General features: G+C 35.1%; 1 pseudogene; it reads right to left on the minus strand.

The window, feature by feature from the left end:
• Positions 1-45,420: 45,420 nt before the first annotated feature.
• On the minus strand, positions 45,421-48,669 carry LOC106009963 (coiled-coil domain-containing protein 152 pseudogene; annotated as a pseudogene).
• Between the last annotated feature and the right edge of the window lie 23,420 nt (positions 48,670-72,089).

Consider the following 72,089-nt stretch of genomic DNA (forward strand, 5'->3'; position numbering starts at 1 on the left):
TGGATCATCCTGAAGACTAAGCTTGACTTTTTTTAGATGACTTCTTACCCTGATTTCTAAGGCTTACTTTGAATTCCTGGGCTCAAGTGGTCTTCCTGCTTCAGTCTCCCAAGCAACTGGGCCTACATGCGTACACCATGGTGTCCAGAAATCATGTTTGATATTATCATTGCTTTATATAGTTCAAGTTCTATGTGATAGTTACTTGCTGTTACAATAACTATGCCAATATTATGTTTTGACACTTTTTGCTGGAACTATATTTCCTAATAAGTCACCTTATATGCAAAACCAGAATTTCTTTAGTTCAGTTTCTTAAAAGAAATTTATCTTTGTCTAGCACTCTGTGGTACTTGCATTGAGACCTGCTACTTTTTCTGACCTGGCACTGTTTGAATCAGTTCTTGTTTACCCTTCTGATCCTACAACCATCAGTCTCTCAGTGTAGACATCCAATTTACATAACTAATGGCAATTCTTCTTGGTGTCATTTCAGTTTGTGCTATGATTAGAGATCTCATTTACACACTGGTGACCTTCCAAATCCCACTTCTGTTAATTTGATCTGTAGGTCCTTCAAGTTCAAATTGCAAGATTCCTGCATGTTCAGAGAAATGTTCTCAAGACCCTTGTCCATTCTACTTACTGCTGATATTTTTTGCTATTATTCAATCCCTCAGCTGTTCATTTATTATCTTATTGATATAGCAATGTTTTCTCTGATATTTTAGCATCCTTGTGGCCTCTATCCTTTCTACTGTGAAAATTCACACTTTTTTTTAATTGACTCTGCTGTTTTCCCCAAGAGGGTGCTGGTGTGTCCAGTGTGCCACAAAATTGTCTTGATGGAAATCATTAATCATTCAAGGTAAAATTCTGATCCTTTTGGTAAAATAGCTTTTGATCATTTAAGAAAGGAATAAATGAATCATTATATGACGGATTGACTGAATATTGTTTATGGTTTTGGATTGAAAATGTCATTGGTTCACCATTTTGTCAATAATAATCAGAAAAAATCTAGGTTATGGTTATTATGAGAATTGAGTTGGGTTTTATTTAACATTTAAAGGTTCATCACTTTTTCTGATTATCATTTGTAGGGGGAAGGAAGAATTTTCCTCTGACAATCTAAGTTCTTTGTTGGAATGTCTGTAACAAAAGATGCTTACCAAGGGGAGAAAAACATATATTAACATGTATACTTCATTTATACATGGAGATACCCATGTAAAAATGAGTAAATTTCTGAGAAGCACTTAGAATTAAGGCTTAATTTGGGTAAAACAAAAAGGAGAAGAATGTAGGGGAGGCCCATGATGAGGAGTAACCAGGAAAGATACAGAGCATTAGTCAGCTTTCCATTACCTTAACAAATACCCTCGACAATCGGTTGATTTGGGTTCCCAATTTTGAAAGTTTCAGTCTGTGATTGCTTGACCTGTTGCTTTCAGGCCTGTGATGGGGTGGTACATTACAGAGGGAGTCCATGACAGAGGAACCACATTCACATCCTGGCCAGCTTCATGAAAAGAGAAAGAGGACATATCGAGTTCCCAATATTCCCTCTAAAGTCATGCCCTGTACCACCAGAAGACCTCCTAATAAGCACTATCTCTTAAAGCTTCTACCACTTCCTACCAATGCTGCAGTCTGAAAACTAAGCCTCTCACACAAGGGCATTCAGAGGATACTTATCCAAACTGTTGCATGCAATAAACAGGAGTAAAGTTTACTATACAGCTTTAAATTTCCTGTTTCCATTGGAAAGAGTATGTTATGATTTTGTCATCATTATCCCCATGATACCAAGAGAGCAAAGTATATTCTCTCACAGATAGAAAATTAATTTATGCAGTTAAATTTTCCTTACAAAAAAGGAAAATTCTACTATGCTTTCAAAGCATTCTAAGTCTGTTCTTCCTCAAAAGACTTAGTACAAAATAATCCACATACCATAGAGGCATATCTTGGGGTGGCATATTCTATATGTTCCTACACCCTGAAATGTACCTGCCACTTACTCATAGTGTTGAATAAGGAATCAAGAGTCAGTCTCCTGTTTGTATCCCTTCCTTAACTGGATGTAAATCTCAGTTGATTTATCTGTAGACCATGAGCAATGTCCATTCATAATGATATGAGGGACATAACATAAATAAAGGACAAAGTGCTATATCTGGTCAAGGGAAACTAATAAATGCTAGCTGACTTTCCAGTGTCACCATATAAATGATCTGAAGCATATAGAAACTCAAGAAAAGATATGCATTTGGATCCATCAAGGATTAAGTCTTTTTGGGCTCTTCCTTACTTCTTTCCTGCCTGGCTTTATTCCAGGCTTTTGAATGTTACTCTTCTACCAAGCTTTGGATTTTTCTTTTGGTAAAAGCATTAGTGGAGAAAGTCCTGTTTGGGAAATGTGAGCATCAGGGTGTATAGAAAAGACATTGAATGGTAAAAATAACTTCCAGTCTTAGTGTAAGTGCCAGCCCAGGCCCTTATTATGGGAACTGCCTGATGCACCTTTATGCTTTCTACTTCTACTTCAGAGAAGAGTATGTTTTCACTCTGGTTAATAAAACTGACAATAAACTCAAAGCTACTGTGCAGGCTGCTCCTAGCATGCAAGCATAAGGGGAAAAAAATTCCCTCCACCCTCTGAGTATTGAATAACTAAGTCTATGAAATAAGCTGCCAGGAGGCACATTAACAGGAGAAAAGATATGCAAATTTATTATGTGCACAGGGGCATCATGAGAAGTCAGCTTGATTATGCAAAACTTCAGAGAGGTCCTAGAGGCTGATATATCCTCTTCATAGGGGAGAAGAGGAAGGATTATAGTAATTTAAGAGAGAGTGAGTGATGTAGGGGAAAGAGGAAAGGATTAGTAGGCTGCAACAGAGCGTGTCCAAGCAGGGTATCAACTTGCAGCCTCCTCTCTTGTGACTTGAGTTAAGTTTCCCTGGTTCATGAGATTCCCTGAGAAGGCATTCATGACAGTTGTGTTCCTTTTGGAGAATCAGTCCACCTTTAGGCAGGTAAGGGTTGCTCCAAGAGCCTCCTAGTTGCTGGTCCCCAGGCACCCTCAGTTTGAAATAATGAACCAACACTTCATATTTTGAGTGGCATTTCCTGAACTCCTCATGACATCAAAATGATTTGTTGGGGAAGATATTAGAAAAAAATATAAGAATAGACAGGAGACAAAAATCTCCAATTTTGACGGAAACTATTATGGCTGGAATATGCTGGAAAATGTGCCATATTAGGAGGAGCATGAGGAGGAGGAGATAGCACCAAACCAAACATTTGTCAGAAAATAGACCATGGCACTCTCCACTTGGTGTACTTGAACAAGCTAGCTACACTATTTGAGACTTAGTTTTATTTTTTAATCTGTAAAATCAGGATGCTGATTTACAAATGCTACGTTGTCTTACTGCTCTGAATTTCCTTGATTTTATTCTCAAGCATGGGAATGTGTCACCACAGAAAGTATCTCTAGAGAGGCTTTAAAGCAATTGCGGTAGTTGTTCAGCATAACTATTGGCAGAAATCATGATGAATATGATTTAGCTGCTTCCTGGAGCCAGAGTAAAGATGTTGAGCCAAATTTCTGGGGCATCTGAACCACCGCCTGGCTGAAAGCTAGGCCTTCTTCCAGAACTGCTAAGTGGTACCTTTGTGACCTGCTTGTGTTAATTATGAGTTGGGGACTTTAGAAGCCATATTAGTTCACTGATTGCTCTGGACTGAGAGCAGATTTGCTTTGTTGGAATACATGGATACGGGAAAGAAATGTGTTCTTTTCTTCATGTAAAATTATGTGAATCATCATTTGTCACACAAGTGTGATAGATATCTGGATCAAGCTGTGTCTCTGAAATATAAACAATCATATATTGGAAGGATTTGGGTCTATATAATTAGACAACGTGCTCAATGGTGAATAATCTCTATTATAATCATGCTGAAGCAATTAGATAATAAGTACTACTCTGTAGTATATAAATCAAAATAACTTCATACATACTCTGTGTACCTCTTCTAAAAATAATTGAGCATGACCTAGAATTTCACTTTAAGTCCAAGAAACCAGAATGTTTTTATTGAGACAGATCTGATAAAGCTTATGTTAACTTAAGAAAACCCAGAAGAACCACTTAAGGAATGCCATAGGAAGAACTGCATTGTTTCAGACGGGAGTTTTACAGTGTACTTAAGGAATTGTTTCAGATGGGAAGTTTATAGTGCAGATATTCAGAGGAAAACTGCCTTCATCCAAGTTTCTCTATGGCTGTCACCTGCCCAAACTCCCAGACACATACATACTAGGTATACTACATGTGAATATACTTACATGTGCTCTCTCATAGGCTCATAGAGTCACATGCATACTTGTTTAATTTGCAGTATAATATAGCAGCCAATGCTCAGGCTTTGAAAATAGATTTAAATTGAAACATATATGACTGTGATTTGGTTATATAGTATAGATTCTTTTTAAATCCAGATGATCAATAGTATTCACCTTAAAGAATTATTGGAGTACCATCTAAAATAATATATTAATCAAGATTCTCTAGAGAGAGAACCAACAAGAGATGATACAGATATAATCTAAATAAAGTGACTTTGAATCTTGCCAAGCTAAAATGATGTTAAGATTTTTGAATTTAATTTACAACTCTGGCTATGTAGAAACTGATGTAAAGGTTTGAGAATGATCTGAGGGAGATGTTGATGCCACATGTTTAAAAAAAGTGGTTTTCACCATTTTGTACCAAATAGCTAATGATGTGACATCTAAAAATATAGGGAGTCACTGCATTATGATGAAAAAGATATGTGTAGGGAGATATATATTTTTTATATATATTGATATCATATATATCTATATAATGGAGAGAGTGAGGGAGTGAGAGAGATTTTAAGGAATTGATTCACATGATTAGGAAGGCTTGGTAAGTTCAGAATTTTTACAATAGGCCTGCAGACTGGAGACCCAGACTTGTCCTAGATTATCTAGGACCAGCAGAAGAATCAGGACCAAAAGATATAACTTACATTAGAACCATTAAGTTACTTGACCTCACAGATTTGAAATATGTTAGACTTATATATCATTATTTTACTGAATTGAAATGAGCTAACCAGGGTTCCCTTCCTGCCTTCATGCTGTTAACTATCTTAAAGGTTTCTGGGTGTAATTTGATGTTAATTATTGCTTCACTTCCTACATTCCTCGTATTCTTAGATATAGTTCTTTAATCAGGCTAAAAGGCTGTTTTTTTTCTCTAAGACAAGATCATATTCTTTATAAAATATAAAATTCAAGATAATCGAACAAACTGATGATAAATCTTAACGCTCTTGGAAATCATCTTGATAATATGTAGATAGCCATTATATTCTTGTACTTTTTTGCTTAAGTTGGGTCAGACCAACAACTCCAAAAATGACCACTTGGAAAATTGATCTGATAAGTGCAACTTTTTCAGTAATAACTTATGTAACTCGTCAAATCACTGAAGGAGGTATCTATTCTAAGGCAATTATTAAAAATAAGAAATTAATAAATGAAAAGCTTAATCCCGGGTCCTTTTATCACTATGTAAAGATCTACTATATTATTACCTACTTGGTAAATAATGATCCATGCCACTTTCATATATATTATCTTAACACCGCCTTTGCTTGAACCATTCCAGGGATTTCCCCTTGGTGGCTGCACAACAATAATAGAAAAGTTCCACATTTTCTTCTGTATTTTGGCATGGCGAGAACCAAAATCACTTGACTTAAAAGAGCAGTAACAGAATATATGTTTGTACAAATGATGTCTTTGTTGATGTGTAGGCTTGTTATGAAAGACATTGCAAGTGAGGGTTCACATATGCTGATAATGGTCTTTGTATGAGTGACCATGTCCCGTCTTAAATTTAATCCTTGAATGGACTGAAAAGGAGAATTAGGATGTAGGTAATGAATAGTTAGTTATAACACATGGTATGATAATCACAAAATGATTCTCTTATGTGCAGGTCAAATTCTTAGTTGCTGCTCTCTTAGATCTTTTGGAAAGCCATGGATTATGAGATTTAAGGATAGCATTCCATCTGCCTATCTGGATGATCTGGTTAAACTTGATGGAAGCTTGAACTCAAGGGAGAACCAGCCCAGATAACTATGTTTTGATGAAGGTCCCAGGGTTGGGGCCATGAATGTTGTTATATAGTTTCCAGAAATAGAGTGATCCAGAGGAGAACTCTTTGTGATGAGGAAGACAATTGGGGTGGCCAACTCTTAGAAACCTTGCCCAGGTCGGAAGGATCCCTCCAAATAATAGAAAATAATTTCCAGGGGATCTAAGATTGAGGGAAATGTTAGTCAGGGTGGCTGGATGGCATTAGAATAATTTGAAACAGTTTAAGAGTTCTAGAGTTCTAATGTTTTAGGGACCAGTGTTTTGGGTTTCAAATGTTTTGGGTAGGTTGGCAAGCAAAATGTGCAATGTCATATCAGGCACATGTGAGCCCAATATTTTAATTATACATAAAAACATAAGGCAGTCGGCACTAAGTTACACGGTTTTCATCAGCATATGTGCCAGAGTATTGTAACAGTGAATTTTTCATACATTCTCTAGTTCAAAGGCAGATAAATTAATCAGTCCATTTGACATTTTAAACAAAACAAAAGTAATACTTGTGTTTATATTTTAAAAGTTATAAAAACAATTATACTTGAGAGTAGTAACTCTTCTGAAAACAATAAATAAGTGAATTCAAAGAAAAGATTTTTAAGAAACTACAAACAATAATAGCTTTTCAGCTGTATTATTGTTGAAAAGTTTTGGTGGATTTATTAAATTAAAAATCAGAATTTTACACTTTAAATGCAAGTTGTGAATCTATAATTGATATCAAACCATCACATTCAGTATGCAGTTTCATATATAAAGATATACTGTATTTACATAAAATATCCAGTTATACTTTTATAAATACTCATTGTATACAGATATATTTTAAAATGTAGCATCATAGATATGTAATTTTAATATATTGCTTTTGATACATATTTCAAGAAAGTTTTCTAGAAATAAAGGCTTTAATTATTTGTTCTAGAGTATTGTTTAATTTTTATTATTAGGGAATGTCAACTATATACATTACAACTCATTTTTCTACCTATTTTATTTGATATTTGCCCTAATTATTTAATGTTCTAATTTGTTATATTTTTACTTTCTTTTTACTTTTCAGCTTGTTTCTCTTCGTGCATTCTGCATGTAGATGGGCTCATTTGTCCTTGTATTCATCAGGGTAACCCTTCATTGGTGAACTGAGTTGCTGTTATTTTATTTCCTAAGCTATAGAACCTACTTCTCAAATTTTCTAGTTATCATTTCTGTTGTTTTATCATATCTTTATAGTTTTGCTTTATATATTCTGGCTCATTTTGAAATATTGGCTTGTAATTTCCATCAATTTCTAAGCAGGTTGGGTTTCTCTCATTACTGATTGTAGGGATATAATTCTTAGTTTTATTCTCTTTTTTCCAATTATGTTTTGTGAGATTTTATTCTAAATGTTTTCTGTTGATAATTTAGAAATAAAATTTATTTTCCTGTTTTTTGGAGGGGGAGATTGTTCACAATATCCATTTTTAACATTCTGCATCTTCTGATATTGGGTGGGTTCTTAAAATATGTTCTATTCTCAAATTTTCAAGGATTTCCTTACATTTCCTTACCACCATTTTAATCTACCTTTCTCTTCTTCTGCTTTTACTGCCTTCTCCAATTTACATTACTTTCTGGAAGTTTCTTCTTGGTGTACTTTCCCTGGGGGTTGGAAGATTGGGTTAGTAAGTATACAAGGTCAAGTTATTTCAGCCTTTTAGATACCGCTGACTCTGATCACCTATGAATATATAAAAGTACTACCTAGCTCTGAAGTTTAGCCACTATTAAGCTGTTGAAAATTTGGCAAATTTTCTCTTCTCTAATCAAGCAGAGATTCAGCTTCCATCTCTTTCCTTTTACATATACTGATACCATGCAGATGTAATTGCTGTTTCACCTTATCATGAGGGTCTTTGTCCCATGGTTTTGATATACATTTCTCTCTGGGTTTTTGGTTTTATTTCCCAGTTACTTTGATTGTATGATGGAATTCAAGATTAAACTACTATTATCTTCCCTCATCAATATCTTGTTGAAATAGTGTCCCATAGAACACACTGGGAAGAGCTAAAGCTAGCTAGTTACTTCAAATTTATTTTACAAAGTGGTGTCTTTTAGAGCTTTGTATCTTTTGAGGCAAAACTTCTTTAATTGTCTTAGTTACCTTCTGGGAGTTAAGAAGTCATTACAGTATAAAATTGAGAAAATAGAACTGTATTTGTATCATGGTTCTACTTGTAGGTGATATATGAACTTTGGTAATTTTCTGAGCTTCACCTCATATAATAATGAAATGATTTCTCTAAAGTTTGTAGTACAAGACAGGGAAGATACTATATATTTAACATATTTTAGACTGTCTTTCCCATGTTTTACACTCCCCTATTAATACCACAATTTTTGTCATATTTGAGTTAGACTGAATGCTGTATAGTACAGATAACAGGCTGCCTTTTCCTTTGCTGTATTCTCAGGACCCTGGATTGATGGAACATAATGAATACTTAAGATATGTTGAACAAATTAACAGAACTTGTATTTAGTTTAGTGACCCACTATCCCCCTTTCCTTTATCCCCCCTTCCCTCCCTTCTTTCCTCTCTTCCTTCCTTCTTCCTTCCATCTTTAGCAATATAAGCTAATGTTTAACAAGCGTGTGTTAATTTACCGAAGTAGTTCCATGCACTTCATGCATATTTTCTCATTTCAGTGCCTCAACAAATCTGCAAGAAAACTACTGTTGTCTTCACTAAATAGATTTTTAAAAACTAAAGAAGCTGAGAAACTTCATAAATTAATAAATTCCCTAAGTGAGTAGACAAGTTCAATAGTGAGCTCTTTGGAAGCAAAATGTTTGTCTTATTACACTTTGTGTGCACAATGCCTAAACACAGACTATAGTGGTATGCTTATATGCATAAATGAATGAATAAATACATGAAATACATTATGACATGTTGACTGGGGTTCTTAATGTTTCTTAATAACTGCAACAGATGATGATGATATCATGGTATTGTTAGATTTTTTACTTGTATATTATAAAGTGATATATATGAAATAACTTTGGATAAATTGAGCAGACACTAAACCACTTTTAAAATTGCAAGGCTGAAAATTGCATAATCTTCATTATGAATCACCAAGCCCTACCTCATTAAAACTACTAAAGTACAGTAATGATAATGAGAGTCGTACCTGAGTTTATATGCCGTTTTGTACTCTGCACTGTTCAAGAGAGCAGAAAGCTTATAATAAGATGAATGGCATAACACAGTGATAATCTTATATAGGAAACAATGTACAATTAGCTAAAAATTATATAACTTGGTGCTAAATGGGGCATAGCTGAACACACTGTGCAAGTATTTAATGTATGAGGAAAATTTAGTATGTAGAAATCTTGGGTATTAAAAACTAATACTTCTACTCAAAATTCTCTCTTCTTTCTGTAAACCTCAGTCAACTAGTAATCTTCCAAGTACACATAGTGGGGAGGAACAGAAGGAGGTGGGGCAGAGTTTTTGCACAGGATTTAATCACAGACAAAAAGTATGTTTAAGAATTTTTTTTGAAAATTTCTTTGTGCATTATTTCCTTGGTTCTTACAAAACAAAACAAGTGACAGACAGACATTGTGGGAGTTGTGGAGACAGTTGGAATTTAATGCAAGGAAGGAAATAAAAACATGCAGTGCATAATCAACCTGTCAAATGCAAGTCTTGGTACTCGAGTTGTACACTAAGTTGTGTCTGTGGTTTTCCTACAGTGCTATTTGTCTATTTGATGAGGTAGGCATTAGATCTTTAAAGTAGTAGGATTTAAGCATAATTAATTGAAATAAATTGTAGATTTAATGATAATTAATTGAAATAAAGTCGTAGTCATTGGCATACATGGAGTCTTGAATGGCTGTTCATTTCCCTTTGGTGTAATAAATATTTATTTTATGCCTCTTCAGCATCCCCTTCTTTTCTCACCAAGAGAACTAAGGTTTTCCTTTTGGATATTCACCTTTCCTCATCAGCCCATTACTACAGGTGGAATGAATCCCAGGAGACTAGGCACTGTTTAGCTTTTACAATTTGTTGTATTCCTTTTAATTTAACCTCAGGATTATACACTGTGGAATTTGTCAGAATGAAATGGAGTCACTTGTGCCAGACACTAACCAAACAGAGCCAGGAGTCCACGAACAAAGGTCCTTACATGTATTTGCTTAAGAGCCACAACTTTGCAAAGAGAATTCTAATCTCGAACCAAAATACTTCTGTAAGGACTTCTGCCTAGCCATTGCCTATTCAACAGTGGGATGATTTCACTTTTGTTATCAATCCTTGCAGTGAAAAATAATGATTTCAGAATATCTTATGCAACCTTCCTGATTTTACCTATAAACCCTTATTCTTTCCTTTGACTGCCTGTATATGGCTATCCTCCCTTCTTTCCCCCTTGGTTCACCACGGTGCACGTATCCTAGACTGCAGTTCCATTATTTCTTACTGAGTAAACTTTTCTCTGGGTAGACTCACTTGTCTTGCCATTATTTTAAGTTTAAAATACAAAGCATATCTACTGAGTTGTGAGATGTGTGTTTAGACTTATAAGAAAAAAAATGATTTCTCTCTTTCTCTAGATTCTTTATTTAGGAAAGCTAAATTTTGGGAGCCAATAAACTCACTTTATTTTTCAAGCCAATTTCAGTTGAAGTTTTTATTTATAACTTAGGTTCCTTCAAGATGGCTGTAGGCAATCTGAAAAAAAAATTCTATTCAGTGGACAGGAAATAATAGAAAATGCCAACATAAGCGGAGCTCACAAGCCTGATACTTTAATTTTGATTAACTCACATGTATATAAAACAGATCACAAGTAGCATGATGTATAGATACCTTCATATTCTAGAAGTAAATGTGAATGATCTACCCCAATATTGAATTAAATGGCGTATTACCTTAACTTCATAGGACACTCTTCTCTGTTTTGGTACGGACATATTTTTTTGAGTACTTACATATTTTAAAGATTTGTATGAGGTTCCATTTGATAATATCTTTCTAGAGTGAGGTACTTATGGTAGAAATGATAGAAACTCTGAAGAGTGATTTTTTTACCCGTTAAGATTGACTGCAAGTGAAGGAATTCACACTCAAAATAGACTGATTATTTTATATAACAAATTAGGTGTTTTCAAATTTGATCAATTCACTGGTGAAATTATATGATCAGAGATCTAGATTTTTTTTTTCTTTTTACTAACTTCAGAGTGTTAGGTTTTCTTAGATTAGCTTTCCCCATAGCCCCACAATGTCTTGTTGCAGTTCCAAGTATCTTGGGCAGGTAATTTGATTTGGAAATTACAAAGGAAGTCTGTGCATCTTTCCTTAAAAAGCCAAGAAAGCGGTAGGCTGTCAGCAGAATCACACTGTACATAACAGTATCACATACCTATTTCTACACCAACCACTGGAAGGAGAAAGAGATTATCTTGTTTGGCATAGAAACTCACCTCCTACCCTACCCCACCCCAAACCTGGAGAAGTTGGAGCTCCTTCCCCGATCGGTCGCTCAGAGGAAAGGAACTGCTGTTCTAGAACTGAAGTCCTGGCTGCAAGGGATGCAGGGAAATAGAGGTAACAGGTTTTGTCTATTTTGATCAAAAGGTTTTAGCCTGCTTGGTAGAGATCATCAGAATCTAATTTCTCTCTTATTGTGGGGCAAAACCATCAGTCTAAAAGCCTTTGCTAAATTCCTATTACTTGCCACTGAACCTAAAGAGATGTCAGCTTCTTGTGGCATTTTGGTTACACATTTGTACCGCCCCAGAGAACGCAGGTGTTCAATCTTCGGATAGCTTTCTGTATTCCTTTAATCCAACCATACTCTAATTTGCCCCCCAGTTAAATGGATTGACAATAGAGGGAGGGAGGATTAGCCGAAGATAAATCCTCATAAATCAATTGATTAGCAAATTCCATTTTGCAACCGGCTAATGTACTGACTCAACGAATCCCCCTCCCCACAATATTCTCTTCTGTCTCCTGATAAATGGGCTAATTATTAAAGCATATAGATTTAATGAACTTGTTTCTGAATCACTGTGCCTCTCTTGATAATCAGTGTGCACAAATGAGATATTTCATAGAAGGTTGTCAGAATTGCTTAAGAAAGACTGTGAAAACACTTTCAAAATACTTTCAAAATGAGTCTATCTAAATAAAACATGATTTAATTCCACTATCCATATTTATATTTCTTGTTCCTTGGTAGGAAAATATGACAATGTTCCCCAAGGGAATTTTTAAAAAGATGAGATTACAAACTCTATTAAATTTATACTTGTCCTTGGGATTCTTGTAGCTATCATATATTATAGTAGGACTTTTCCTCAAATAAATGTAGCAAAGATCAGATTTTTTATTAATATGTATGCACTTAAAATAAGATTGACCTGGCATCCTGGCTCAGACTTTACTGATGGACTTGGAATAATTGAATCTACTTGTTTATACGAGGTTTAAATTTGATTAGAAAGTACCTGATGCTCCTTTTTCAGACTTGCTGGGTTGTGTCCCCAATTCTCTCAGAGGATTAGAATATTAAGGCAGGGAACTGTCCTTAGACAATTTACCTAGTAAAGCTTGTTGTGTTTGGAGGGTCAAGTGATATCTTTTCCCTTGGCAACTCTCTGATTTCACAGGAGCTAGTGAATTCCTGCCACTTAGAGAAATTGGCTAATGGGGGAAAGCCAGTATTTGAAATGCCTTACTACCTTATTTTGTACCTTACTACTTTATTTTCATACCTACTTTTTGTGACCCTGGATGCTCATATTTAGCCCTTTTAGAGTTGCATTATGGTCAGGCATGATGGCACAAGGCTGTAATCCCAGGACTCTGGAGACTGATGCAGTAGGATCAGGAGATTCAGGCCAGACTGGGCTATAGAGTGAGACATTGTCTCAAAATCCGTTCAAACAACAACAACAACAACAACAACAACAACAACAACAACAAAGCATGATGGAAAGAGAAGGGCTTCCCAACTCTAATGTATATATGAACTCCTTGGAGATTTTGTTAAAAGAAGTCTAATTCAGTGCATCTGGGTGTGTCCTGAGAGTCTCCATTTTGCCAAGCTCCCAGCAATGCTCAGACATAATGGAATAAGGCTGGTCCATCACTACACTTTGAGAAGCAAGGATCTGGCATTACCTTACCTCTCTGTTTTCATGTTGTCCTAGTAGTTTCATATCCCACTGCTTCAGAGCCTTGGTAGGTCATTAAGTACTATGTATGGACTAGAGATGGGGCTATATTTCAGGTCACTTATGAATCCTTGAGATGCTCTATATTTCCGTTTGGCAGTGATTTATAGTGTAGATACAGAGACTACTTTATTCAGCAAAGTGCTGTTGCATGAGATTTGTTCATCTTCTGTTGTTTATTCTTGCCCTCAAAGAGGAATAATCTAAAAAAATAAGAATAAAAAGAAGATATTATAAATGGAATGAGTAAACACTTGACAGTGTCATAATTCTCTCAATTCTGTCTAAACATCGTAATACTCTAGAGAACAATAATACCATAGATAACAACAAGATGATCAGTTAAGTTTGAATTTCAATGACTTTTTCCAATGTTAGTATGTGCTATTTAATATATGAGGTATATTATATAACTAGCTTTGTTAGTAACAAACAATTGATTGCTTTGCTTTAATGACAACAGAAATGAAATCTAAAGCAACAGTATGACTTTAGAGGCAAAAGATTTAATTGGAAAATAGAGAAAGGAAGTTGGCTTGAAGAACTGACAGAGGTCAAGCTGGTCTCTCAAAAAAGAAAATAAGAAAGGACTTCAGCTTTGGGACTTGGAGGGGTACAGTCTGATAAAGGTGACCATACTGGGCCCCTGATGGGGGCAAGAAACCGGTTGTACGGCTGTAGTGGCCTGGGGTTCAGCCGGTCACTGTCTCAGTCCTGGCTTCATAGCTCTGGAGGAATCCTCATGACTTGAGGGGCCATTTAGTTTCCCATGAGATGAATCCTCCTGATTTGAGGGACAATTCAGTTCTCATGAGATGATTGGTTTTGCTTGGGGCAGCCTCAGTCTTGTAAGGCTCTGCTGGAATTCAAGGGGACCTGAGGTGTAGGGCAATGGACACTTGTGGACATAGCTAGGTGCCCCTTAAATGTCTTCTTAAAAAAAAACCTGGTACGTGTTTGTAGTACATAATGATTACATTCATCAGGAGTTGATAAATGTACATGACATCTGCCTGTAAATACCTTATCTTGGTGTTACTGTCTTTAAAGGTGATGTTATAGGGTAGATAATTTTCAGGCTAATAAATCATGTTTTTACAACTTTTAGGCAAACTTTCCCTAAATGACTAACATCCCTATATCCCTAGTAAAAATCTTCTTATAAGACCTGACTGCCTCAGAAGAAAACACAAATATTATTTGAATGAATAATCAGTTAGAGAGGTTTTAAAACTTGACAGGAGGTGTGACATATGTGGCAATCAATGGATGTTGAAAGACAACCTACACAGCCCTAAATAGACACTTGGAGCTGTATGCTGTTTCATTTCTATCTCAACCATCTTGGGCTTTCAGCAGTTAAGCTTTATGAAATTAAGTAGCTCAAACACATATAGTTATTTCATCTATAACTTAAGCTTATGTGAAAATTCCTTCTAATTACCATGCTAGGGTATGAAGGGAGATCTTGGGGCAGGAAGGAGTAGGAAGAGATATCTGGGTACACAATTGAAATTCAAAGAAATATTTTCCCTTTTAGATGTGGTATATTCGTTCTCCATTTTCCTGCACTAAACACCTGGGAGGAACTTTGAAAACAATTACAAAACAATGCATACTGTTACTCCTGCATCTGTGTTATGAAAATATTTTTTATTTATAATGTGAACATATACTTTCACATAGATACTCTTCTCCTTAGTAACACGACTAATAATGTTTTAGCATATAGTCTTCTCTCTTGGATCAGAAGCCCCTGCAGGTATGAAATCTATGGAGACCGAAGCCCCTTTGTATAAAATGGTGTAGTATTTTCAAATAACTTATTCACATTCTCCTATATACTTAAAATCATCTTGAGATTGCTTATAATATCTAATACAGCCTAGATGCTATGTAAGTAGCTATTATACCAGACTCTAGAGACTAATGATAAGGAAAAAGTCCATGCATGGTTCATATGGACACTTTTTTCAAATACATTTGGTCTACAGTTGGTTGAACACACAGACTTGAATTCTGCTGTTCAAACCATGTTCAGATTAGGCAAACACCATGCTGTAAGTAATCTGCTGTCTCTATACCTCATTTCTGTTTTCTTGTCTATAAATACTCTCTGAGCACTTGGCAGGCCAAAGTTCTTTGAACCTGTTCTGGTTTGGAGGGTTGCTAAATTCTAGATTCCTGAAATAAACAAAATTAAGATCTTTAAACCAAATTTGTTATAATTTTGTTTTTTAACAGGTTCATTGGCTGGAGCACTTAGAGAGAGGAGAGAGAGAGAGAGAAGTATTAACAAGAGAAAAGCTTACACATTTATACAAGTTTTACATGACAGACAAGTTTTCATAAGGACATGATGGCCTAATGAAGTATTGAACTTGGGAGTTTTTTTTGGTATGTTTGAAGGAGAGGAGAGCCATGGAGACCTAAGATAAGATGAAGGGGAGATGAACTGAGTAAAGCAAACTAGGGGAAACAGCAAGGCCTGTCTACTCAGATATTTTTTCGTTCCATTATGATTAGAGTTAAGGATGCTCCCTTCAGCTGGGAGAGGGAGGGCACCTCTCACATGAGACAATTAGGACCTTCTTCAAGAGGGAATGGTCAGGATGTGGAGTGAGTCAGAGACAGCTCTTTGCATTTGCTATTTTCTCTATTCCCTTCATTTTACAAAACCCATTATGCCAGGTTACCGTGTTTTAAGATGGCATATTCAATATCCCATCAGTGGAATATAGAAATTGACTATAATTTTATCTACCTCTGCAGAAGTAATGGGGAAAGGAAAATCTGCTTTCATTTTTACCTGATTGCATTATCACAGGCTGTTTTGATCTCCATTTTCTAAGTCAAATATAAATGGGATTAAGGGTCTAGTTGAGAAAGATTTTGTTAAAAATTACGAAAAGGTTAAAATTTGAATTGTAAATTGTTCCAAACTATCACATTACCTACAGTAGTTTGGATCGTGTATTAAGATGTTTTCTCCTGAGAAGTTGGAAGGATAAGTTTTTGTCTTAAGAATTACTTAAATATACATCATTTATTATCGTCTTTGGGTTTGATCTTTGATAAATTATAGAATCACATGTGCTGTGATTTTTACCTGAGGAACTAATTTGCTCCCAATCACTATTCCATACCCTGAAATTTATTAGATATTCTCATTGTATTTTAATTGAGACAAGATTTTTCTCTCCTTATATTTTTCTCTTTTTTCTTTCCAGACTTATACCACTTTCAAGGTATGATGCTTGCTTATGTATTTGTTTAACTTTGCCTTTAAATTGTAAGAAACTTTTGGAAAGTTTACCCCTTGATACTTGGACTAGATACTTTGATTAACAATGACAGTGTTGGCTAGAGTATTGTTTTGTTTTGTTTTGTTTTGTTTTTTAAAATAAGGACTCTGGATGTCAGGAATTAGTTTTATAAAATTCTGCCTTCTTGGCTACTAGTGGAAAAAAAATTCTTTGATTATTCAAATTTTGTCAGAGTCCCATAACTTCTAGCCCTATCTGTGCATTTACCTGTAAAAGTTAACCTTAGCAAGGAAATATACCTAGTCATTTTAGCTAGAACTCCCCATCCTTGGTATCTGACTAACCTCTGTCGTTATCTGATCAGTTTCTTCATTCTCCACCATCTCCAACCTGGTGATATACAACCATCCTGGCCTGTCCTCAGTGAGGATCCTGTAGGCTGGTTTAGACCAAATTCCATAGTCTCCTGATGTTACCTCTTAGTAATCTTACATTTAGGGACCATCACACTGCTCTTTAGTTCCAAATTCCCATTTACCCATTCTGTATTTGGAATTAAGCTCGATTTCTTTCCCTCATTGCAACAACCTTATTGTTGTGGTCCTCATATTTATTATAAATTTCTTAAGTCTGCCTTACTTTCTTTAACAAGGGCTGATATTTTTTTCCTTAACATAATGGAACTCTGAATTCTAAGAAAATGGGAAACTTATTGAATATCTTTATCAAAGTGCGATAGTTTAAATGTTTCCCTAAAAGTTCATATATTGGAAACTTAATCACTAAATTCATATTTTAGTGGTATTTAGGGGTAAAGTCTTTGGGAGGTATATTGGTTCAGGTTTTCCAGAAGAGCGGAATCCATAGAATATTCTTTCCTTCATTCTGGTGGCAAAATGAACAGGACAAGAACCAAATCAAATTCCACAGTTAGGTTCAATGTTGACCTTATTGGGAAATCTGATTTAGTTCTCGTCCAACTCAGTTCATAACCAGAGTCAAGGAAAGAATCAAGTTTGTGAACCGAAGTACCACTGTAACTATCCCAGGGGATTTATTAAGTTGGTTTAAAGGTTCAGAGGTGGGAGAGTCCACAATAACTATCTGTTCACAGGAGAGCCAGATGATCCAGCAGCTGCTCAGCCTTAGAATATAGAAGCCACAGAAGAAAGGGGATCAAGGATACTGCAGTATTCTGAGATCAAAAACTCACTGGAAAGTCACTGGTATGAGTCTTGATTGGAAGGCCAGAGAAACTGGAGACCGATATCCAAAGGCAATAGCAGCAAAAGATGCACCCATTTAAGCAGACTGGAACTCTCTGGAAACTTGCACACTTCCTTCTTCTTTCCCTTATTATTCCATGCAGGCTACAAGCCTATTGGTTGGTGCCACTTCCAACTGGAATGGGTCTTCCCTGTCAGTTTGCTGGCTTACAGGCCAGTCATCTCCACAGACACCCAGAATTGTGCTCTGCTAATATACAGGTGCTTCTTAATCAGGACAAGTTGACCTATCATGACCAACAGTCACTGAAGGTCATGAAGGAATGGCCTCCATGGTGGCATTAATGGCTTCATAAGAGGAAGAGCCAACAACTAGTATGCTTACTCTGTTTCCCCTGATGATGACCCTTCTGTGATTATGATACAGTGAGAAGGCCCTGCTCAGATGCTGAGCAGAGCTTATTCCTGCCTTCTTGTCTATATCTCCTTTTTTGAAATGAGTGACTGCCCTGTGCTTATCTCATCATTGTATTTTGGAAGTAGCTGATTTTGCGGGCTCATGGCTGGTAGCAATCCACCTCAGGAATCTTTCCTTGAGTCTCAGATGAAATTTTGGATTGGAACTTTTGAGTTGGAGTTGGAATGAGTTAAGACTTTGGTGCTATTGGGATGCAATGAATATATTCCACAAGTTGAAAGAACATAAAATTTGGGGCTAGGATCAGAATTCTATAGTTTGAATATATCAGTACCTCTGGAAAGTGATTAGGATTAGATGATGTCAGTCATGAGTGTGAGGCCCCCATGATGACATTAGTAGCTTTACTTGAAGAGAAAAAGAGACCCCACGTAGCATGCTTGCTCTGTCTCACTGTGTGATGCTCTCTGACATGTTGTTCACCAGAAAACCCCATTGACAGATTCTGAGTGGTTTCTAGTGCTCTCTGCTTTGGGACTTCTCATCCTTCAGAACCATGAACCAAATTCTTTGTAATAACCATGTCATAGGTGTTTTGTTATACAACAGAAAATGGACTAAGAAACAATATGGGGCTTTGAATGTGTAGCATATAATAGGTGATCAACAAGTATTTGTTGACTAAATGAATTAATATACGAGTGGGTGTATAACTGAAAAGAGAAAATTAGCATTTGTATTAATAAAGAATTATTTTACTTTTTTGTTTTTAGTAGTTTTGATACATTTAAATGTGTTCTGCCCTGAGTAACTTCTGCATAGCTATGAATGCATTCAGCTTTTCATTTCAAATGAGTTTGCTTTACATAAAGCATATGAGTTTACATATAAAGAAACCAGGATTATAGGCTGACAAGAGTTTATTATTTTCTACACTACCCATGGTTGTAGTCTACAGTATAAGAGTGTACGAACAATGATTAATGGAATTGGTGATTGTCCTTTCCTACTGAGGCCATTAGTTATAAGAAAGGTAAGTATACTAGCTTCCATTTCTTTCATAAGAAATTGCTGCAGGGGCAATTTTTCTTCATTTTATACAAGGACATATTAGGCGTTCAGGTCCAGCTGTTACAGGAACCTGACATAGCTGTGAGAAGGGTTTGCTGGATCAGATTATCTTCTCTCACTTTATGTGTCTTTTGGCATTTTAATTCTGAAAGACACTTGTCATGCAGTATAGCTCTGTGATTGGAGAGTTTTTAAAACTATTGAAGCGCATTTCGTTGTATTGGTATACATCTGAGGATTGGGACTATCGGAAGCTCTCTGTGATTCTAACAGCAAAGCCAAAGATAAAAATCACTACATGGGTAAGGACATAGGTTCTTGGAAATCCACCTAATCCTTTTGTTCTCTAGTTTCTCCTTCTCTAAAATGAGGGAAATATTGGTAGAACCTACCTCATAGGCTAGGGAGGATAAAATGAATTATTATATGTAAAACACTTACATCTTTTGCATTTAATCTGTATGGATAACTTGTTGATTGGTAGATAAGTCAATTGTAATAAAAGCTAGCATTTATTGAATATACTGTGCTGAGCATCATTCTAAGTGTTTCAGTAGTGATTTCATTTAATATTTATTATCACTGTATGAAGTCAATGCTGGGATTATTCCCATTTTACAAATGAGAAACCGAGGCACAGAACTTGAGGCATTTTTTTTCCCAAGGATTTCTCAAACAATAAATCTTATGTAGTTTGAATTCAGATCGCATAATGAAAGCCATAAATTGAATTGCAAAGAATAAAATGTTTCTGATAAGTACTAGATAAATATTTAAAATATAATAAAATAAATATTTTAACATCAGAATAGTTCTCAGTTGTGCCACAAATTACCAAATCTTTGTATAAGTATATTTCTTGCCATGAAACAAGAATTTTCAGAATACTTATTGGTTTTTGACAGACATTGTATTTGCAGACAATTGACTCTGGTATTTACCATATTTCTACTTTCTCTTCCTTCTTTTATATTGGTGGAGATATTTGCATGCAAATAAGATTTCAGTTGAGCTGAATGTTTATTTCTTACCTTTGTCTTCTGAGGACATAATGATTTCCACAGCTGTGAGTTTTCAAATAGACCATTATTTCTTCAAGTTGGTAACAATGCGGAAGCATTTGTGATAAAAAAAATTCTCTACAAATTCCACACTCATTTTTAAATAAAGGATAGTTCTATGAAGTGGAAGAGATGCTTGTAAAATACACCAGCTAACGTGCTGTGGCAACTTTTGTTTAAGCATGCTCTCCAGGGTCTAATGAATTTATGTAAAATCGACTGTGTTTTAGTCACAGGCAGGGACCTGACTTTCCCTTTGGTTCTTAGTCAATTTGAGTGTTTTCTGAAACTATTTCACTACCTTTTAGCCTGTTGGTTGTGTGTGAATCTCTGGTCAAAAAGTCTCTCTGGGGCTGTAATGATTCAGACAATTTCAGTCTTTTTTGCCCTTCTGTGATAACATTCTCCAAATCTATTTCAACAAATTTAGGCAGCGCTTAGAGCATTCTAGTGTTCTATAGGTTAGAGTTGACACTTGAATGTTATTGAGCTTGTATGCTTAGCAGTTTCATAATCTATACTGAAACTACTTTTGGTTCCAATTCAACTTTTACATATTGGTTTATGCAAGATGGATCCATATTTAGTTTCAGCTGTGATGGTTAAATATATTAATGCTTCTTGCATCTCACTCTTATTTTATTAAAACGAGAGAAAAATGGAACAAAATCAAGCAGCTGTTGCTAATGGTAGCATGATTGAAATAAAAGGGGAAAATATTTGGCATGCTGAATAGTAGTGGATTTTAGCCTCGATGTTATGTGAAATATTAATGTGAAAAAACCAGAAAATTAAAGGAGCCCTTTGAAATGCAGAAATATAAAAGACTGTGTGAAAAATGATAGGGATTATATATTTATCCTTATCCGATATGACTCAGAACCCTTCCTACCTACCTAACAATGATCAGTTTCTTAGTTGGATATTTGAACACTTAGTTTTACATTGTTAAGAAAATACAGCACACATCTGGGGCCGGAGATTGAGCTTAGTGGTTCCGGTGCCTGCCTTGCAAGTGCAAGGTCCCAAGTTTGATTCCTGGTACCAAAAAAAAGAGAAAACACAGCACCTAATAAATGCTTTTACATTTATTGGAAAAGTACATCTTCTAATAAATGTTTTTTGACTTTAGTTCATTATTACCTGATAGCTTCTCTGTAAGACAAAAGCTGTAGTGTGTATTGTGCAGAACGACTCGATGAGTATTTATCAAGTGACAACTGTGCTTCCACAACCATTACGTCCAGGCTCATGTGTTAATGCCTTTTGTTACCCGACAATCCAGATCAGGGATCTCTTTCTTGTCACTTCAGTTCTCTTTTCTACCATACCATGCAGCTTATCATTCAGTTGCTGTAGGGAGGATGCAAGAAATGAGGAAGAATGATATAATTTTATTTTAAGATCTTGACCAAATAAGCAAAAGCAAATACTTGGAATATTTCTTCCAATTATAAAATGACTCCACAAGTTACTATAAGTGTTTTTTTTTCCTACCAGAATGACACAGGGTCATCATAATAGAAAATCCAAGCTCTATGCAAAATTAAAATGCAACAAAATGTCCACATTCCATCCAATGTCACCATTTGTTTTATATATTTTTTGATGTATCTGTTTGTATATATTCAGGACACAGATATATATGTATAGATAGAAATATTTTATTTTTATTTTTATTCTTTTTTTTTTTTTTTTTTTTTTGGTCCTGGGCATCAAACTCAGTATCTTGCACTTGAGAGGCAGGCACCGTGCCACTGAGCTAAATCCCTGGGCCCAGAAATATTTTAAATAAAAGTGTTAAGATTAAATTTTATCGGGAAGAAGAAAAGGAAATAACATTGAAAAGAAAAAACCTACCAACGAAACTTGAATACATTTTTTTTTCCAAAAAAGCATGATTCTATTAAGTGTTTGTAATCCCCGTTGTTTTAAACTTCATCTTTCAGTTTTAGATAACATCAATGAATTCCCCAAATCAATGAAAAAGTGCAATTAGCATTCTTCCACTTCCTCCCACTTCTCCACCTCCCTTCTTCCCATATTTATTAGTTACATTTTAAACAGTTAGAGTATATAAAATTTACCATCTGTTCTGCAACCCCGATTTCCCAGATGTTCAGTCATAACAAAACATTTACTGGATTTAATGTTCATCACCAGTTTGTTTATTACACATTTTCACTTCTTACTTTTTTATTTTTATGGAACTCCTGGGTATCTGGATTACATCATTTTTTATTTTTCTAGAAGAGTTCATGGGAGTTCTATCTTTAGAGTCCTAGGAGATTTGAGATGTTTGTTTGTTATCTTTTTATTTTAATGAAAAATTTTATTGGTAGAATATTCCTGAATTGGACTTTTTCTATTTTCAAAAATTTGAGTTCATAACTCTTTGAAGGTAGTTTGTAGGGAAACTCCAGCCTCTTCTCTGTTCCTGTCAGTGATTTTCTTTGCCTGCTTACCCCTGAACAACTTTTTCATTCATTCATAGAGTTTGATACGTTAAGTGATAGGTATCCCACTGTTGTTCATCATGAATATTTTTTTCTACTGAATTGCATATTCTTCATACAAAATTCCTCATTTCAGGAGAAATGTCCTGCGTACACACACACACACACACACACACACACACACACACAGTCACTCCCACAAGTTTTAACCTCCAGATATAAGAATATTTTTTCTAATTGCAATGAATTTTGTCCTTTTCTTCATATACATTGTGTTCATTTCCAACCTTTTATCCATCACACTAGTTGCATTTTTGGACAGGTCAGTTTGTTTTTAGCTTTGCTAATTTATTTAATATTTATGTAAATGGTGTTTGAATATTTCCTTAGCTTTCCAATGTCACTTTTAATGTAAATGTGTTCTTATAATATAGTCATTTTTGATTTTTTTTTTAAACTCATCTTGTGGCAATCTCTAAATTCTTCCAGAATCTAAACCAAGGTACTGGATGAGGTTCCTTTCCTCCAGCTGTGTTTTACTTCCAAATGTAATTCTCTATTTAACTCTATACACTACATTTCCCGCCCCCCTCTTTTACCTTCGTTTTTCTGCCTGTTTATATTTTTGGCTTCTTTTAAGCTTCTTGTCATCATTCTTTTCTTCCTCCTCTACCTTCTCTTTTCTTTCCAAACTCACCTGCTTCTGTTAAACTTCAATTTTATCTCTGCCCTGACCTCTGGTATGTCTATATGTTTGCCATATCATATATTTTCTTTCCACCAAAGTTTATCATGGACTTTTCCAGGCCTTCAGTTTTCCAGTACAAAATGGTGAATTTTTCTTAATTGTGTTTTACCTTTTTAAGCATCCATTTGTCTTTGGCCCTCACTTTTCTCTAGTTTATAGGAATGGAAGTGATATGGATATGAAGTCTTGGTATGGATATGAAGATTACTTAACTATTTGTAGGATTACTTACTAACCCCACTGGTCTACCTTTCTCTACAGAGGAGTTTATTAGTGAAAATTCTTAGAATTTCATTTAGTCCTTTCCTTATTTCTATTGTGGGCAGTCAGGAGCTAGGCTGAAGACCTCGTTCAAAGTTTCATGGGACCATACTTCATATAATCTTCCAAATCTCTAGCTCAAAATTTTCTTTGTGCAGCTATTGCTGAAGAATTATTTCTCTTGATTCATCTTTGACTTTTTCTATTAGTTATTACAGGATAAAAATTTCATAGTTTTGATTCACTCACTTTTATAGACTGTGAAATTTTCAATAACTGAAAATGAGAGAACAATTATTTTTTCCTTATCTAAACTCAGAAGTACATAGTTTACTCAATAAAAATTTCATGAATCACTACTAAAATTATTTTGGGGGTTTAGCTCTAAAGATTTTGGTATAAGAAGGGATAGCATCTCGTACTATGCCTCATATTTAATAGATGCAAATTTTTATGAATTTATCAATCAAGAGAGAATTCTAAAATTAATAAATCAACAGAAAATTCTCTGTTTCTATTATGATGCTATGAGGGTTAATTTTGTGTCAACTTGTCTGAGGCACATTATCCAAGTATTGATTAAATATTCTAGATTTCTGAGTGACTATTTTTTAAAGATAAGATTCATAACTAGATAACAAATTTTGACTAATGTTTGGGGGATATCATCCAATTATTTGAAGTATTTCATAGAACAAAGACTCACCTCCCCTAGGCTAGAAAAATTTCTGCCAGCAAACTGCCTTTGACTTATGTGATTGAGAAAGCTGGAAAGTCCTAAATCTTAATATGGGTCTCTCTGTTTCGCTGTCTCTTTGTCTGTCTGTCTCTCTTCTGCTTTTGAAAATGGCAAAGATGCTGTGATAAATGAGTTCAAAATGAGTGGAAGTATTTTAAGGGACACTTTTGGCAATATGTCTTACACTATAATAAGTTTTTAAAGTTTAAACATTCACCGTATTGTGGGTGTGTATGTGGGTGTGTGTGTGTGTGTTGGTGTAGTATGATTCATGACTATGAATATTTTCCACTATTTTGTTCTTAATAATTCTTTATATAAAATTTGGCCCCCGTGAAACAAGATAGATTTTTTTTTTTTGTACCAGGGATCGAACTTGGGACCTTGCGCTTGCAAGGAAGGTGGCAGAACTACTGAGCTAAATCCCTGACCAAGATCGATTTCTCTTAAGAAGCTGATGTTTTCAATAGACATCTTGCTTTTTCTCTTATTCTAGGTTTTTTATGGAAAGCTGAAAAAAGAATAATAAACACCATGATTAACGGGGATGGGTTAGTATGAAAGAGCTACCTTATTTTTTATAATTTGTTCTGTCTTTAAATAATTGTTATCAATGCTTAAATTTTGAGGGATTATTAGAAATATATTGTTTGAGAAAAGCAAGTAATATATTCCATAGAGAGGAAATATACATGTGAATCACAGATTAGTAAAATGGTCAACTATAAAAACTAGATCCAATAGAAATATTTTCAGATTGGCCTCACAATCACCTTCATCTTTCAGGGTACATGTTAGAAATGAAAAAAATGGAGGCCTCTTTTTTTTTCCATTAAGTTTATTTGTACATTTTAGGTATACAATACAGTTACATTCATCATTGGGATCTTGTACCTTTACATGATGTATCCTGGATCTTATTTTTTCCCCATTCCCCTGCCCTCCCTTCACCCTTTACTTTTATACCTATTCAATCATAATTGGAGAATGTGCCACCTACAGTTTTTCATGAAAATAAATAAATAAACAAAGAAAATGTCAGGAGATTCAGGTGAGAGTCATCTTTACATATGCTCCAGCTTGCTAGCAAATGGATTAGAATTTTGAGACTGTGTATAATAATTTGGAGGTGGCTCAGTTATGAAGAGCTTAATTTGCCATGATAAAATATGTTCACTTTGTCCTGGGTACTAAAGAAACCAGAAGTGGAAGTCTCAAGATTCAGAGGTTTTCATCAATTTTTTCCTTTTGGAAGATTATAAGAACTACATGCAGAGGATAGTGACAGGTTTTTCTTAGACTTTTGGTCTTTTGATCTTTCTGTTTCCTTTCATATTATTTCATAATATTGCTTCAATATTAACATATGTATAATATTCAAATATATGTTTTATAATAAAATATTAAAAGAAAACTCCATGTTAAATTATCTTTATTTTAAATGGATAATAAACATGAGATGAAAATGAGTGTGTCTGAAATAGCTAGTGATAGAAACCAGAATCTCAGAAAAAATAGAGAATAATTACCTAAGTGAATTCCTGAACTAATTTAGCGTCACCACAACTAGGGAAGAAGATGCATTTTATGGTATAAAGAAAAAAATTATGCTGATACTTGTTAAGACAGTAGGGAAAACTATTTTCAAAATAACCTCAGGACTATTGAAATAGGTATAGGACTAATGGGATTTTGCAATAGAAGAGAAAAATTGTATTCAATTTTGAATGTACCTGTGACTTAGAGGCTACTTATGCTAAAAAGCATTGCCTCTTCAATTGGGCAGGCCCAAAAGCAAAGCTAAAGCTGAGGTGTCCTCTCTGCCTTTACTGTGTATCTGTCTCTTCCATGATCTTAAACTTTAGGTCAGATTCCTGCTTGGCTTTGCACATAGGCATGTTCATCACTGAAGGAATATCTGAAAACTGATAATGCAAGGTTTTTTAGCCCTATTACCTAACATATTCTATCTCCCTCTATGATTGAGGACACCAAAATAAGGGTAGCTAAAATATTTTTAAGATTTTAGGAACATTCCATTGCCAGCTTTCAGAACATCTTGTTCTAGAATCCCTTGAGTGGTTCTTAGAAGTCTTTAGTCATTGCCCTAAGCCTTGGATTTCAGGAACAGCAGAGTCTCATAAATCAGCCCAGGTTGAAATTATTCCCCTAAACAGAAGCAATTACCCCATGACAGGAAAGAGCTACCCTCCTAAAGCAGGGGCAATCACCTCATGGGGACCAGGTCGTCCCCTCAAGAAATAAGAACTTCTTCAGAGCCCCTCACTGAACCAGAACTGAGACAAAGATGGCTGGACCACATGACATGACCAAGTCTGTTTAATTATGCATCTCTTTCATCCTTTGCCTCAAGTCTTCCTCTATTTAAATAAAAAACTCATACCAATACCCTGCGAGACAGAGCTAAGGATGCCACTTGTCTTAGAAACATAGTTATATTGACTAAATTTCCTTCCTACTTCACCATTTCATTTCCCGCTTCAACATTTTCATTTAATTTCTTTTGGAGGGTAATGGCCAAACCTGATTTATTGGGGCTCTCAGAGGCAGCCCTCTAACCTAGGACTGTAGTAACATGAACACATGTGAATCCAGTAAAGAAAGCGGTAATTTATACCCAAAAAGCCAAATGAGGGGGTAGTGTACAGATAATGTCAGAGAGGAAAGAATCATCATGGGTAAGGAGGGATTCTGATAAACCAACCTGACAAGATTCTTGGTTGGCAGTGGGCCACAAGCACATGCCTGAGGAAAGAGACTTGTCAGGCTCAGTGGAAGCCTGTGAAAAATTTGGCAAAGAAGCGAATCTTCATCAGTATATAAAGTAATACTTAGGGAGTTGTACCATGAAAAAGAAAGTTATAAAACTGGAAGCAAAAAGTGCCAAAGTTAAATAAATAAATTTTCTAAAATTTCAAAACCAGCATGACCTTGGGAATATAACAAAGAATACTTTATTGGATCCCATCCACTACTAACACATTTTTGCTAATGAGATGTTGACCTACTTCTTTCAAAGAATAATTATATTTGTATCTCTCAACCTGAAGATAAGTACATCAAGGCAATAATGGGATAGGCTTAGGGGCAATCAAGCTAGAAAAGTATGAACACTCTTTTGCCAAGGATTGATCAAGTTAGTATGTATGGCTGCGAGATAATAAGACAAGATGTAACACCACGCTTCTGCACTCTCATCTAAACAAAGCATGTTACTATTGCATTAATTATGTACTTGTATTCTTGAGGGAACAGGATGTCAAGAGAAAGAATGTTTTGATTAGCAACAAGTATTCACAATCTACTTGAACCTTTTTCCATAAAGTTAACTCCATATTCAGATGTCAAATGCAATTTTTTTAGTTCTCCATAATCAAGTCAGTTTTCTTCTCTAGGCTATTACCTCTTGCATAATCAGTACCACTGATGGGATGTGATTGTTTTTGTTTTTTCCTTCCTTGAGAATTAATTGATTAATTGGCAGTATAATCTATTTCCCATTATCTTTCTAAATCTTTATAAAAACTTTTGCCAAATATTTAGGCATCATAGAATTTAAAATACATTTACAGAGATGGAGTTACCCAACAGTAAATTGCCTGAATCCTAGCAAGTCATACACTAAGCTCTGCTTCTCAGATATGCTAGAAAAATCCAGCTTCCAGCCTCAGTCAAATTTAGATAGCTAACTGCATCATAAACACTGACATACAAGAGGAAGTTATGAATAACAGGAAATAAAGAAATGGAAAGAAAATAAGCATGAGGACCAAAAGGATGGAATTTAGAACCAAAAATTAAATGACATATGGTGATCATGGAATCTCTCTTTTCTTTATCCCAGAGGGAGTTTTCTACATATTTATAATTTAAAAACTTATACTTCAATTTATAAAGAAGATTACAATTGAACTAATTCCAAAAATTCTAGGTGGAAAGAGGAATGGAAAATTCCACAAAACTATGTATGTATCCATTATTTTGTGTACTAATAGTGATTTTAAAACACAATTGAAAAAATAGACTATAAGTAATTAAGCAGTCTGCCAAATGTATAAGTGATATTTATGTATTTAAATATATATTTGCAATAAAACAATTTCAGCACTACAAGAAGCTTTTTTAAATATTTTGTTTAGAAGATAGCCTTGTTGCATTTGGAAGTGAAATAAATTGGAAAATGCTTCCCCATGTGGGCATGTTAAATCTAATTCATACTGAACCCCTGTTTTCCTTCATGATGCACTGGACTTGTTGAAAGAGATGTATTTCCAGCCACAGTGCAGCTTATATTTAACACACTCCATAAATGAGTCTTTATTCATTTTTTTGTACAATCTCTTACACTTGCAGAGGGACTCTCAATCATTTTGTAGAGACCTAAAGAATAAACCATGCATCCAACTGAATTAAGGAAAATGTGCAATGGCAAGAAAATTAAATTGAGGAATTAAGCAGAAAATGTATAAAACATTTTATTAATGTTGTGCATGCACTCTGAGTTTGTACAAAATACAAATTTAATGAGTAATCTTTCACCAGTAAGGGAAAATAGAGTAATTGACTGCTGTGATACAACTTTCTTCAGTACACACCCATGGTTTTAGGCTAAAAAATGAAATTTTCTCTGGAAGACTGGATCTCAAAGTGAAAGTAACATACATCTTCAGCCTTCCTTGAATGAGGCATTGCATTCTCTACATGAGATTCTAGAATGTTGAACATAGAGATTGGGACTCTATAGGGCTAAATTTGAGGACTATGTAGAAAGAACAATTCCTATTTTCTGTGAAGTCTGTAATCTGCTTTCAGCAGTAAGGTGGTTTGCATTTATTCTCACAAGCCTAAGAGGAAAATAAGGGTCTCTATTAATACTTCCTGCTCCTTTGAACCATTCTACTTAGTGACAAGGTGGAATTAGTGTTTCCTTTACTTGTTCACTTAGTATATGCTTTTTTTGGGTGGGGGGTACTAGGTATCAAACGTGGGACCTTGCGCTTGCCAGGCAGGTGGCAGAACCACTGAGCTAAATCCCTGGCCTGGTATATGCTTTTTGATAGCTACTATGCATCAAGACCAAGGCCACAGGGAAGGCCTGCCATGAAGTTGCTCGGAGACTAAAACAGGTTAAAACTCAGTCTGTGTTCTGGGGTGCAGAGGGTTAGAGGGTAGGAGAGAGGCAAACACAAGATCTGAAAGAGTGTAAAGGAGAGAAGAGGAGCCAGCCTCAACCTGGCTTTCTGCTTTGGTCTTCTTCCTCTCTCTCTCTCCCTCTCCTTTCCTTTCTCAATAGGCTTTTTTAAAGGTTTCTTTTTTATTATTGTATGGTTGTTATACATAATAATCACATCCATCTTGGAGAATTGCTGCAGATACACATGGAGCCAAATGACAATGAAGAGATTTGCTGTATTTCTTTTGTTTTGTTTGTTCTTTGTTAAAGCCCATTTTGTGAAAGAGCTATTCAAGCCTGCATTGGGATCATGAGGAAGTGTAAAGTTCTTTTTCTGCCCACACTCCACACAAAGTATAAAATATATTTCAGAGATATCCAACAATAACAGTCATAGCAACTCAGGGAAATATATGTGACCTGGCCCTTTTCTGATGTAAATTGCATTATTTTTCCACTATTGATCTTAATGCATAATCACAATTGTATCTTAATTTAGCTTAATTCATATTTTTTTTTCAGTTAAGCAAAAGCCAATACAATCCTCAGTCGTAATTGAATAACTAATATTGGTTTAAAGCAGTTTATTAAAAGGGATACAATAAACGCAAATAAAGAAATGATTGGGCAAGGCATGTAAAAAGGGGCATGCTGCCTTGTTGTGCCACATGCTGGAGACCTCTGCATATTCAGCTATTGGCAAGCTCTCTGAATCCTATCATTTAGAGATTTTATATACATTTCATTACATTGGCATGATTGATTAAATCAATGGCCATTTGTTATCAATTTAACCTTTTAGCCCTTCTCCCTTCCCTGGTGTTTCATGGGTGGGACTAGAAATCCCAACCCTCTAATCCTGCCTGCATTATCTTTCCAGTGACAAGTCTTTATCCTGAACTTTCTTTCCTAGGAGTCACTGGCCATCAGTCAACTCATTAGCATATCAACTACCTTTTTAAAAAAAAATCTGTGAAAATAGATAAAGCAAATTAATCACTTATTTTCAGGCAATAACCCCAATAGACTAAACAATAATGTGTTTCTTGAGAAAGGACAAGTACTATATATAAGTATCCTGTTTGTCTGCCTTCTACCTAGAGGCATTTTCTAGACCCAAACTGTCCAATATGGTAGCCACTAATCATATGTGGTAATTAAATTTATAATAAATCAAATTATAAATCCAGTTCTCAGATAAGTAATTCACATTTCTAGTACTCCATAGCCATGCATAGCTAAGGGCTAGAGCAGAACATTTTCACAAATACGGGAAGTTCTTTTGGACAGTGTTACTTTGGCTATTAAAGTAAGGATCTGAAGTCCAGCCTATGTGTGTGGTTCTTTTTGAGGTCAAGTGTGGTAAGTTCTAGAGTAGTGAAGCATCTGGTAAATGTGGGACATTGCATGGAGAGGAGAAAGCTGCCAGTTGTCTTCTTGAGGAGAGGACTATATTGCATAAGCATGGGAGGAAACACATTGAGGACAGTAGCTACTGCTTGGCTGATACCTGAACAGAGAGTGCTGTGAGATCTTGCAGTCATCTTGTGGAGAACGTCAAGAATTAAGGCTACAGGAAATCCTCATGTTGAGAATAATGATGCTACCCTAGGGTAGAGACTATATTGTTTTTAAGACTAAAGAAAATATTAATATAGATACTTATTAATAAAGAATAAACAAGCCTCGTGTGCTGAATTTTTTAGATACAAAGGGCACTAGTGTTTGCAACACACTGAAATGCACCAGCAGGTGAATGGATAGATGAAGAGATGAACCAGAGAGTTGATGTAGTATCCAAACAGGCTACATAATTTGCAGAGTTCCATGTGAAAATGAAACTTAGGATGCTTGTTTAAAAATGATTAAGAATTTGAAGTTGGTGACAGTCAAACAAGTTCAGACTTCTGCAACTTTAAAAGTTTTATGTCTGTGAAGCCAGCTCGGCACATTGCAGAAAACCAGGGACAGGTTTCCTGGGGCAGTTTTCATTGCACCCAAGACCTAAGAGATGGATTGAAGTTCAGTAGACCACTTTAGACTTGAATTTTCTTCTGCTCTTCTTTTATGAGCCTAATAAGCTGTTCTTTTTTGTCTAGAAATACCAGCCCAAGGACTGTGTCACTACCAATGGATGATGGACCTTTTTCAGTCCTGGTTAGGGTCTTGATGGTGGAGATTATCTCCAGTTACCTGGCCAGTCCTATTTAACCACATGTATGCATCAAAAACCAAAATTTAATTCTAGAATTTTATAACCCAAGATTTCTGAAAATAGAAATCTGCAAAAAATTCTCAGCCATTGTTTCTTAGTAATGATAAAAGGGACTAGATTTACCTGGGAATCGGGAGACCTGGGTTTGCTGTCTTGGATGTGCCTCTGACCTTGGACAAAATACTTTTTGAATCAAAGATTTCTAATTGGGGGAAAAAAATGATATACAAGTTTTCTCTTACTATGAATTTTAAGATACTGACAATAACATCTTCTAATTTTCTTTAGCAAAATATACAGTATTCATTTCATCCCAGTGTACTTTTTTGCTGGCAGCGTAAATATAGCAATAGCTGCCAAAGGCCACCTTTGACAGGCAATCTCTTCTTAAACAACCACATTAAATCCCTAAGGTGACCAGTGCTATTCCATTCTCCCATTAGTTAAAGGTCATCTCTACGAGCAACCAATTTTTGTATCTCCCTCGGGTAGCTGCTTAAGACTACATTCACTGTCTATATTAACTTCTCTATGCATCTGTTAAATATCAAGGTAATTAAAGACTTATACAGACATTGAGTCACTTTATTCCCAAGAATAAAATACTCTCAGATTTCTGAAAAATTTTTGTCCTTGTTAAGTTTATTAAAGTAATGAGTTGGCTCAAAAACTATAGCAAAAATTTGAGTTGTATTAATCCAGATAGTTTAGTTTATTCTAAAATAGCAAAGCATGATTAAATCTCACAGACTTGCCTTTTTTTTAAGGTTTGTTTCTTGTCAAAGTCTCTGTAGAGATGTGACATGACTTATTAAAACAGACTAAATGAATCTCTACCATCAGGCAGCTGTGTTGTCATGGAGACCCCTGGAATATAATGGGGAAAAAAGCACTTGCAGACCCCTGAACTCTCATTAAATGAAACATTTGACTTACAAGTAACACCCAAAGAAAAAAGTGGAAACAAAGTCTATGTGAATAGGGAAGGGCGCATAGGAAAAGGAGGAAAAATAAGAACCAAGATACATCATGTACAGGTACAAGCACCCAATGATAAATGTAAATGTATTGTATACCTAAAATGTACCAATAAAAGAATTTAAGCAAAGAAATGTTATAAAACAAACAAACAAAAAACTGTTTACAAGCCACTGCCTAGAAATGTCATATATATATGAAATACATATGTATGAAATATATATATATATATATATATATATATATGAAACATATATCAGCCTGACATGGGTTTATGGAACTTACTTCTATGTGTACACTGTATAGAAGGGGAGGTGCAGTCACAGGAGTATCCATAACATTTCATATAATACTTAGTGGTTTCTCAAAGAGTCAGTCTGGAACTTTTGCTTTCCTTACAATTAAGTTTAGAAAAAAAGGAAAGAGAAAGGGAAATAAAACAAGAAAAGAAGGAAAGAATGGAAACAAAGCTTTTGTAAATAAGGGAGGGAGGGGGCTTGAGGGAGGGAAAGAGAATGGGAGAAAAAGAGGACTCAAGATATATCATGTACAGATAAAAATTCTCTTTGATGAATGTGATCATTATGTGTATCTAAATTGTACCAACAAAATTAATAAAAATATGAAATAAAACATAGCACCTTAGATAGGTTCTAGAAGTATATATGGCTAAGAAAACACACAACTATTATTACGGTATCTTTGATTTACGATTCCAGTGTTTGATTTGGTTGTCATTGTATGTGTATATGTTTCTGAATTGCTGTGTTTTCTTTTTTCATTATCTAGTTGTTGACTGAACTCCCATTGTTTCCTAAAAGTCTGCAATTAAAACTCAATCTCTTTTTACAAGGAGCTCACAATAATCTTTGAACATCAATTAGGCCCATAAACAACATAATCTTCCAAATCACCCATCCTAGAGAGACCATATTCTGTTTCAGCCACACATAAATTGGCTATTTCAGATCATGTTTTAAAATTTTTAGTTCTGCACAAATTATATTTTCCACACTTTATGGTGTTTGAATATATAATCTCTGCTGAATATTTGTCAAGATATTAAAGCAAAATCATACTACTTGAATAAGAAAATAACCCACTACCATAAACAAGTAAGATTTTTAATATCAGGGAAAAATTTCACAACTAGACTTTCTACCATTACCGTACAGTGTTTAACGCTTATGAAGTGCATTTTGAATAGCAAAATGGAACTCTATTTCTCTAGTAGATAAAAAATATAGAATTCCATGGTGTTTAACGATTTTTTTGTGAATTTATCTGAGCATTTTCCATAGTTTATTGTTGTTTAAAGTCTTACCTAAGCCATCATTATTTAAGGAAAGCTTTCTGTGGGATGCCTTGCAACTCCTCCCTGTGTGTTCTTTTATTCAGTATCTTTTGAGAGCTACCACAAAGAGGGCTCTTTTACAGGCATTCAATAGATAATAGTGAATGAAGTGCAATTCCTATCTTTCTGGAAATGTCTATCTATTTGGTGAAATATGCATTTATATGAAGCTTAATGCATTGTAGGCTAGACATAGTAGAGGATGTTACAGGAGCTCAGAATAGGTAAATTTCTATCTTGGAGAACTCTGTGTGTGTGTGTGTGTGTGTGTGTGTGTGTGTGTGTGTGTAGTGTAGGGGAGAGTCATGAATACATATAAATTAGCCAAACTAATGAGATTGAAGAAAATTCTACAAGAAGTAACAACAAATAAGAAATTTTTATGTGTAAGAGAATTGACATGGGAAAAAGCTGAGAAATTCAGTGGAGATCTTAGATTGTGAGAGGAGAGGACTGTGAGATGAATACATAAGAAGACAGAAGCAAGATCTCCAAAAGCTTTATTAAATTACTTAAAGATAAAAAGTAAAATGTAAGAAGAAATGCCCCTGATCTGATTCATGTTTTGGAAACTGTTCTGGATATGCTAGATTGGAGAAAAGTGTGGAGGAAAGATATGGGTTGAAATACATCAATCCAGGTGGAGAATGATTATCTTGGACTGGAGTGGAAGGGGTGGGAAGTGGGAAATGAATGAGAATGAATAGATAAAAGAGGCTTTCAGGTGATAAAAGGGGTAAGACTTAGTGACTGATTTTGTGAATGGGACAAAATAAATGATAGAATTTAAGAATGCCTCCCTGATTGCTAACATGGGTAACTAAATAGAGAGCAATGTCATGTACCAACATGTGGACAATGAAAATAGTGCCCTTGTTGGTAGACCTTCATTCCAATCCCCTTTCTTCTCCTGGCATTCATCCTCTATGTTTGTGTCTCTTCCTGTGGTATTGTTTTTACAAGGATACCATCCATAATGGGTTACGGTCTCAACCTACTGTAGTATAACCTCATCTTAGCTTAACTAATTATATCCACAGAGAATATATTTCTGAACAAGTTCATATTCTGAGGTATGAAGGGTTTATGACTTCAATATCTTGTGCTGGATACCCGAATTCACCCATGACAGTATCCTTAAGATTTGTTTCCATTCTTTATCAATAGTTGATTAAATGGCTGAAAATATAAAGCATAATATTAGTGGTATAGGTTTATTATTCGGGGGAAAAGAAGATTATATTTACTAAGTAAAAAGTACAGAAAAAACAAGTAAACATAAAGTATCAAAATGAAAAACTTCTGTATAAGAGAGAGATTTTGCAGCATGTATAGCCAGCCAAAGACTCCCCACATTCAATACAATTAGGACAATCAGTAGAAAAATGGGTGAGAACGATGATATATCAATTCACGAATGAGGAAATACTGATGATCATATCTTTTGCTTTCTTTCTAGTGTTCATTTGGTTAGTCTTTTCCTCAGAGAAAAGAGTCTTCTTGTACTCTTCTATTTTTGCACAACCTGCAGCCAATCCTCACTCTCTCCCTATTACATCTCTTTTGAATTGTCTCAGGGACAGTGTCATGAAATTTACTTTACTCTCACCCACCACCACACAATATGCTGTGAATATCTCTATCATTATTACTATTGTTTTGACATGATCTCTTTGTTTTGCCTCTTGATTCTTAATTCTTGAGAAAGAGTGTGTACTGTTCATATTTTAATCATGAAAACAGAACCTACACTGTTTAATAAATGAATTACCCATTGTGTTATTAAAATATCATGCAAGGAATAATTTATTTAAGAAGTACATCCTACATTATGGTGCCACATGAATGTAAATAAGTTATTTTATTGAACACTGAGAATTTGATCATCTAATAAACTATTCACTTCCCTGGATTTGTCAAGAAGTTCTAAACAAAATGTGGTACTAAATGAAGCAGTGATTAATGAAGCCCAGGAAAAGTATATTTATCATAGAAATTTTAAAAGCCAGGTTTAAAATATTTTAGTAATAGTGTTTCCTCATACATTCCATAAAAAGTGGGTGTAATTATAAATAAACATTATAAAATTTCAAACTTTCTTATATTAAATTGTGGAACTTTTTTCCCTCCTGAAAACAGAATTAGACATAGAATTCATCAGTGTAGCTAGGTTTCTGTAACTCATTTCAGCCAGCAGGTATATATTTAGTATCAGTGAAACAAATCACAACATCTGCAAGTATTAAAATATTTTTCACATAGCTGTAGCTGTAGTCAATGAGAGGTTCTTTTTATGACTCAATTAACATTAAGTATGTTATCTTATTATTAGCTCCTTGTTTTTCCTATGTGTTCAAAAAAAGTAACAATAAACAGACATCTGTTTATGTCCTGACAATCCTTCTTTATTAAATTTATTTGTTTTTTCACTTTTTTCTTTTCCACTCTGAATTTTGCATCCTGATTTTGACAAATTTGGACATGAAATCCTAGCACACATGAATGAGACAGTAATCTTTAGAGAAGTCTTTTGGCCATGATTTTTGGTGTTAAATAAGCACTATGAAATATATATTCCTCAATCTCTTTAAATAAATTAAACTTTACTTTCACACCATAAAAAGTCAAATTTTATATTTTGTTTCTGCTTTGTATATTTTGTAATATTCTAATATTGATTTAACACATACCTAAGGTGATTTCTCTGTAAAGTTGTCTTCAAGGTTAGTAACACTCACAGCTAGTCAAATATCAACAAAAAACTTTGATTATCACTTCAAGTACAGAAAAAGTTTTAGACATAGGAGCTATAATGTTCTGTCTGTCTCTATTATTATTTTCCTGGTTAACATGGTCTCTTTTTTTCCTTCTTGATTCCTCATTCTTGAAAACAATGATTGTGTGCAATTCATATTTTAATCATGATAATAGAATATATTATTTTGACCTAATACGTGTTACCATTGTGCTATTAAAAATATAACATAAGGAATAGTTTATTTCTATTAATAGAATTTTCAATCTTTACAAATTTTGTACCTCAAGGTGATTCAGAAACTGCCATGAATTATATTGTAAATGGTAAGCAGAAAAGAAAAATGTTTTTCTGAAATGGGAAGTAGTTCTAATAAGTGGTACTATGGTAATAAACTAATGAAAAGGAAGATGTTAATTCAACAAGTAGAAATATGAAAGAGATGCCAAAATGAGTAAACATGATATTTATTTTATTGCATTGATTGGCTGTTCTCTGTAGATCAGGCGTTCTTAAAGAATATTGCGTTTTCTCTACATTCTAAATGGAGCAATCTGCCTTCATTTTAAAGCTAAGGAAAGCAAGATTCATTCAAGAGGTGGATTTTATCGTCATATACATTTTTCGTTTTCTCCACTTGTCAAAATTTCACAGTGATCTACGCAAGTAACTGAATACAGGTGTGGGGAAATCAAATCAAAAGCGGCTTTCATCGCACCACTAGCACCTCGTGCTTTCAGGAAAAGCGCATCTTGGAACATTAGTGGTGCTTTTAAAGGGCGAGGAGTATAATTGTGAGAAATTTTATTCTGTTCGCTTTTCATTACCGTAACAAGTAACTGAAGAAAGAAACTTGAGAAGAGGAAAGATATATTCTGGTTTACAGATTTAGATGTTGCAGTCCAGGGTTAGTCGGCATGGTTGTTTTCGGCCCTGTGGCAAAGCAACTCATCATGGAACAGAGTGTGTGGTAGAGAAAGCTGCTTACCCCACGGCAGACAGCAAGCAAATCAAGAAAGAGGAAGGAGCGCGCTGCAACTATCCCCTTCAAGGGCATCCCTCCTGTGATCAAAAGATACCAACTAATTAAATTCTACCACCTTCCACCAAGCCTTTATCACGTGGTCTGTGAGGGACACTAATCCAAACCGTGGCACTTGTAGAGAGACAAAATCTGAAGACTGGATGAGAAGTTATATAAGGTGATTACAGAAATTTCTATGTTGAGTCTTTGATCAAAAAGTAAATTAGGGGCCACTGATTGTCATTCAAAACGTAAAATATAATCAACTAATTTGCCAGCTTGTTTATCTTAATTAGGTATTATTTGAATACACCGTGCTGTTTTTGTTTTTATAACAAAAATGATAATATCTTAATTGTTTTATGTATTTTAAGCTTTTACAAGCCAACCTGCTAATCATTATAGAATTTCTAAACAGTGCTATTTCTTAGAAATAACACAATGCCAAAAAGTAAAACAAGCAAGCAAAGAAAATCAAACACTAAGATGCCAAATTAATATTTCATATATTTCTACTATTTAATTAGAAAAATTAAACTTCAAGTATATGAGAAATAGTTAAAATATTTTTCAGACTATGACCACCTTGATAATCTACCATGTAATATACAAATACTCAACTATTTATCATCCTTAAGTAATAAAAGAAATATATATCACTAAAGAGTATTTACTCAACTATCATTTCTCAGTCTATTTAATCTGTATCTACCTATTTACCCTCCTTGCTCTCTCTCTCTGAACTACCATAAAATAAAAAAAATTCCTCTTCTGTCCAATAACAGACCTCAGCCATCAAGATTTTGAATGTTAATTTTTCCATTTTCACAATTACCCATGTAGAAACTTATCTAAACCAATTTTTCCGTAAAAAATAGAAATTTGAGCCCCCTCAAATAGAAAAACAGATTCTGATGAGCTATATCAGATAATTCTGATGAATCGAGAATGGGAAATGACTGATATTTTACATTGGGTTTAACAATATGAAAGTCACTGGGGCCCTGAACAAACAGTGCCAGGGAGAGAGTGGGATAGAGAGAGAGAGAAAGAGAGGGAGAGGGAGAAGGAGAGGGGGAGGGAGAAGGAGAAGAACAGCAGGGAAAGGAGAGAAAAATAACCAATTCACTTGAGGATGCTATAGGGAAGGGGTAATGGGAGTTGCCAGGGACCCCTGCAGTGGTCCTGGTCTTCTGAGAGCCAATACGACATCTGTGAGATAGGAAAGTGGGAAATAATGACAGAGACAGAGACTTGAGAGAAACTGAGGCTTGGGCTGATCTAAGCTGCTCTGGGCAGCAAAGACAAAGGACTCCCAGGACATCCAGTGTTTATCACAAGTGTGGGAATGGGGGAAGTTGGGCAGGCCTGGGGACACTTGCTGATAACAAGTATCAAGCAGGCAGGACGGTAGAATGAAGGCACAAGCATATCTTTCTTGAAGAGAACAAATGGTTCATTCAGAGGGGAAGAATTTAGTTGGAGTCAGTTGACCTTGGCTGGGAGTGAACTCAGCCAGGCTCTGCTACTTCCAATGTAACACAGCTGAATTATGGAGGGGCAAGAAGCTTGTAACACAATAGCCTGCTAATACTGGGCCAAGGCCTCTGCTACAAAAGCTGATTATAAAGAAGCGAAAAGAAATGAGGCAGTAATTAGTGGAATTAGAAGAAAATGTGTACAGTACCTAGCATAGATCTAGTAAATATTCAGTAAATATATAGCTGAATAAATGATGAATTAAATGAAGGCACTTATGCCAGATATTTTCAATAGCGTAAAGAGGCCATAGAGGCCCTCATTCTCCTGGTGTATATTCCCAATGTACAGTGGGGCTGAAGGTAGAGGTATATTATTACCACTGAGGGTTCCTTTAGCGTGGAGTCTCTTAGAGTTAAGAGGAAATAAGGGATGCAAAGGTACTGGGACTGGAGGCATGTGTGCCTTATGTTTCTTTAGAGGTCACATGGTACCATTCTGGATACACATCAGTGCTGGCATAATGAAAACTGAGGACTGATGATGGGAGGGTAGCACTGTCATCTTTGGAACCAGTGGTATTCACAAAGCATTGGTTTGATAGCTGAAGAAAAGTAACAGTGGAATCTTACTGTGTGGTCCTAACCTGTTGCTTTTTTTCTATCTGTTTTTGGGGTCATCAAAGAGCTTTGAGGGAGAACCAGTTCTTGTGTTTAAACTTCACCTTATTTGTGCATATGCCTTGGTGGAATCCATGGCATTCTTTTGATCCTATAACACAGAGAACAAAGAGAAGAGGTGAACGGAGAGAGAAATAGAAAGAGTTTTCTTCTTCCTTTAAAAACATATGAAATATATCAACTTGCTTATGTGCTGATGGAAATTATTTCAGAGAGTTGAAAATTATTCATTATTTTAACAATATCTCAAAGTGATTGCCACAAGTAGGCAAGTTTAGAAAAGAGTATATTACCCTTTTATGAATTAATCATTTTATTATCAAATCAAGCTGGTTAAAAGCTGAATTTTTCCTTTTTTCCAGCCCACCACCTTTCTTTCTACCTTTCTTTCCTTTTGTAATAACATTGGCATGAATGTCAGGAGGAAGGACCTGTACCAAGGTCTACGGCATAAAACAATAACTATGACAGCTCCTTAAGGAGCTTAAAGCTCTTTATGAACAAGAACTAAGCAAACAAACATTGAAATAAGTGATCAGTGTTCTGACAGCCAGAGGAGGAAAAGGAAATCCATTCAGAGTACAAAAACTGTAGCACTTCTTCCTAATGGACATTGCTTTTAAATAATGATATTTAACACTAGTTGGGAATCCCTATTGATCATCTATCAGACTAGATTTCCTTCTGCAGTGTTTTTGGATAAGTGATGGATGGCTTGTCTGAGTTTTGCTTCAAAGAATCTGCTGCTCCCTCACTGTAGTTTGTACCCAAGCTTAATGAGATGATCTGATTTGAAAAAGACCAATTCATCATCTTCTTGTGCACCCTTGTTTTTAATGTTGTGCTCTTAAAATATCAGAGAAACATAATCCAAACAGTAGCATCAAAACATAACCAAACAACTTCCATAGAAAGGAGCCAAGACACTGCGTAGAAGTCACTTGAAGAAGCCTTCAAAAGCTTGGGTGTTTTCCCGAAACTTCCAAGCAGTACTTTTGTGGAATGAGGATCATCTAAATGAACATTGTTTCACACCCAATTTGTTGTGAATACTTTTATCCTCCCTGCTATGCCAATTAGATTCCAGAAATGCTTTGTGTGCAGCATTGGAGAGGGATAAATGAGTTAAACACAGGCTTGATTGTAGTGTATGGTAATTGGAGCTTTCTACCTAAAGCAGGCCAGGCCGTCTCATGGATTAGGGATCCACTAAAAGCTTGTATTTTGAAGACTCCCCATTTGCAGAGTTAATGTAGATGCACTTAATCACTCTCAGATATGAAACATGTGTTTTTAAAGAGCAGTAGGTTAAGAAATGGAGGATAGTATTTTTTTAATACAATAACATATGGAAAGTGTATCAGTAATTCAACAGCATATCTAGAAGGCTAGGACCATGATGAACACTGCAGCTGTTGACTATTTTTCAGTATTCCTGTGTTGTGACATAACCCCAAATTAGCAATATTATATTAATTTAGGACATACTTTTATATAAATCAAATAGTAATGAGTAATCTGTCTTGATGGAGACTGGCTTAGACTATTTGGGCTACTATAAGTCAGTGCTTTAAATAAGTGGCTTACGAAGAACAGAAATTTATTTCTCACTGTTCTGGAGACTGAGAATTCTGAGATAAAAGTTCCAGTAGATTTAGTTTTTAGTAAGGTCCAACTTTGTAGTTCATAGATGGTTCTGGTTTGCTATGGCCTTGTACCAGTTAAGGTTCACTTGAGGAATGAATATATATAAAATCTGATTTGAATGACCCATTTGCCAAAGACCAATTCATCATCTGCATATTTACAAGGTATACTTAACAATGTTAACCTGCAGAGTCAGATATACAGATATGGAAGAATGCCAAAAAGGCAGTCAGTGCACTGGAGACCCGGAGGATCCAGTCAAAGACTGAATGCCTGGAGCTCAGTGCAGTGTCCTGTGTGAGTCCCCATCAGGAACCTGGAGGGTCTGCACCTGAAGGCTGAAGAGCCTGTGCTGGAAGCTTGGAGATGGACATCCACTGGCCATGATGAAGACCAGCACATCTCTGAAGAAACAGAGTGAGATTTTCTTCTTTTTGCTCTTTTTATTCCATCCAGGCTACACGCCTATTAGTTGGTGCTACACACACCCAAGGTGGGGCTTCCTTCTCCAGGAAATTTATGATTAAGACACACCAAGAACTGTGCTAAACCAATCAGATAAGTGTTCCTTATTCAAAGTGATGCCACAGTTAACTATCACAGGTATCCTATGGTAGAAAGCGTAAGGTGTCTCTCTTGTCTTTTTCGTAATGACACTAACCCCCTTAATGTTCTGCCTTATAACCTAATCACCTTTCAAATCCCCTACCTGTTAATATTATCACTTTCAAATTAGAATTTCAGTATATGAATTTGGAGGAAATACAAGCATTCACTCCATAGCAGTACATTTACTAAAATAAGTAGATATGCCCTGGTATTTTTATTAAAAGTCATTTTTATTACTTACACTAAAAAGCACGTGAGCTTCTTAGAGATGAACATTTGCTTATTTTACTCAGTCCTTTTCATTGCCTTTCTCATTACCTAGCAAAAGTTTGAATACTAGAAGGAGTGAATATATGAGATATGATTCTAAAATATGCTAAAGGTTTGAATTAAAAAATTCTATTATAGTAAAAGATACATTGTCTTTAATCCTCCTCAACATATTTCCTCTTACTTAGAACATAATTATCATTCTTGCTATTTTCTGAACTTCCTTTTAGATTAATTAATTAACTAATATTTTGTGGTTGCTTACATGTCCTGATTTGATTTAAAATGTTTTTTTAATTAAGTTTATTTACTGGTACATTTTAGGCATACAATATAGTTACATTCATCATTGGGATCTTGTGCCTTTACATGATGTATCTTGGTCCTTATTTTTACCCCATTCCTGAGCCCTCCCTTCCCTATTTACAAATAATTTGTTTCCATTTTTTTCCTTTTCTCATATTTTTTCTTTTCCCTTCTTTCCTTTCCCCTACCCCTCCCATTTCCCCTATTCCCTTGGAACTTTTCTTCCTATTTCACAATATCAATTATACATTTTGATCCTTATTTACACTTTTAGTTTTTCATACCAGAGAAACTATCAGGTATTTACATGTGTCTCCTATTTATTTCACTTAAGAGTATGAGCTCAACGTGCATCCATTTAGCTATAAATGTCTCTAGTTCCTCATTCTTTATGGCTGAGTAGTACTCCATTTTATTAAAACAACCCACATTTTCTTTATCCAGTCTCCAGTTGATGGACATTTGGGCTCTTTCCAAGTTTTAGCTATTATAGGCTATGCCGCTATAAACATGGGTGAGCATATATCACTGTGGTATGATTCTTTTATTTCCTTTGGGAAGATACCCAGCAGGGGAATAGCTGGGTCAAATGGGATTTCCAATCCTAGTTGTTTGAGGTACCTCCTCCATATTGATTTCCACAGTGGTTGCACCAGTCTGCACTCCCACCAACAATGAAGAAGGGTTCCTTTCTCCCCACAGCCCCACCAGCATTTGTTGTTGGTTGATTTTGCCGGTGTCTACAGCCATACCACCCTGAATGCACCGGATCTCATCTGTTATTGGTTGATTTCTAGATAGCCATTCTTTCTGGAGTGAGATGGAATCTCAGCATTGTTTTCATCTGCATCTCTGGAATGACCGTTAATGTTGAACATTTTTTCATATGTTTATTTGCTGCTTTTACTCCTTTGTCTGAGAAATGTTTGTTCATTTCAGATGCCCATTTTTGAACTGGGTCTTTATATTTGAAGGGGTCTGATTTTTTTTAGTTCTTTATATATTTTAGATAGTAGACCTTTGTCTGAGGAACATCTGATAAAATTTTTTTCCACAGTGTAAGTTGTCTCTTAGCTCTATTGGTAGTTTCTCTTGCAGTGCAGAAGCTTTTTAATAAGACGAGATCCTAGTTGTTGATTCTTTGTGCTACTTCCCATTCTACTGAGAATTTGTTCATAAAGGCTTTTTTTTATGCCAATGTCTTCAAGAGTTCTACCTAACTTATCTTCCAGCAAGTTTAGAGTTTCTATTTTAATATTTAGATCTTTAATCCACTTGGATTTTAGTTTAGTGGGTGGTGAAAGATAGGGGTCTAGTTTTAATCTTTGGCAAGTTGAAATCCAGTTTTTCCAACCTCATTTATTAAAGAGGCTGCCTTTCCTCCAGGGAGGATGGTTGGCTCCTTTGTCAAAGATGAGGTAGCTGAGTATGTCTGGAGTTGTTTCTGCATCTTCTAATCTATTCCACTGATTCTCTGTTTCTTTGCCAGTATCATGCTGTTTTTATCACAGTGATTTGTAGTATAGTTTCAAGTTGGGGATTGTGATACCTCTGCCATGTCTCTGTTGCCTAGAATTGCTTTTGCTATTCCAGATCTCTTCTGGTTCCAGATGAATTTTTGGATTGTTTTCTCTAGTTCTGTGAAATACACTGTTAGGATTTCAATTAGGATTGCATTGAATCTGTATAGTAGTTTTGGAAGTATGACCATTTTCACTATATTGGTTCTTCCTACCCAGGAACAAGGGATGTCTTTCCATTTTCTTATATCCTCTTCAATCTCTTTTTGCAGAGTGTTGTATTTTTCCATATAGAGATCTTTCGCTTCCTTCATTGGATTGATTCCTAGATATTTTATTTTTTTTGGATGCTATTGTGAAAGGAATTTTTTCCCTAATTTCTCTCTCAGTGAGTCTGTTATTTGTGTACAAGAAGGCTATTGATTTTTGTGTGTTGACCTTGTATCCAGCTACTCTACTGAATCTGTCAAGAAGTCTAGAAGTCTTTTGGTGGAGTTTTTTGTGTCTTCTATGGAGAGTATCATATCATCTGACTGAGCTACATCTTTTTCTTTTTTTAAAGCTGTCTCATTTATTATTTATGCTATTTAGGCAGTTTGCTTATGTTGAAAATGGAAGCAAATTTTTCAATTGCTTTTTTAAAAAGTAAATAGTAATTAATGAATTTACTGTTATACGCAAAATCATCTGTGTTTAAGGTAAGAATCTTTGCCAATAGGAAGGTGCTGCTCTAAATTGTGACTGGTATTATGAAGAATTCCAATCTCTTTGTTTTTTTCTTCTTGAAAATGTTGAAGCTTCCTTCTGTAGATACTCTGTGGGGAAGTAGTAGCATCTGGATATGGGTTTGATTTAGTCTGAACTCTTGCTAGTTTGGCATCAAACTCCAGCTGTAGTTTGATTATTTCATTTTGCTTTTCTTCTTCTTGAGTTATTAACTTTGCATTTAAATCTGAGATTTCCATCTCCTTTTTCTTTATTAGATCTTTGTGCTTTTCCTCATTTAATTCAACTTTTTTCTTCATATCTTGATAAAGTTTGCTTATTTCTATCTTATGTTCTTCCTCTTTGATTTTCATTTCATGTACAAGTTTGGCAATATTATTCATATATTCCTGTTTGTGAGATTTCAGGTTTTCCCTTGTCATATCAGCATTTCTTTTTAGTTGTTCATTCTCATCTCTCAAATTGTGTTGATATTCAATGGTCTCTTGCAGCCCTTTTATCATATCATAAAGAGCAGCATATTCTTTTTTAATTGAGGTTTCCTTTGTTTGCATTACTTTTAATAAACAGGTACTTTTTTCCAACCAAATTTCCAGTATGTTATTCTTCCACTGGTTTCTATCATTTTCTTTTCTATCTGTGAAAAATCCTTTATAAGTTTGTCAATATTCACACTGCCAATCTTTTCTGTACATTCTTCACTACTTTGATCCTTGTTTGAACTTGATAAATACAGTAAAATTTTGCTGTTGTTCCTGGTTCCTCAAAATGACTAAGCTACATCTTAAAGGGAGCTGTCAAAGTAGGGATACAAAGGCTGATAGATGATCACTTCAAATATCCTTCTGTGAAACTGTTTGACAGTATCTTGGGGCAACACAAGCCCAAGACGGTAAGTCTGGGCTTTCAGTGCAAAAAACCAAAACCTGCTGAGCTGCGCTATCTCCGAATGCGTGGTGTTCTTCTGTGAGGTGAGGTGATGTGCGTGGTCCCTGCTTCTCTGCAGGCTATGGAGGCCACATCACAGGGGGACTGAGGGTTGCAGGGGGTCACTCCCACCCGCTTCACCTTCCAGAAACATGGGGACCCCAGAAATTAAAAATAAAGTAAACAAACTCTGATTTAAAATGTTTACAGCAACTTCTGGAAAATATAAACATTACAATATGTCCTCATTCACCTTATTCACCAGATCTGGCACTGTGTGAATTCTGGGTATTGACCCAATATCAAAATGACTAGGAAAGGGAAACATTTTGAATTGATTGAGGACATGGAGGCAGCCCCAGTTGCGCAACTAAATGCACACACAAAAGAGGACTCCAGAACTGCTTTAAGAAATGGCAAGAATGATGAGATCAGTGTGTTTGAAGTGAAAGAGTTTGCTCTAAAGGGAATTTATAGAAATATGTCTTTTATTATAATATGTCTTTTAAAAAATTTAAACATTCACCAATAGATTTAAGTTATACATCATGTTTATCTTGTTTTTAGTCTTTGAGTGAAATATTTCAATACTTTGGTCTTAAGAATAAACATAGTGGTCAGTGTGCCACAGCTCCCAGTGCAGAGTAAGAGGCTTCCAGGCCAACCTATCACCACTCCTAGCACAGAGGAGGTGAGCTACACAGGCACCAGCAGCAACCCCCCCCCCGCCCCATCGAAATGAGAAAACACATAAACCAGTCTCAGAAACAGACTTCCAGATCACCTATAGCAACCCCAAAAAGAAACAAGATGGAACACTCTGATACTCAACTACCTGGACTCCTTGAACTAGCAATGAAAGAGGGTCTGGAAAAGATGAAATCAGAAAAACTTTCTCACATAACAACAGACATTGTGCCCATAGTGCAAGACATGATTAATAAATCTAGAGAGGACACAGATAAAAAAATAGAGGAGCTGAGGAACATGATGTAATCCCAACATAGAAAACAAATGGAATCCATAAAAACAGATGCAAACAGATTTCCAGGAGATTAAAAACTCTATTGAAAGTCTATGCAGCACAATGAGCCAATGTGAGGACAGAATTTCAGATATAGAAGATAAGATTGCAATTAGTGACCAGGAAAAGAAAAATTGCTTCAAAATTGTAGGGGACCATGAGAAATCAATCCAGCAGCTGCTAGACGATACAAAGAAGAATAACATAAGAGTGACTGAAGTCAATGAAGAAACAGGAAAGAGTGCACATGACATAAAAAATACTGTTCACAGAAGTGATGTCAGAAAACTTCCCAAGCAGGGGAAAAGAACTTGACATACAGATAAGTGAGCCATATAGGACTCCAACTAGCATTGATTAAAAAAAAATGTACACATAGGCATATAATTGTTAAGATTCCAGAAACCCAACAGAAGAAAAAAGTTCTACAAGCAGTTAGAGAAAAGAAAGATATCACATACAAAGGGAAGCCCATCAGAATCACAGTAGGCTTCTCATCGCAAACCCTCAAGGCAAGAAAAGCTTGGAGTGAAGTATTTCCAGCACTAAAGGAAAGCAACCTCCACCCCAGATTGATATACCCTGCAAAACTATTTTTCAAAATTGATGGAGAAATAAGATACTTTCATGACAAAGAGCTCCTTAGGAACTTCATGTATACCAAACTAGCACTCCAAAAAATTTTAGACAATGCCCTAGGAAAAGACAATGAAGATCACAACTCCAGGAAGCCCAGCAGAATGAATCCACTGGGAATGACATGAAATTAAAAACAAAGGGGGAGAACCCAACAAAAAGAAAAAGTCATGACAATGATAACTCAATACATATCAGTTATAACCATCAATGTTAATGGTCTCAACTCACCAATCAAAAAGAAATAGACTGGCAGAATTGTTCAAGAAGCAAAATGAAACAATATACTGCATACAAATAACACACTTAATTCAAAAAGAAACTCATAGACTGAAAGTTAAAGGGTGGAAAACAATAGTCCATGTGACAGGAACCCAAATAAAACAGGAATACCTATCCTCTTTGCAGACCAAGTGGATTTTAAACCCACACTGATTAAGAGAGACAAAGAAGGGCACTGCATCCTTGTACAAGGAACAATCCAAGAGGAAGAGATGACAGTCATAAATATCTATGCACCAAAAACTAGTGCTCCCAACTATACAAAACAAATACTAACAGTCATGAAAAAATCATATAAGCACTAATACATTAGGAGTGGCAGAACTCAATACCCCATTGTCACAAATAGATAGATCAACTGGACAAAAAACAAGCAACAAAATACTAGATCTCAATCAAACTTTTTAACAAATGAACTTAACAGATGTTTACAGAGTGTTCCACCCCACAAAATCAGAATACACATTCTTTTCAGCTGCACACAGGTAGTTCTCCAAAACAGACCACATACTCACTCATAGAACATATTTAGGTAAGTGCAAAGGAATTGAAGTTATCCCCTGCATTTTATCAGACCATAGTGTGATGAAATTGGAGATCAATAGCAAAAGAAAACACAAAAATTACCTAAACACATAGAAATTGAATAACAAACTTCTGAATAACCAATGGGTCACAGAGGAAATTAAAGAAGAAATCAGACAGTTCCTTCAATTAAATGACAATGACAATACAACATATCAGAATCTATGGGACACAATGAAAGCAACCTTTTGAGGAAAATTCATAGAAGTGAATACTCATATTAGGAAAACAGAGAGAGCACAATTAAACAACCTGATGCTGAACCTCAAGCTTCTAGAAAAAGAAGAGCAGGACAAACCCAAAGCCCATAGAAAAGAGGAAATTATAAAGATCATGGCAGAAATCAATGCAATGGAGACTAAGAGAACAATACAAAAAATCAAGGAAGCCAAGAGTTTATTCTTTCGAAGAATAAAAAATTGACAAATCCTTATCCAACCTTATCAGAAAAAGGAAAGAAAAGGCCCAAGTCCATGCAATTAGGAATGCAAAGAATGAAATTACAAAGGACTCAGAAGAAATCCAGAGGATCATCAATACCTACTTCCAGAACCTATATCCCAAAAAGATGTAAAACACAGAATAAATGAACAGATTCCTAGATATGTATGAATTACCAAAGTTGAATGAAGAAGACCTAAAAATTCTAAACAATCCAATATCAACGAATGAAATTGAAAATGTAATTAAAAACTTACCAAATAAGAAAAGCCTGGGTCCTGACGGCTTCACTGCTGAATTCTAATAAACATTTAGAGAGGAACTACTGCCACTACTGTTTAAATTCTTCAATGAAATTAAAAGGGAAGAAATACACCCAAATTCATTCCTGGAAGCAAGCATCACATTGATCCCCAAAGCAGAGAAAGACCCAACAGAAAAAGAGAAGTATAGGCCAGTCTCACTCATGAACATGGATGCAAAAATCCTTAATAAGATACTAGCAAATAGAATGCAGAAGATCATCAAGAATATCATACACCCTGACCAAGTGGGATTCATCCCAGGGATGCAGGGATGACTCAACATATGCAAATCAATAAATGTAACATATTATATCAATAGAAACAAGGACAAAAACCATATGATCTTCTCAATAGATGCAGAAAAAGCATTTGACAAAATCCAACATACATTTATGATAAAAACCCTACCAAATATTGGAATAGACGGTCTCTACCTCAATCTGAGAAAAGCCGTCTATGAAAAACCAACATCCAATATCATACTAAATGTTCAAAATCGGAAATCCTTCACACTAAATTCAGGAACAAGACAAGGATGTCCACTATCACCACTCCTATTCAATACAGTTTTGGAAGCATTAGCTACAGCAATTAGATAAGAGAAAGAAATAAAAGTAATAAAAATAGGAAATGAATTTAAATTGTCGTTATTTGCAGATGACATGATACTCTATACAGAAAACCCCCAAGAACTCCATCAAAAGTCTTCTAGACTGAATAACCAAATTCAGTCAAGTAGCTGGATACAAGGTCTACACACAAAAATCAATAGCTTTTCTGTACACAAAAAAGACTCACTCAGAGAGAGATAGGGCAAAAATTCCTTTCACAATAGCATCAAAAAAACTGAAATATCTAGGAATCACCCTAACAAAAGAAATCAAAGACCTCTTCTCTGAAAACTACAGTGCTCTGAAAAGAGAGATTGAAGATGATTTCAGAAAATGGAAAGACAACCCTTCCTCCTGGGTAGGAAGGATCAACATAGTGAAAATGGCCATACTTCCAAAACTGCTGTATAGATTCAATGCAATCCCAATTGACATCCCAACAGTATATTTCACAGAACTAGAGAAAACAATCCAAAAATTCATTTGGAACAAGAAGAGACCCAGAATAGCAAAAGCAATTCTAGGTAACAGGGACATGGCAGGGGGTATTACAACCTCCAACTTGAAACTATACTACAAAGCTACTGGGATAAAAAGAGCATGATACTGGCAAAGAAACAGACTTGAGGACAAGTGGAATAGATTAGAAGATGCAGAAACAATTCCAGACACACTAAGCCACCTCATCTTTGACAAAGTAGTGAAACATTCTCACTGGCGGAAAGATAGTCTCTTTAATAAATGACGCTGAAAAAAATCGGGTTTCAACTTGCTGAAGACTAAAACTAGACCTGTATCTCTCACCATGCACTAAACTAAAATCAAAATGGATTAAAGATCTAAACATTAAAATAGAAATGGTGAACCAGTTGGAACAGAACTTTGATAGAACTCTTGAAGACATTGGTGTAGGAAAAGATTTTATGAACAAAACCTCAGTTGCCCGTGAACTAGCACAAACAATCAACAAGTGGGATCTCTTCTTATTAAAAAGCTTCTGCACTGCAAGAGAAACCACCAACAGTGTGAAGAGACAATCCACAGTGTGGGAAAAATTTTCACCAGTGTTCCCTCAGATAAAGATCCACTATCTTGAATCTATAAAGAACTTAAAAAAATCAGACCTCCCAAATTTAAAGATCCAATCCAAAAATGGGCATCTGAAATGAACAGACATTTCTCAGGCAAAGAATTAGAAACAGAAAATATACATATGAAAAAAATGTTCAGCATCACTAGTCATTCGAGAGATTCAAATGAAAACAACGCTGAGATTCCACCTCATTCCAGAAAGAATGGCTGTTATCAAGAAATCAACCAATAACAAATGCTGCCAGGGCTGTTGGGAGAGGAACCCTGCTCCACTGCTGGTGGGAGTGTAGACTGGTGCAACCACTGTGGAAATCAGTATGGAGATACCTCAAAACACTAGGACTAGAAGTTCCATTTGACCCAGCTATTCCCCTGCTGGGTATCTTCCCCAAAATATTAAAGGAATCATACCACAGTGATATATGTGCACCCATGTTCATCACAGCACAGTTTGTAATCACTAAAACTTGGTAACAGCCCAAATGTCCATCAACTGGAGACTGGATAAAGAAAATGTGGGGTTTTTTTTTTAATAAAATGGAGTACTACTCAGCCATAAAAAATTGAGAAATTAGAGACATTTATAGCTAAATGGATGCACATTGAGGCCATACTCTTAAGTGAAATAAATAGGACACACGTGTAAATACCCAATAATTTCTCTAGTGTGAAAACCTGAAAGTGTAAATAAGGGCTAAAAGGTATAATAGATAATGTGAAATAGGAAGAAAAGGGGCAAAGGGGAAAGGGGAAGTAGGAGGGGTAGGGGAAAGGAAAGAAGGGAATGGAATTAATAAGAGAAAAAGAAAAAAGGAAACAAAGTCTCTTGGTTGAAGGGAGGTCAGGGAAAGGGGGAAAAATAAAAACCAAGAGAGTGTGTAAAGGTGCAAATTTCCAATGATGAATGTCATTATATTGTATACCTAAAATATATATTTAGAAAAAAAAAGAATAAACTTAGTTTAGATTTTTTTTTTTTTTTGTACTGGGGATTGAACTTGGGACCTTGTGCTTGTGAGCCTGGCATCAGAACCACTGAGGTAAATCCCTGGCTCTTAGTTTAGATTTTTCATAGAAGTTCTCTAAGAGCCTTTGCTGTTATTACTAGTTTACTGACATTTGCTTTCATGAAGAGGTGGTGAATTATTTCGAAGCTTTTATTATGTTTATTGAGTAATCAAATGGGTTTTCTTCTTTACTTTATTAAGACAGAAATGACATAATTGATTGTCAGTTGATGAACACTGAATGTCTGAGATATCCTTCACATGTCATGATATATTTGTAGAAATTACTGAATTCACTTGCTATATTTTGTTAAGGATTTTGTGGGTTTGCTAATGGAGATATTGATATATAATTTTCTTTTCTTATGATATGTTTATGTATCTGCCATATTTTGTTGTCAGATATTAAGGGAGCTAGACTATTTTCTGAGATTTTGTTTTTAGTTTGATGAGTATTATTTCTTCCCTAACCACTTAAAATAATTTATCCCCAAAGATATTCAAACCTGAACATTGCTCTTCCTGTGAAAATTTTCAAATTTATGTAATAAATGTAGGGGAACATAGAATTTTTATTTCTTCTGTCATTTTTGTTATTATTGCTCTTTATAAATATTCTATACATTTCCATATATGTTGTCAAATTTGTTGGTGTGGAGTAGTTGCCTTCTCTCCTATTCTTTTATTAGGGTCAGGATGCACTCAATGAATATATCTTGAAATTTAAATGAAGGAATAGGGCTGGGGATTTAGCTCAGTGGTTCCACTGCCTGCCTTGCAAGTGCAAGGACCCGAGTTCGATCCCCAGTACCAAAAAAATAAAATAAAATAAAATAAATGAAGGAATAAACCACATAAATATAAGCACTTCCTTTTAAAATTATCCTATGATTTTTAATTATTTTAAGCAAAAATTTTAAAATACAACTTGATCTTTAATCAGAGAAGATGCTTCCTCTGAAATATTAAAACAATTAAAATAGGAAACCTAGATATGAATAAAGAGAAGATAATTTTATGAAAACATGAGCTCCCCCCAAGTTGTGCTTCCATTTTCCTACTGTGACAACCCTGAAGATTATCCAGATTTTATAAAATGTCAGTGTTCTATTGAGTAAATTAGATAAAGGTAATTAAGTGTAGATGGAATTTTATTTAATTTTGCATTTTCTATAATAGCACATTATTTTGCACATAGTGTTTAGTGTATTTTTTATAATCAGTGGATTGATTAAATGTCTTTGACCCATATCAAAAAATGATCACTTTATGAAATAAATCACACTTTGTGGCACACAAAAAGTCTAAGATAAAGGCTTTCTATGATATTCAAGGCTTTAAAATAGCCCAGTGTGGTAAATCTACTTGGATATTTATATCTCTGTGAAGAATATTTGATGGAGTGTAATATTTCTGCTTTGAGGTATGACCTATACCTGTGTTAATTTCTAGACTTCATAACCAAGCCATAGTTAGGCAGGCAGGGGGCCATTAGAAGACCCTGCATTTCTTTTTCTTCTCATAAATTTCTGATGTGATTAGCTTGTTGTTTGACTGAGAAGCCAAGATTTGCTGCATTATTAATATCTTGACTTATGCTTTGTAACGCAGCATGAACCTTCTTCCCTTTAGATATATGAAAATAACTGAACAAAAGGCTCACAGTTCTAATAGATAAACAAAATGGTGTGACGTCTTTAACTTTTTCAGGAAGATACCTAGAAGGGAATAGCTAGGTCAAATGGAATTTTTAGTTTTAGTTTTTTTGAGGCATCTACATAGTGATTTTCCTAATGGCTGTATTAGTCTATGTTCCTACCAACAGTGTAGGTTTCCTTTATCCCCTTCATTGGTTCTATGATTATAATTGTTTTAGATTCCATATTGTGATGGGTTAGCTTGATTTTCAACTTGAATGGATTAAGAGATGCCTAGCAAATTAGTAAAGCGCAGTTCTGACTGTGTCTGTGGAGGTGTGGCCTTGGGGACTTTATCTGGTCCCTGACCCCTTCTTTTCTTCCCCAGTCACCCAAACTGAGCAGCTTTGCTCTACCATGCTCCTCCACCATACTTCGGAAACAGTCAACCATGGACTGAAACCTCTGAAATTGTGAGCCAAATAAATGTCTCCTCCTTTAAGTTGAGATTGTCAGATATTTTGTCCTAGTAATAGAAAAGCTGAACAATAGTTATATACAATGGACTCTTCAGTTACAACTGGCGACACATGAACAACTTGGGTTACCACCAGAATTTTAGTTTTAACTTATGACCAAAGTCTTGAGTTATGACCCAAATGCCGGCCTCTTGTGCTTCCAGATAGTAATGGGATAGTTCTAGGAGGAATACTACAGCAATCTTTTCTGTGTGGGGTTAATTGAGAATCCTGGGCCAATGTCTCTTTAAGGACAATGAGAGGTGCCTGGGAGAAAGAGTGGCCTAAATTTATACAGGAGAGAGACTTCGAAGCCAATTGACCAACTTGAGTAACAACCAGCCCTCCAGAAAGAATTGAGTTCATAAGTCAAGGGTCCACCGTATATGAGAACTTGTGGTATTTATTTCTGTGGTTATCTTATTTCACTTAACATAATATTCCTCATTTCCATTCATGTTGCTACAAATGATAGACTTTCCTTTTTAAGAAAAATAGTATTCCATTTTGCATTTGTTTCTAAGTTTTCTTGATATGGTCTTTCTCTTTCTCTCTGTCCTGGGTCTTTTTGAAAGGTTCTCTTCAGCATATGTTTAATAAGGTTCAGGAGTATATTAATCAGGTTTTCAGCTCTATAACTAATTATCAGACATGGGATACTTAAGAAGAGGTTGATTTAGTTCTTTTGGAGGTTCAAAGCATAAAGCTAGTATTCATTGGTTCTCAGCTACATCACGTCATAATGAATATAAAGGACAGGACAGCCTGTGTGTATGTGGGAGCCAGCAAGTGCTGATATCTCCAACAAGGAGCAGAGAGGAATGGGTGGAGTCAAACTCAGGCTTTATAACGGTCCCCAAGTGAGAATTATTAAGGAGTCGCAGGAGAATTGCATTGCAAGGGCACAGAATGACCTCAGCAGCCTCCACTGTGCCCGCCTCTTAAAGAGAGCAAAGCACTTTTCAATAATGCCACTCCAGGGACCAACCTTATCGCAGTAACTCTTAGAGGCCATGCATACCACACTCAAACCATAGCAAGCAAGCAAGAAATCAGTTAAATATCAATATTCAATCTCCCTTTAAATGCTGATTCCTTGAAACCTCCTGGAAGAACTTCTCCAGCATATTCACAGTGAAAGCAAAACGTTGCTCACAGTTTCCTCCAGGGTTGTACGCTGTATGTCTGGAAAAGCAGTGTAAAATTTCTCATTGTCTTCTCTTCTATTGGTAAAATGTAGTAAGAAGAAACCCTCCTAAAACTTTTATCAAGGAACCATCCACTAGAAACTTTATACAAAGGAGTTCTTACTAGGAAAATGAAAAATTATGGACAAAAAATTGAACTTAAAATATATAATATATGAGTTGGGTAAATTTTATAAGCCTGAATTTCAGATAAGAATTTTATTGCCATTTAAAATCATTATATTTAGGGGTTTGGCAGGCAAACTTATAAAGACAATGAAGTTAAAGCCTTATCTCTTTTAAAGAGGGCCCTTTAAACGATTCAGAATTCTCAGGATTGCTCCTCTGTTCTGCAGCTTCCCCTTGGTCCTTCTATGAATTTGTTTCTTCGTGTCTATGTATTGTATTTATATACAGTACATAGGGACATACATGCATTCATATAAAAAGATAGATAGATAGATAGACAGACAGATAGATACATAGATAGATACATAGATATTAACTTGGGACAAATTTAAAAGTGCATGTTTGCCATCCTTCCTAATGGACAAATGGTGCTCAGTTGAGAGATAACTGTTGGACCCTAAGCCAAGGGAAAGTTAATGCCCCTGAAATCACTGAAGATAGCACAAGTACACTTCCCAATATGTGTTTTCATTCTTCACTTTGAGAAGAACTGAGTGAGATTTTAATCAGTGCTAAAGGGCTTAATTTAGAGTGGGAAAAAAAGTAAAGAAATCCTAGCACCAAATACTTCATGATCACACAGTGGAGATACAGGTGATAGCAGATGAGATTATAAGTAATTTAATATTTTCTTTTAAGTACAATTTAAAGGAGTAAATTTACAAGTGATTTTTGTCTTATTTATTATTTCCATTATTTTTCAAATACACATGAAATGTTTTGTAGCATCATAGTAGTCAGTGTGGGGAATGCAACTGTGTGATAGAGTCCTTGTTATTAAGATGTAATAAAGAGTTATGAAAACAAGGTAATCCTCAGTGAAATTGCTAAAAATAGTGTTAGCTAATGTGTAAATGAACAGAAGCTGATATAGTAACACATGTAAATATTGTAGAAGTCAGAGTTGAGATGTAAGGGATTTGTGGGAGTTAGTAGCACATTTAGGGAAAGGTACAACTTGAGATATGCCTTTAAGGATGGATGGGTAGATAGCCCATATTAGCAGGTTATATGAGTAAGGCATAGGAGTGGGAGTAAGAAGGGCCAGTGGTACATTTGATATTCAATACAAATTGGTTGAGATATTCTAAGATCCTTGAGACAGAGATAAGCAAAGAATTAAAACAAAAATCAACAACAAATACAACTAAGCAAAGGGCTTGGAGATGTAACATTACATGACTAACTGTAACAATGATAGGTCATTCATTTTCCAGTATATAGGAAAATGTCTTTTGTATAATTGGTAGTCAGAAGAAAAAAGTATTTAATGGAATAAAATAGGAGGAAATGATTCTTGCTTAGTATTCAGTATTGTAAGTGCTCACAAGCTATGTGTCAAGTAATTAAAGGAATCAAAATGCAGTCACTGACTTTAATTAAACTTTATAGCTCTGAGTGAGGAGTAATAAATGTGTATAAAATAAAAGTGGAAAAGATTTAGGGCCAATCTGAGTTGTACATTGATTCAGATGATAATAAAATGTCTGTGTTACAGACACATCAGTAATTAACTAATGTAAATAATTTCCTATGAGTCTTCTCTCTCAAAGCACATATTCATGAAGAATATGTTCAAAAGATGCCCAAATATGTTGTTGGTTTCAGTCAGACCACATCTGGACACTCCTGGACAGCTGCAGGTGTAAAAGCCCATGGCCATGCTCAACTTAATGAAGAATGAAAATCTTATTTAGCTCATTTTGACTTTGAGCTAGGAATAGAAGTCTAAATCTTGAAAACAGAGGGTCAAACTGACAGAGGATATTTATTGTATATTCTTTTAAAATATCCCCTGAAAATAGGAAATAAGAGGCTGTTTTAAAAGAATTGAAATGAAAAAAAAATTTAGTGAAATATGATACTCTTATTTTCATAGGGCACAGTCTTTTGGAGGAACATAGAACAAATAATGAAACAAATATGTTGTTATAAATTGTGTTCAGCACAAGGACAGAAAAATTGTGAAGTATGTGTGTGGTGGAAGAGCGATGGTTACTGGGGGCAAGGAAGGAAAATACCCCAGTGTGGTTACTTATGGAGTGGTTTTTGTCAGTATTTCTTTATTTTTTCATCCACTCTAAAGTTTAAAGGTTATTGAACACTAATCTTTCATCAGATACTTAAAGATTAAGAAGTTGACCAATGAAAGAATGGAGGTCTGTTGAGGAATGGAGGCCAGTGAAGAATATTCCAGGCAGAGGAAACAGCTTGTAAGAAGACCCTGAGTAGGAAAAAGCTTGGCATATCTGGGATGGTAAGGTGACTTTTCAACTTGATTGGCTTGGGAGCTGCTCTAGTCATTAATAAATCACACTTCTGGTGTGTCTAAGTGGGTCATAGGGAGTGACCTTGAGGTCTATATCTGGTCCCTGGCTCCTTTCTCCTTGGTGCTGTTCCCCTGCTCTGCTTCTTAACATAGGGCTACCATGATGCTTATTCCTTGGAGTGAACTGGTCATGGACTGCATCCCCTGAAACTGTGAGAGAAACTTATTGTCTCCTTTTTGAAGTTGTGACTGTTGGGTATTGTTCAAGTGATAGAAAAGCTAATATAATACTTATCTCCAGAAAGAACCCCACTGGGTTTATAATGAAGTAGACAAGAAGAAAGAAATGGAAAATGAGGAAGAGTTAGTGTACACATCTGTTATATGCTTTGGTCAAGACTACACCTTTTAATTTAATTTATATATAATGAAAACTAATACAATATTTTAATCAAAGAAGTGACATTAATTCATTCAAAAATATTTATGGAGAGTTTGATGTGTCACCGGGTCTGATCTAAGTCTGTAAGATGCATTAGTGAGATAAAACATACACATATATCCATGATCTTATATCCTAACTAGTATATCGAGGGTTGAGACATGTAACAGAAAATTGGCACAATAAAAATTTAAGTTTTACCATGTATCAGAAAGTAATAAATCCTCTTAATGAAATAAAATGCAAATCCAGTTCAGGAATGCTAAGGCTGGAAATAACTTGTAGTTCTAATTAAAACTGTCAGGGTAGTCCTTGTTGATTAGATAATGGTTTATAAATGTCACTTTGTTAGAAACATTGAGCTCCTTTTCAGGTTGTGACACCAGGCAAATGGATACACAGTTTGCTGACCTTAACTTTATACAAACTCTGCCTACATCCCAAGATTGTGTGTGTGCTTCTGTGTAATTGCCCAGTAAGCATCCTATTGGGATCGCAAAGCTGTATTTCTTTACTCATCTCATGCTTTGGTTTTCTGTTTGAGTCTGGGTCTTGCCACACTGAGATGTTTAGAAATAAATGCTATTTAGGCACGGTAGGGGTAAGTATTTTGTTTCTTACGCACAGGGTTGCCTAGGTAAACTGACAATAAAATCTCAAAAACTGGCTAATTTGGTGAAATAATAGCAGGACAAATAAATTGTTTGGCATTTTCTTCTTTTATCACCCTAGATTGACTATGCAGTCATTAATTCAGGCCTGATTAAGAAATGAAAAGACATGGGCCAGGGATTTAGCTCAGTGGTTCTACCTCCTGCCTCACAAGCGCAATGTCCCAAGTTCGATCCCTGGTACCAAAAGAAAAAAAAATGAAAAGACAATTCTGGAAAGAATTTTAATTCATGAATTGTTGCCTATATTAGGACCAATTCCTGTTATCAGGTCGATGTCTGGTTAAAAAGTTAATTTTCCATATCACTTGGGTCTTCCTTCCTAATTGCATGTGCTTATCAGATGATGACTTTTATGGTACAGCATAATTCTATGGATCTATTTTTAGTGTTTGTGTTGCCATAGTATTAGTTTAAAGTGAAATTCTGTATGACAAGATTTATCAATTCAATCCTAGCATGAATTTAAAATCAATAAGATGGCAAACACTCTTTGTTTTTAAATAATAAATTGACTTGTTAAACAATCATTTATTGAGTTTGCATTATAGGATAAATTCAGGTCTCGGTGTTCAGAAATTAGAGATTATGAGTGCAAAGTGTTAACTTTCAGAGCCCCTCCCCAGAAATAAAAATCTTTCTTTTCCTAATGTCATTTTCAGTTGATCATGTACAGCTTAATTCACTTCAAAATCTTAAAAATGAGGAAAGAAGAAAAGAATGAGAGTCACATATGACTGAGGTCAAAAGGAAGAAAATAAGATCAACTCCAGAGCCAAGAGTTGGACAAATCTCTTTTTACCCAGACATGCTCAGCTCACATTTAACTCCTTTGTCATAGGGTTACTGCTTCCTCAAGATGTGATGTTTTTCCATATTTCAAAAATCTCCTTGTAGTCTAATGAGGTTCATGATCAGCTCTAATATTTGATACTAGTATTTATAGACCCTTTACATGTCACACATGATACTTTGTATATAATATCACATTCATTTTATCTGAATAACCCAACAGAAGGGACATTGTGATTATCTCCACATTACAGGTGAAAAAAATAATGCTTTGAAATAAATATAACTTGCCCAAGGATATGGAGCGAGTAGAGGCAGGATTTGAAGCTAGGGTTTTTGTCTCCAGGACTCATTTGCTTTAATCATCATGCTGAGGCATTACATAAACACACATGCAAACACACACACACACATATATATAGTAACTTGAATTTGATAATCATTTGCAGCTAAAGAGAATTTATGCATCATATGCAGACTACCAGAGGACTCAAATGGTCAGGAATCTTGTGGTTGTATCTCAGCGATATTGAGCTTGGATAAATTGCTGTGATGGGATTTTTGGTTATACTGCTCTATTAATTTAATAGCAGATGCTGACTTTATTACAGTAAATAACATATTCATTAAAATGTTTAAACACTCACGAGTGAAGAGACATTAGAAATGCACTCCACTAGCATATCTAACAAAGCAATGAAATAATTTCATTGCTCTAGGGGATACTAGGGAGGTGATCTGTATGCTCTCACTCTGACTCTTTCAGCCCATTTTGTCTTTGGCATTCAAGGCTGCCATACATACCTCAGAGGCTGACTAGAGAGAGCTATTTATTTGGGAGAGAAAAATAGGCAGCATCTCAGTGGAATGAAGTGATTAAGAAGTAATGTAAGCCTTCATGAAGAAAAAGTTAGTTCTGGATTGGTTTAGCCTAATCCACCACAGGGAAATATTAAGAGGTCTTTCATTCTCATTGTATGAGAAAGCCAACAGCATTCTGAGCAGGCAGCTGAATATCCAAATGTTTTACAAATGTTATGTAAGGCCTGGTGAGTTCCATGGGCAATTTTGTTTAGTTCCCAATTCCTTGGGCTTTAGATCATTTGCTGTACTGATGGATAGCTCCTGGGTGTTCCTGATATCAAAATATTGCCTATGAGAATTATTAGTTCATTAAAATATACTACAAAAGCAAGGTGTGGTGGTACATGGCTGTAATCCTAACACTTGGGAAGCTGAAGCAGGAGAATTGCCGCAAATATGAGGCCATAGCAAGATGCTTTCTGATACAATGGGCTTGGAGATGTAGCTCACTGACAACACTCACAAGTTCCATCCCATTTTTTACACACACACACACATACACACACACAATATATACATTAAGGAGGTGATTATGGGAAATAAACCATTATGTTTAACTTTCAGTCACTCTTGGAGGTCTCTGGGTCCGAGCTTTAATGTTCAGAGTGCTGCAGATATGATATAGAATGAGCTATATACAACAAGAAACATTTAAGTCATCGGAGTGATGTGTGCTATAAGAACCTGGGTGATGACAGCAATAATGGAGAGAGGACAGGTGGGAGAGAAATAACTTCTTATATTGATAGGGCTTAATTATTCTTAATTGGATTGAGCCAATGGAGAGGAAAGAGTTGATTTTTTTCTAGTGCATCCATTCACCAATTATGTTGCAGGCACTTGGATGCAATGTCTGTCCTATTGCTGAACTTCCTGAAACTTCCACGGACAAAGCCAGCCATGCTGTCCACTGCTTTTGTATGTAATTTTCCTGTGGATACTTCAGCTTCTTACAAATTTCCTCTAAGTCAGGATAAAATGGCTTCTCCATTTCTGTCACCTTCTATACTCCCTTTATTGCTTCTCCTTTCAAGAATAACAAAAACTGAGATCGTTAGGGGGTCTCGTATGTAGATTATAAGCCTTTATCACAGGTGGTACAAAAGCATGGAGAAAGAATAAAACCTGACACCAATGAGCACCAGTGGGCATAAAGTTATTGAGGTCACATTTCAACTTATAGAGATCACCACTTTCATCACCCCCCTACACTTTGTTAAATGTCCTTTCTGAATGCTCTTTGATAATTTCTTCTCATTGTACTGACTGCTAAAAGTTGTGTTGTCCCAAGGCTCAGTCCTCAGATCTCTATTTTTTTTGTGTGTAAACACTTATTCTGAAGGGTGTCTTCTCAAATCTTTTGATGATAAATATGAGCTAGAATGGTGTATACATCTTCAGTTCCTTAGACTCCTTCAAAATCCAGGATTCTACTTGTAACTGATCACTTGAACACTCTTCATAGTAGACTTAGTGCTCAAATCTTGGCATATACTAAATAAAACAGATTCCCTTGATCCCAACTCACTGCTCCAAAATAAACAACAATGTTGACACATGAAAACCAACTCCAATCATTCCCTAATTTCTTACCATCTGAATAACTGAAAATGTCATCCTCTCATTTGCTGAAATTAAGAACTTTGTGGCCATTTGTGATCCCTTTCTTTCCCTCATAATGTACATGCCATACATTGATCAGCATATTCTCTCAACTCCACATTCAAGATAGGTCCAAAGTCTGGTATGTAGAACCATGAACACAGTAACCCAAGATACAAATGTTTTTGCTCTGAATTATTTCTATAGGCTGTTTTTTTTCCCTCTGGAAGAACATTTCTTTTTTTAAAAAATTGTATTTTATTAGAACGTATTTCCAGTATATGAAGTTTACATTCACCTTAGGGAGTAGGTACAATAACATATCTCGATCCCTTTTTATTAAAATTTTTAAAAGTCTAGACTTAATCTGTCTTTCTTCTTTCACACTTAATATCGCCTGCAGAGTCCATTCTACATAACACCTAGACTAATCTTCTCAACATTTAAAGAGAGCCAATAACTTTTCTGTTCAAATTCTTTAGTGGATTCCCACATCACTCAAATTAAATTCCTAAGACTTTACCTTAGTCTATTTTATGATTTACATCAAAATGTCACCTCAAATTCTTTTGTGCTTTGAAGGTGATTGGATAATGCAGCAGATTCAAACATGGATGAGGTCAACAGATAAATCTGTTGTTGGGGTGGCGCTTGTTGGAAATGGGACACTGGGGGATTGATTTGCAGGGTTATATGCTTATCCATGGCTCTTCCCTTCTTTTCTCCCACCTGGCTGCTTTGGGTTAAAGAGCTTTCCTCTGCCATGCTCTGACACCATGCCATTTCTGCATTGGAGCCAGCTGAACATGGACTAAAATAAAGAGCTAAAGTAATAATTTCTAATCTTGAGCCATTTTTAGGAAAATGGATGCACCTTGAGACCAGGATGTTAAGTAATACAGACACTGAAATTTAACCATCACATGGTTTCTCTCGTATGAAAAACTCTCTCTTTCTCTATCTTTATACATCTATATATAACATATATATGACTGATAAGAAAAAAGAGAGAGAAGTAATATTATAATCTAGCATACACAATGTATCTTAAAGTGTACTTCAACTTAGTAAAATTGTCTCACATGTTTTATATATTCTTTGGCCTATTAGTATGATAGTCAATCTGTATATGTGATAATTCACTTTATAAGTTTTTATAAGATAAATAAATGAATCTGATGCTTGAAAAATAAATGAAAGTGGAGGGAAGAGGGAAAATGAATTGAAATGTGTTATGAACATGTACTGATTCCCTACAATGAATGTAATCATTATGTGCTACAAATATGTACTAATAAAAGAAAACCAAGTAAAAGTAATCTTTCTTTCCTTTAAGTTGCAGATGATGAGTACTTTGTCCTAGTGATGAAAATGTATCCAAGACAGCCTGGAAAATTCTCCTTCTTCTGATCCTTGCCACCAGTGCCTCTTTCGTTTACATTTTCCTAATTTTTTTAACACTTTCTCTAACATTCATTTTTTCTAGCTCCAGTGACACTGCTTTCTTGCTGTTTTTCAACAAGCATAGTCTATGCTTTTGTATTGGTTCTTTTTCACTGGAGCCTGCATTTCCTTGATATCTAAAAGTCAACTGTCAGTTTCATTAGATCCCTGCTGAAACATTCCATTGTTAGAGGTGCTTTTCCTTATTTTTGTCTCAAAAACAAAGCTTTCTCCATTTGCTTTGTTTCCCTCTCCTGGTTTACTTTCTTCCCAGTGCTTAGCACTCCTGACTTTTGTTGATGTAAATGCATAATTCTTTGATTGTTGCCCATCTTCTGCCATTTGAACATTAGCTCTATAAGCACAAGTACTTAGTTTTAGTAATTGATACTTTCCCACTGTTTAGAAAAATGCCTGATCCCGGGTAGGCATTTAATACATACCTGAGTGAATGAGTGAATTTAATATGAAGAATGGATTACACAGCAGTCATTTCCTTTGGTGGCAATTAAGATGGGGAGTCAATGATGTGTAATACCTTAGACCAGGTCGGTAGTGGTGATGGTATTGGAGAAAGCCAAGTATGTGCTTTCAGAGATTTTAGAAATTAATAGATAGCATCTGGTGAACAGTCAAATGTAGGTGGTAAGTAATAGTATAATGTTAAGGATATCACCCAGATTTCTGCAGTGAGGCTGTATTAATGATGTTGCTATTCCCTGAGAAAAGAGAATAGAAGTAGAATGTATTTTAAGAGAAAATTATTAATCCTGCTTTGTATGCTTAATCTTAACATTTTACATCTAGACAAGTCCTTACATCTGAGTAGCAATTACCTGAATAAATCAAATACCTAAGTTAATCTTGAAATGCCAATAAAAAGGAAGTTCTTTTTTTGTTAGTCTTTAGAATTATTGATGAAGGTATGAACTACTACATGTGTACTCTTTACCTTCTCTTACAAGGCCTATTTTTCTTCTTTTAATTCACCCTAAGCTTTTTCCTCTTGCAAAAACTTCTATTAGAAACTATCTATAACAAATTAAATTACGGATAGTATGAATTTGAGTGAATGAAGAATTACCAGCCTCATTTATGAATATAATACAAGTCTTTACTGCTGTCTCTACCTAAAGAGATTTTATGCAATAGAAAGAAAGCAAGGAGGTAAGATCACTTTTGAAATAGAAGCTCACTTGGTATGTATGACATATAGTAATCAAATGAAAATTTAAATCTACTTTAAAATGCATAACAGAAATTCTAGGAGCACTTTCATTCCTGTCACAGAGAAGAGTACCAAGGGCATTTTAGCCTCATTTCTACTTGTCAAATACATCCTCAGGCCTAAGAATTTCAAACCAAAAAATCTAGGAAGTAAAATCTTTGTAAGAAGAAAGACCTATCCAATATCTATGAGTTTATATCACTGTTCAGAATGATTTAGGCCTGCTTTTTATACATAGGATAAAGCCTAGGTTTATTTTAACACGTAGCTATGTAAATGACTGGTTTCCTGGGAGGTACATTATGGTTTCCACTGTAGGTATGTCAAAAAAAGAAATTGCTTAGGGATAAAAATTTGAAAAGGATGAAGACTGATGTAGTACACCTTTTAAGGTAAATCTGCCTTTGTAATGTCTTTTAAAAATAAATTACATCCCTCAAAATGGTTATGGAAAGTATGAAAGCTACCACTGTGATTAAAATAGCAGAGGAGGGAAAATTGTGTTAAGTATAATTATCCCCAAACTGAACAAAGATTCACGTAAGAAAAAAGAAAAGAGAGTTTCACATAAATGCACACTTTAAGAATACAATTTATTTATGTACCTCAGAGATATTTATTTAACATCTATATTTTAACCAGTTTGGAACTAATGTTATAGGAAATGCTAAATGTGAGTAAAATGCACTACACCATCTCTTATGACATGATTTAATATGCTTTTATAACTTCATTATGATGCTTAACATAACAGATATCAAAGGAGTCATATAGCCCAGTGCAAAGGGGGAGAGAAGAGAGAGAGAGAAGAGAACTTCTGACTGTAGTAAAGTTCAAGAGAAAACATAGCTAGATTCATAGAAAAAGGCAGCATTAGGGCTGGAATTTGAGGGATCAACAACGAGAGAGACAAGTAGTAATGGAAAAGGAACAGATAAAGGAAAATGATAGAAATAAATTTATACAAATAATCACTAATACAAAGACAAACAATCATTAAACATATATAAGAGTATGCAAGTAGTTCAGTTGGTCAGACCTAAGAGCACATGAAAAGGAATGTCAGGGTGAGGCTGGGGACATAGTTTTGTAACACAGGACTTGCCTTGCATGAATGAAGCCTTAGATTCTATGACTAGTGCTGAAAAATAAAGGAAAAATCTTTAAAATGGTTAAGTTATATTGAAGTTTATAGATTTTGGGACTTAAGTTTTATAAAGATTGGAATTAAAAATTTAGATACAGCATTTTGCCTTAATCCAGATCAATTCTTAACTATCTGTAGGGTCTTGAGTATCAACTCATTTTTTAAGGATAACAGAATATTAATCTACACAGTGAAGAAGCTAATATAAGTGTAAGACTTTCCTTCCAGTTTCAGGCCTTTTTCAACCATGGACTATGCCCCATAGTACAGCTATTTTAACAATATTGTCTTCTATCTCATGAACACCAGATGTCTTTTCTTTATTTTTAATATCTTCTTTATGTTCTTTCAGCAATGTTTTGATTTTTTTTTTTAGTTTACGGTTATTGCCTACTTGATTTATTCCTAAATAGTAATTAATTTTGATGCTATTATAAGGACAATTGTTTTCTTACTTGTCTTTTTAGATTGTTTTTATTATAGCGAAATGGAACTATTTTTCTATTTATTGATTTTTAATCCTGCAACTTTATTGCATTTATTTATTAGTTTTCACAGTTTTTGTGCGGACTGTTTAGAGATTTTCCACATGTGATATTATATAATCTATAGAGATAAAGTTAGTTCTTTTTTTTTCTGATTTGGGTATCTTTTTTCTCCTAATTGCTCTAGCTAGGACTTTCAGGAAAAGGCATCTCCCAAGTGACTTGCAGGACAACTCACTTGGAAGAGGCAGCTAAGCAATGAACACTCTTGAATACTTTCTACTTGTAACTGGAGAGACTTTGAAGTCAGTGCCATTGAAAAGGCGAGAGAGACAAGCAATCAAAGTCTAGGCAATATCACCCCTAACTTCATTATAACTACAACATAACATGAACTAGATTTAACTGATTCATATGAAGGAGACATGGCACCTAGAATAAGATGGGAAACAGATTAAATATAGAACAGGTAACAGAAAGGAGAAGGGAGAAGCGTCAGTAGTGATCTTCACACACTGCTTGGATATACACGCTTGCTTTTTATCAGTCAGTGGATATGTAAAGTATAACTAATCTGAATTATTTCGAGGAAAATATAGAAAAGCAGTAATTCTTGTACAGGGATCTTGGTAGGTGTTAGATTTCCCTCACTTTAAGATGGCTGCTACATAAAATGGCAGCCTTCTCCTTCCCATAATACCCTGCTTCCCACTTAAAATTATGGCTTTGCCAGCCAAAAATCAAACTTCTTCTTCCCAACATGCCTCTCTTCCCACCAAAAGAATAACCTGATACTTGCTACCTCCTAGCAACTAGTGATGTCACAGGCTCCTCCAGTATCTAGCTACTACATCACTCAACCCCATCCCAGCTCCTATAAGAAACGCTCCCTGTCCCGGTGATATTGCTCTCTCTCCTTTGTTTGGAGACAGCCTGGCAGATTGTCCCTGCAATAAAGGCTTGTTGTGGTTCTGGTTTGGTTCTGGTTTGGTCCTGGTTCTTGGCTCTTTTACCTAACAAAGCTAACAGTAGGATATTCTCAGATGTGTTCTTCCCAGGCATAAGTGCCAAGCTAAATTTCTGAAAAAGATATATTAGAATCAATTCCAAGTACCTCAAAGTGTCGCCTTACTTGCAACTTTAAGTAGTTAAACTGAAGCTACACAAGAATAAGATTAGTCCTTACACTCAGATAAGTGATTTCTTTTTAAAAGAATAGAAGACAGAGACATAGAGGGAGAAGCTGGCCACATAATGACAGAGACAGAAATCAGGGTGAAGGGTTTGCAAGTCAAGGATCATTTTGAATTGTTGGAAATACGAGATGCCAAGGAAGAAGGATGAAACATATCTTGCCCTAGACTCTTCAGACAGCACGGTCTTGATGACACTTTGTTTTTTGTTGTTCTAGCCTCCAGAACTGTGAAAGAATAAATTTCTGTCATGTTAAGCACTCCTGGTTACTAGAACTTTGTTTCAGCAGCCTCAGGAAACAATATAACTGATTATTCACAGTGCAAACAAAATAAAAACTAGTTAAAACTTAAGTTAGGCAAGAAGTGCCTTGAAGAAAACTCAGTGGACAACTGGTCACAAGCTATTTTCAAGTGAGATGAATTCTACTCCCTGAGACCAATCACTGCCGAACAGAGTGCATTTCACTCTGCCGGCTGCTAAACACAAACCAGCTCGTTAAGTCATCAGTCACTCTCCAATGTACAGTAATGGAAGCAAAAGACAACATGTTATTTACTCAAAAATGCTCCCTTTAAGTTGAACAATGGAAGAGTTAAGTAACAGCTTGTGTGTTTCTGCTTCCCACTCTTCTGCTTGATTTCTCATTCATAGATATCATTGGTGGTACTGATAGGACATAAGGGAAAATGCCCAGCTATGAAATAAAAAAGAAAGAAAAAAATAAAGAAAGGGAAATGTATTGACACAAACCAAGTCTCACCAGAATTTATCTAAGTTTAATTGATTAACAAATCTATATGTGAAACTCTGGTTATACATTTGAAACCCAAACTAAAAGAAAAGTGAAATATATCACATGAGTTTTTTCTCTGCAATACCAAGTGTCTAAGTGTTTCATAGTATATACTACATTTTTATGCTTGATCAAATTAATTGGTATCATTGATAATTGAATTAAATCCTGAAAATTAAATTCAAACTGTGAGTTGCTAAATGTACAACCAAACTGCTTCCAGAGCTATGCAAACACTCGTGCCTATATATGCATATGCAAGTCTCTGCATAAAAATATATTGCAATACTCAGGCTGGATTTTTTTATACATGAATATAGATTTTATAGAGCTTTCCATGTATTTACCTATAATTTGGAAGTTTTAAGCTAATATATATTAAAAATTCAGTTACATAGCTTGTCAATCAAATGAGGAGAATATCAACAGTAAGATGAAATTTTAAAGAACAATATTAGAGGTACATATCCAGTTTTAATACTAGTTCATGCAGGTAAAATATAATCACTTCATTGTTTAAATAAATGGAAAACTTTTCCTTAGTCCAGGAGTAGCTACTGTTAACTACCAAGTTGTTTTCCAGAAACAGGTATATATAAATACAGATTCCCACCTCACATAAAAGTATAAAAAAAATTATTTTTCTCTACTTTGAACTGAGAACCTTCATCTAGATATATTTTTAAATAGTTGTTTGTTCTATAGGTACTTCCACAACTATCAATAACATATCATAGCTATAGTCATTCATTTATTTATTATATATGGATTTAAGAAAGATAATTTAGCTTAAACTATCTTATCTCTTTTGCCCTTGTCTATCTTTGCCAAATACTCATGTAATTATTTATTTTTATATGGAAACATGTCAGATACTTTGATGATTTTAAGAAACTGACATTTTTTTTCTTGCTTCAAACATTTTCTGCCACCTTTCTTTCACCATCTTCTAATACCTGATTATCAACTTTCATAATATATCAAAATTTAAAGTGTCAACACTGTAACAGATTAAAACAAAGGAGAATATTTTATGCCTTGTTTAATACAATCCTCATCAAAATAAAATTGGCATTCTTTACAGAACTAGAAAATAATTGCAAAATTCTTAAGAACCCCAAAGGACTCAGAGAAAGCAAAGTAATTTTGAGCAAAATGAGCCAAATGATTTCAAAACATATTGCAAAGTTGTAGAGATCCAAGTAGCATGGTACTGGTGTAAACACATGCACCTAGACCAATGGAGCAGGATATAAGATACAGAAGTTAATGGACATATTTATAGCCAACTGGTCTTTGACAAAGACACCAAGAGCATACACTGAAGAATAGGTGGTCTGGTCAGTAAACTGTACAGGGAAAATTTGATATTCACATGGAGAATAATGAAATTAGACCTCTAGTGTTAAACCAATTTAAAATGAATCAAAGGTATGACTCAACAGTATGAAAATACTAGAAGAAATAGAGGGAGAAAACATCAAACCATTGATATAGAAAAATATTTTTTGGATAAGAACACAAAAGCACAGACAACAAAAGCAAAACTAGGCTAATGGAATTATAAAAGATATAAAAATTCTTTTGCACAGTACAGTAAATAATCAATAGCATGAAGAGATAGTCTACAGAATGGAAGAAAATATTGTATTTGTAAACTATTGCTCAAACAAGGCATTACAATTCAGAGTAAAAACTCTTCAAGAAAATAATCTGCTTAAAAGTGAGCAAATAATCTAGTCAACACTTAAATGGAGCCATTAAATGACCACCATGTATATGAAAAAATAGTCAATATAAATAATTATCATGGAAGTGCAAATAAAAACTATAATGATCCCCTTCCCCTAGAGATAGATGGACCTACAGATAGATGACAGATAGATAGAAAAATAGATAGATAGATAGATAGATAGATAGATAGATAGATGGTAGATAGATAGGTGGATAGATATAATAAATGCTAGTAAGGATGTGGAGAAAGTGCAACCCTTATGCATTATTGATGAGTGCTATAATTTAATCTTAAATGTATCTGAAAGGTCTATATGTTAATTTGTCCTCATGGTGCTGGTATTGAAAAATGATGGTTATTTAAGAAGTGAGAATTAGGGAGAGGTTTTTAGGTCACTGAAGAGTGTACCCTTGAAAGGGATTGTCTTTTCATCTTTATCTTTTGCTTACTGGCCATGATATGAGCAGTTTTTCTGTGTTGTACTCGCCTACACTCTGCCCTATCCATGAGTTTTCTCTGTGATGTGCTGCCTCACCATGGCCAAAAACAAAGGGAGAATTGATCATGGGTTAAAGTCATGGATTGAAGGTGTGAGCCAAAGAAAACTTTTCTCATATAAGTAAATTATCTCATGAATTTATTATAAGGAAGGGAAGAAGACTAACATAGTGGGAATATAACTTCATACAACCACAATGAGAAAAAGTATGGAAGTCCCTCAAAAGACTGAAAATAGAATTATTTTATGAGCCAGCAATTCCATTGCTGGGGATACATCTGAAAGAAATAAAATACTTATATCAAAGAAATAAGTTGCAGGCAGATATTTATTGCAGCACTGTTTATAATAGCCAAGATGTGAAACCAAGTGAAGTGTCCATTACTTGAAATGTGGTTTAGATTCAAAGTGGAACTTTATCCAGCCACATGAAAGGATGAAATACTAGCAACATGGGAGCAATATGGATGGAATTGGAAGACATTATTTTAAATGAAACAAGCCAGGCACAGAAAAACAAACCCTGTAAATCTTCACTCATTTGTGGATTCTGAAAGAAGATGGTCACAGGAATAGAGTAAAATAGAGGCTAGAGGCTATGAATGACGGGAGGAGTGAGGAGAATGAGAATGTGGATAATGGGTACCAACACAGACTTGGAGAGGGAGTAGTTCTCATGTTCTACAGCACAATAGGTGAACTATAGCCTCCAACAATAATTATACATTTCAAACTAGAGAAAAAGTGGAAGGTTCTCAACATTTAGATATAATGATATTTGAGAAGATGAAAGTTCCAAGTATTTGTATGTGATTATTATGCATTGTATAAAGATAACATGAGTACAAATATGTTAATTAAAAATAAAATAATATTTGATTACTAAAATAAAAATTACCAGTGTATATTTAAATATATAATATTTTAAGGACATAATTCTGAAGACCATGATTGAATTCACACAGACGGTGATGTAATCTGATGCCATTAAATGTGTATTCATGATGAAAACTGTAGG

Source organism: Heterocephalus glaber, unplaced genomic scaffold (genome assembly GCF_053883595.1).
Source record: "Heterocephalus glaber isolate CG9 unplaced genomic scaffold, H.glaber_assembly_v1.0 deba00000594, whole genome shotgun sequence".
Classification (NCBI taxonomy): domain Eukaryota; kingdom Metazoa; phylum Chordata; class Mammalia; order Rodentia; family Bathyergidae; genus Heterocephalus; species Heterocephalus glaber.